The sequence below is a fragment of the Pan paniscus genome, chromosome 9 (assembly GCF_029289425.2).
Source record: "Pan paniscus chromosome 9, NHGRI_mPanPan1-v2.0_pri, whole genome shotgun sequence".
NCBI lineage: Eukaryota > Metazoa > Chordata > Mammalia > Primates > Hominidae > Pan > Pan paniscus.
Window position 1 is genome coordinate 103,638,195 of NC_073258.2, and position 72,089 is coordinate 103,710,283.

Here is a 72,089-nt window from a genome sequence, read left to right on the forward strand (position 1 = left end):
CATTCTAAATTTTCTCTTCATGCTCTTCTGTTTTCTTCCTTTCCTTTCTTTTCTGTTTCTTTGTCAAGTAAAGTGTTGCTCACATTATTGGTGTATAATAAATGCTTGAACGCAAGACTCTAAACATATTCAGAGGAAGACATTTTGTAAAACTTTTATAGTCCTCTTGCCACCTGCCACCATCCATCTCCTCAATGCTTCCCTGATCACCACATTTTGTTTGTTCTTTCTTTCTTTGCTGACTTGCTTATTTGTTTGCTAAAGGGAAGAACATCTTGGGAGTAAGAACTCAGTAGAATGATGGATACAAATGTGCATTTATTAGACCTTTAATAAGTGCCCATTTTGCTTCCTCTCATTTATAACTCTTTTGCATTTTCTTCTTTGCTTTATTTTTTGAGTGTTTCTTAATAAACATTGGAGAGATTTTACCCAATAAGTTTAAAGGGATTTCTCTGTGGCAATAAGATCCCTATGACTGAAGATGCCCACACAGGAGATAGCCACTTGGCAGGGGGCTATACATCACATTTAAGCCTTCATTTTTAGACTAGATTATATCTAAAGACTTTTTCAAATTTTATTTAAAAAATAGAGACAGAGGTTTCACTATGTTGCCCAGGCTGGTTTCGAGCTCTGGGCTCAAGTAATTCTCCTGCCTCAACCTCTCAAAGTGCTGGGATTACAGACATGGGTCACGGCACCTGGCCTAAAGACATTTTAAAACTAGTATTCTATGGTTCTCCATTCCTTTGAGGGGAGGAAAAAAACCATGTCTTGTCCTGATTGAAATACAGGGAAAATATTTGGCCACATTGATATGAGGACAAGGAGAACAGAGTGGTAGCAGTGATGTGAATTCCAGGAAGAAACAGTGGAGCCCAACAGATAAAATATTGAGAGGTTAAAAGTGTAGAAGCTGTGGCAGCTCTAATTCCTTCTATATTAAGGTTTATCCTTTGTAAATTTTCTCTGGAGTTATAACTTATAACACATATTTAAAGTTTAGAGGAAAGCCTGATAGATAATATGTTTGCTTTTCCAACTGTTAAGATGTGATTGGCAAAATGGGCCATGCTGTTCCTGAACTAAATACAAAAGTTTGCCATATTTTAAAACAGCTTCGACGACTTCCCTGGAAGATGTTTCCCAAGTCCCAGGAAGAGTCATTAATTATTGTTCAATGGTACCTTGTACCTGCCTCTGCTACTCTATTTTCCACACTGAACTGTAGTGAAATGGTTTATCTGTCTCTCTCATTCTAATGTAAGCTACTTGAGGGTATGGACCATGCCTCATTTGATTCTGTATTCCTAGTACTTAGCATGGTATCTGATATGTAGTAGGTAACCAAAAATTACTTAGAGAACTAAATAATATATTAGTTATGAGTGAAAGGCTCATAGCAAATGTCAAACAGGTAAATTAAAAGTCAAAAAATCCAAAAATCATGCAGACATTTCTAGATTTGCAGATTCTACATGTCATATATACTAAATACTCTAAAAACTAAATTTTTTAGAAGTTGTATTTCCACAAGAAAAGATCAAGGTATCATCTAAAATCTCTCTAATATATAATTGAAGTCCTCATTCATATGTCTGCAGAACACTCAAACTAATCTTGTAGAACCAGGAGTTTTCTAACCGTGCATGAGATAGTCAAATTGCATTTTGTAGAGTATGTTTTAAAAATCAATGCAGTAATGAGAAGGAATAGGTAAAATTAAAGAGCAACTGAGTGTAAGAAGGAACAGAGGGAGAAGGAGGGAGAAGAGAAAGGGGGAGGAAGATGAGGGGAGGGGAGGAGGAGAGCAAACACTCCAGGTGTAGAGGGAGGAACTGAATACCAGCGGAAAAAAAGTGGGCATTTCCAGCAAGAAATCAAAATGACTGTTCCACAGAACAATCATTTGTTGTATGGTTAAATAAATACAAGGGTCAGATAATGGCTAGTTTTATAAATCTGACCTCCCAGGGATCAGAGGCTTAGAATTAAATTTACATTCAATCTAATCCTTGGATTTAAAAACTGGCAGTGATCCCAGGTAACATTCTATCTCGTAACTTTTCACATTTGTCTTCCTATTTGTCACACTTCTCCATGACTAATCAGACATGATTGTGCAGGATCCTTTCTACCTCTAGCTGATAACTGATATAATCATTATTTCAGCTATACATTCATTTATCAAGTATCTGAGTCTCAAGGGCTTCAGAATACCCAAACTAAGAGTATAGATTTGGAGATAAAGTTTAGAAAATTTTAGTAAAAAAAATAAGTGAACAAACTAGCTGTTTAAAAGCAGGAAAGAAAGAAGAAAGGAAGGAAGGGAAGGAGGTAGAGGAAGGAAGGAAGGGAAGGAGGTAGAGGAAGGAAGAAAGGAAGGGAGGAAGAAAGGAAGGAAGGAAGGAAAGACGGAGGGAGGGAGGGAAGGAGGGAGGGAGGGAAGGAAGGAGGGAAGGAGAGAATATAACCTAGCCAAGGAAAGAATCCCCTATATAATTAATTCTATAAGAAATAAGCCTGGTATGGTGGCTCCTGCCTATAACCTCAGCACTTTGGGAGACTGAGATAGGAGGATTGCTTGAGCCCAGAAGTTGAAGACCCATCTAGGCAACATAGGGAGACCTCAGCTCCACGAAAAAATAAAAATAATTAGCCACTTGTGGCAGTGCACACCTGTAGTCCCAGCTATTTGGGAAGCTGAGGCAGGAGGATCACTTGAGCCCTGGAAGTGAGCTGTGATGGTGCCACTGCACTCTAGCCTGGGCAAGAGAGCAAGACCCTGTCTCAAAAAAAAAAAAAAAAAAGTAAAAAGTTGTACATGAATTAAGCAGAAGGTGCTTGCTTACTTTAGGTGCTTCCTTTAGAAAAAACTCATAGATAAAGTAGCAGATAAAGTGAGCCTGGAATGATCTGGAAATGGAGGAAAATTGCTTCTTGGCCTTTTGGCTAAGAACAAGGGTGGAAATGGAGGAAAATTCAGTAACAGAGTATACAAGTATGCAGAGTCAAGAAAGACTCTATATGGAAAACGTCAAAGAGTTACTTTTTATTGAAATAAAAGGTATGTGAAGGGTAATAATGAAAAATAAAAAATAAAGTTGTGAAAAGATAGGTTGGAGTCCAGTCATAGAAGACCATTAGTCTGTAGCTAAGGTGCTTAGAGTTTATTCCATTGTTGGTGGAAAGCCATGTGATATGGTCTGGCTGTGTCCCCAACCAAATCTCATCTTGAATTGTAACTCCAACAATTCCCACGTGTCGTGGGAAGAACCCAGTGGGAGGTGATTGAATTATGGGGGTGGGTCTTCCCTGCGCTGTTCTCATGATAGTGAATGAGTCTCATGAGATCTGATGGTTTTAAAAATGGTAGTTTCCCTGCACAAGCACTTTTTTTGCCTGCTGCCTTCCACGTAAGACATGACTTGCTCCTCGTTACCTTCTGCCATGATTGTGAGGCTTTCCCAGCCACGTGGAACTGTAAGTCCATATTAAACCTCTTTTTCTTCCCAGTCTCTGGTATGTCTTTATCAGCAGTGTGAAAACAAAATAATACACTAGTTTCTACAAAACATTTTAAATAAATTTTACATACTTAAATAAAATGATAAATGTTTATTATAGAAAATTTAGAATATATAAAAAAGTACAAAGAAGAAAATATATCTTTTATAGTCATGACCCAAAAAGAAAAACACTACTAACACTATTAACTATGTATTTCCTCTAATTTTTTTATACCTGTGTATTCTTTTTCACATCGTGCTGGTCATGGGAGTTTATAAAATTTCATCTATATTTTCCACAATTTTGAATATCACTAGCTGGACAGAAGTACTAATAAGGCAACATATTCCATCTGAATTATAGGGCCATGTTGCTCAGACTGGTTTCAAATTCCTAGGCCTGAGTGATTTGCCCACCTTGGCCCCGCAAAGTGCTAAGATTACAGACATGAGCCACTATGCCTAACAATAAAATATTTTGATACTGGTATGCAATGTGTAGCAATCACATTGGGGTAAATGGGGGTATTCATCACCTCAAACATTGATCACTTCTTTGTGTTACAAACATTCCAATTTATTGTTTAGTTATTTTAAAATATACAATAAATTGTTGTTGACTGTAGTCACCCTGTTGTGCTATCAAATACTATATAATATTCATTCTAACTATATTTTTGTACCCATTAACCATACACACTCCCACTACCCCCCACTACACTTCTCAGCTACTGGTAACCCTCATTCTACTCTCTATCTCCATGAATTTAATTGTTTTAATTTTTAGATCCCACAAATAAGTGAAAACATGTGAAGTTTGTCTTTTTGTGCCTTGCTTATTTCACTTAATGTAATGTCCTCCAGTTCTATCAATGTTGTTGCAAATGACAGGTCTCATTCTTTTTCATGGTTGAATGGGACTCCACTGTGTATATGTACTGTATTTTCTTTATCAATTCATCTGTTGATGGACACACGTTGCTTCCAAATCTTGGCTATTGTGAATAGTGCTGCAGTTAACATGGAAGTGTAAATATCTCTTTGACATGTTGATTTCATTTCCTTTAGATAAATATTCAGTAGTGGAATTGCTGGATCATATGGTAGGTCTATTTTTAGTTTTTTGAGAAACTTCCGTACTGTTCTCCATGGTGGTTGCACTAATTTACATCCTCACCAAGGATGTATGAGGGTTCCCGTTTCTCCACATCCTTGCCAGAATTTGTTATTGCCTGTTTTTTGGGAAAAAAGCCATTTTTACTGGGGTAAGATGATATCTCATTGTAGTTTTGATTTGCATTTCTCTGATAATCAGTGATGTTGAGCACTTTTTCATATCACATAGGTTTTCATAGTTGAAATCAGACTATATATTCTGATTTTTATGCCTATTTGCCATAGAAACTTTCAAACATTCTAGTTGGAAGGGGAATTAGAATAGAAAAGGGATGAGGCACAGGTAATTTCTGCACGTGATGGCTCAGTCTTTTTTCATTTTTAAAAGCATAATGACTCAGATCACTCCACATGAGTGGTAAAAATGTTGAAATCTATCACTTAAATTCTTTGAGAATGACAATAGCTTTTATGTGGCTCTAGGCAACTCTGTTTTTATGGAGGGAAAGAGCATTTTGTAATACTCTTGGCACAAATATTTCAGTTATGTAAAACAGAGTAACATAAAGTTTTCAGTGGTTCTCCAACAGGCAGTATATTTCATCTGGTTGTAGGGTAAAGTAATGATGCTTGATAAACAATTTTTCTCATATGAGGATTAGAGTGGAAGCAGGAGAACAGGTATGAAAAACATTATGGATAAAGCTTAACTCCAGGCTGTCAAATCCACCTGAAAAGACACTTTTCAATCAGAAAACTGACTTTTTCAAACAAGTTCAGTAAACGTAGCTCCATTAAGCTTTTCATAGCCTGACCTATGCATTCTGGAAATGTTCGCTTTTAGCCAGTTGGCAGTTGTGTGTCTTTACGTAAACTTTTTCCAAAGGTGGTTCAGGAGTGAAATTTACTGATTCCAGCATGTCTGAGCATGTCTTTTGTTAAAATATCCTATGGGAAATATCTTAGGTGAATACAACACTCAGTTCACAATCGTTTTTCTCTCTTCCAAAATCAAAACCTGTTCAGTAGAGATACAGCTTCAGTGTTTTCTATTCTAGTTGATAGAAAAATATATGTCCTGGACCCTGAGAACAAATATCTTTCTAGATCTTTCAGATGACAAGAGGTTCTTCAGGTTTCGTAAGACAAACATAGACAGGCTTCTGAATATTTTTTCTAATATAACTTCACTGTTTTTATAAAAACTGGAAAAATCATTCTGAAAAAAAGCTTTTCATTTTATGTGCTCTAGTGCAAGTTTGGGAAAGGCTGCTTCAGTGGCTGCTAAGGAATTGTCCTCTTAGACTGAAAATTTTCTATGTATTGCTCTTGATCAGATAAGTGACATCAGAACTGTGTTTCTGTGAGATTTATCTGGTGGCAGTGATGGAGATGGATTAGAATGTGAAGCAAATGAAGTTGACTATTTCAGAGGCTGTTATAATCTTCCAAGTGAGGCGCAAGGGCAACCCGAAGGACTGCAGATATAAGTAAAAAGAATTAAGAAAGGAAAGTGATATTACAGACAGAAAAAAGACAGGCAAGATGAGAAAGGCGTGGCTTGGCATTGAGGCTTGTCAATTGGGAAGAATTGGAATGAGCTAGTCTGTAGTTAAGGTTGGGGTCCTTTCTTTATGACTTGGCAGATCTTTGTCTGGTGTGGAAATAAACAAAGACCAACTAAATAGGAAGAAGCAAAGGCTGTTTATTCAGAGCTTGCCATAGCAAGGGTGTCAGCTACTGTTGCTTGTGTTTTAGCAGAGACTCAAAGACAGGTGAAGGAGGAAGGAAAGCTTTATAGTGGAAAAAACTGGGGATAAACTGGAGGCTTTGGAATGGGGATGCTATAGGGAGGCTAACTAGCTGTAGGCATCCTGTGTGATTGGTTAGGAAGGCATATCTTTCTCTAAGTTGGCAGCAGGGACAAAAATTAGGGATCCTGTCAGTTATTAATCAACTCTTGGTCATTTGGGGCCAATTGTGATAGAAGTTATTGTTTAGCTTCCTGGATTGTCACTAGAGGTAACAATCTGGCAGTGTGCAAATCTGACTTGCAGCAGGCTGGCCTGTTTATTGTAGACAATAAATTCGCCTATTTATTGTAGACAAGAGGATTGGTTTCCTGGGCAGTTTGCCGCAGGTTGTGGGTCAAAGTTATATATATATGATCTGGCAGTTGTCCATTTGTACATTCAGTTTCTCACTGTAAAATTGTCTCTTAATTCCATGGCTTAAGCATCTCTGTAATGGATGAGTCCTGGGTATTTCCTTGGCTCAATGACCTCTTCTTTTGCTACTCACATAATTTTTGCTTAAACTCCGGAATTCATAAGTGCTTCATTCCAGAGGTTTCTTCAAATAGTTTTAACCAGTAATGCTCGTTGCCCTGACAAATCTGTGGTAATGGTCCTAGGCGCTGCTTCACCTCAGCTCTGACACAGCTCATCGTCTTCTGAGTCATGACTTCATGAATGCTGACACATCCTTTGAATGGGTCACATTATGTAAGAATGACAGAATGAAAGTTTGTGTTGTAGTAACAGCTAAAATTAAGGTTGGATATACACCAAGGCAGAGCTCACTCATACAACTCCATAGAGCTGCTGTTGGTGAGCCAGCTTATTCCACATTAACCCATGTGGTGGAAAGAATGGAACCAGGGTTGGGGGGAGGAGCCAAGATGGCGGAATAGGAACAGCTCCGGTCTACAGCTCCCAGCGTGAGCGACGCAGAAGACGGTGATTTCTGCATTTCCATCTGAGGTACTGGGTTCATCTCACTAGGGAGTGCCAGACAGTGGGCGCAGGCCAGTGGGTGCGCGCACCGTGCGTGAGCCGAAGCAGGGCGAGGCATTGCCTCACCTGGGAAGCGCAAGGGGTCAGGGAGTTCCCTTTCCGAGTCAAAGAAAGGGGTGACGGACGCACCTGGAAAATCGGGTCACTCCCACCCGAATATTGCGCGTTTCAGACCGGCTTAAAAAACAGCGCACCACGAGACTATATCCCACACCTGGCTCGGAGGCTCCCACGCCCACGGAATCTCGCTGATTGCTAGCACAGCAGTCTGAGATCAAACTGCAAGGCGGCAGCGAGGCTGGGGGAGGGGCGCCCGCCATTGCCCAGACTTGATTAGGTAAACAAAGCAGCCAGGAAGCTCGAACTGGGTGGAGCCCACCACAGCTCAAGGAGGCCTGCCTGCCTCTGTAGGCTCCACCTCTGGGGGCAGGGCACAGACAAACAAAAAGACAGCAGTAACCTCTGCAGACTTAAATGTCCCCGTCTGACAGCTTTGAAGAGAGCAGTGGTTCTCCCAGCACGCAGCTGGAGATCTGAGAACGGGCAGACTGCCTCCTCAAGTGGGTCCCTGACCCCTGACCCCCGAGCAGCCTAACTGGGAGGCACCCCCCAGCAGGGGCACACTGACACCTCACACGGCAGGGTATTCCAACAGACCTGCAGCTGAGGGTCCTGTCTGTTAGAAGGAAAACTAACAAACAGAAAGGACATCCACACCGAAAACCCATCTGTACATCACCATCATCAAAGACCAAAAGTAGATAAAACCACAAAGATGGGGAAAAAACAGAACAGAAAAACGGGAAACTCTAAAATGCAGAGCGCCTCTCCTCCACCAAAGGAACGCAGTTCCTCACCAGCAATGGAACAAAGCTGGATGGAGAATGATTTTGACGAGCTGAGAGAAGAAGGCTTCAGACGATCAAATTACTCTGAGCTATGGGAGGACATTCAAACCAAAGGCAAAGAAGTTGAAAACTTTGAAAAAAATTTAGAAGAATGTATAACTAGAATAACCAATACAGAGAAGTGCTTAAAGGAGCTGATGGAGCTGAAAACCAAGGCTCGAGAACTACGTGAAGAATGCAGAAGCCTCAGGAGCCGATGCGATCAACTGGAAGAAAGGATATCAGCAATGGAAGATGAAATGAATGAAACGAAGCGAGAAGGGAAGTCTAGAGAAAAAAGAATAAAAAGAAATGAGCAAAGCCTCCAAGAAATATGGGACTATGTGAAAAGACCAAATCTACGTCTGATTGGTGTACCTGAAAGTGATGCGGAGAATGAAACCAAGTTGGAAAACACTCTGCAGGATATTATCCAGGAGAACTTCCTCAATCTAGCAAGGCAGGCCAACGTTCAGATTCAGGAAATACAGAGAACGCCACAAAGATACTCCTCGAGAAGAGCAACTCCAAGACACATAATTGTCAGATTCACCAAAGTTGAAATGAAGGAAAAAATGTTAAGGGCAGCCAGACAGAAAGGTCGGGTTACCCTCAAAGGGAAGCCCATCAGACTAACAGCGGATCTCTCAGCAGAAACCCTACAAGCCAGAAGAGAGTGGGGGCCAATATTCAACATTCTTAAAGAAAAGAATTTTCAACCCAGAATTTCATATCCAGCCAAACTAAGCTTCATAAGTGAAGGAGAAATAAAATACTTTACAGACAAGCAAATGCTGACCGATTTTGTCACCACCAGGCCTGCCCTAAAAGAGCTCCTGAAGGAAGCGCTAAACATGGAAAGGAACAACCGGTACCAGCCGCTGCAAAATCATGCCAAAATGTAAAGACCATCAAGACTAGGAAGAAACTGCATCAACTAATGAGCAAAATCACCAGCTAACATCATAATGACAGGATCAAATTCACACATAACAATATTAACTTTAAATGTAAATGGACTAAATTCTCCAATTAAAAGACACAGACTGGCAAATTGGATAAAGAGTCAAGACCCATCAGTGTGCTGTATTCAGGAAACCCATCTCACGTGCAGAGACACACATAGGCTCAAAATAAAAGGATGGAGGAAGATCTACCAAGCAAATGGAAAACAAAAAAAGGCAGGGGTTGCAATCCTAGTCTCTGATAAAACAGACTTTAAACCAACAAAGATCAAAAGAGACAAAGAAGGCCATTACATAATGGTAAAGGGATCAATTCAACAAGAGGAGCTAACTATCCTAAATATTTATGCACCCAATACAGGAGCACCCAGATTCATAAAGCAAGTCCTGAGTGACCTCCAAAGAGACTCAGACTCCCACACATTAATAATGGGAGACTTTAACACCCCACTGTCAACATTAGACAGATCAACGAGACAGAAAGTCAACAAGGATACCCGGGAATTGAACTCAGCTCTGCACCAAGCGGACCTAATAGACATCTACAGAACTCTCCACCCCAAATCAACAGAATATACATTTTTTTCAGCACCACACCACACCTATTCCAAAATTGACCACATAGTTGGAAGTAAAGCTCTCCTCAGCAAATGTAAAAGAACAGAAATTATAACAAACTATCTCTCAGACCACAGTGCAATCAAACTAGAACTCAGGACTGAGAATCTCACTCAAAGCCGCTCAACTACATGGAAACTGAACAACCTGCTCCTGAATGACTGCTGGGTACATAACGAAATGAAGGCAGAAATAAAGATGTTCTTTGAAACCAACGAGAACAAAGACACAACATACCAGAATCTCTGGGACACATTCAAAGCAGTGTGCAGAGGGAAATTTATAGCACTAAATGCCCACAAGAGAAAGCAGGAAAGATCCAAAATTGACACCCTAACATCACAATTCAAAGAACTAGAAAAGCAAGAGCAAACACATTCAAAAGCTAGCAGAAGGCAAGAAATAACTAAAATCAGAGCAGAACTGAAGGAAATAGAGACACAAAAAACCCTTCAAAAAATTAATGAATCCAGGAGCTGGTTTTTTGAAAGGATCAACAAAATTGATAGACCGCTAGCAAGACTAATAAAGAAAAAAAGAGAGAAGAATCAAATAGACGCAATAAAAAATGATAAAGGGGATATCACCACCGATCCCACAGAAATACAAACTACCATCAGAGAATACTACAAACACCTCTACGCAAATAAACTAGAAAATCTACAAGAAATGGATACATTCCTCGACACATACACTCTCCCAAGACTAAACCAGGAAGAAGTTGAATCTCTGAATAGACCAATAACAGGAGCTGAAATTGTGGCAATAATCAATAGTTTACCAACCAAAAAGAGTCCAGGACCAGATGGATTCACAGCCGAATTCTACCAGAGGTACAAGGAGGAACTGGTACCATTCCTTCTGAAACTATTCCAATCAATAGAAAAAGAGGGAATCCTCCCTAACTCATTTTATGAGGCCAGCATCATTCTGATACCAAAGCCTGGCAGAGACACAACCAAAAAAGAGAATTTTAGACCAATATCCTTGATGAACATTGATGCAAAAATCCTCAATAAAATACTGGCAAACCGAATCCAGCAGCACATCAAAAAGCTTATCCACCATGATCAAGTGGGCTTCATCCCTGGGATGCAAGGCTGGTTCAACATACGCAAATCAATAAATGTAATCCAGCATATAAACAGAGCCAAAGACAAAAACCACATGATTATCTCAATAGATGCAGAAAAAGCCTTTGACAAAATTCAACAACCCTTCATGCTAAAAACTCTCAATAAATTAGGTATTGATGGGACATATTTCAAAATAATAAGAGCTATCTATGACAAACCCACAGCCAATATCATACTGAATGGGCAAAAACTGGAAGCATTCCCTTTGAAAACTGGCACAAGACAGGGATGCCCTCTCTCACCGCTCCTATTCAACATAGTGTTGGAAGTTCTGGCCAGGGCAATCAGGCAGGAGAAGGAAATAAAGGGTATTCAATTAGGAAAAGAGGAAGTCAAATTGTCCCTGTTTGCAGACGACATGATTGTTTATCTAGAAAACCCCATCGTCTCAGCCCAAAATCTCCTTAAGCTGATAAGCAACTTCAGCAAAGTCTCAGGATACAAAATCAATGTACAAAAATCACAAGCATTCTTATACACCAACAACAGACAAACAGAGAGCCAAATCATGAGTGAACTCCCATTCACAATTGCTTCAAAGAGAATAAAATACCTAGGAATCCAACTTACAAGGGATGTGAAGCACCTCTTCAAGGAGAACTACAAACCACTGCTCAAGGAAATAAAAGAGGATACAAACAAATGGAAGAACATTCCATGCTCATGGGTAGGAAGAATCAATATCGTGAAAATGGCCATACTGCCCAAGGTAATTTACAGATTCAATGCCATCCCCATCAAGCTACCAATGACTTTCTTCACAGAATTGGAAAAAACTACTTTAAAGTTCATATGGAACCAAAAGAGAGCCCGCAACGCCAAGTCAATCCTAAGCCAAAAGAACAAAGCTGGAGGCATCACACTACCTGACTTCAAACTATACTACAAGGCTACAGTAACCAAAACAGCATGGTACTGGTACCAAAACAGAAATATAGATCAATGGAACAGAACAGAGCCCTCAGAAATAACGCCGCTTACCTACAACTATCTGATCTTTGACAAACCTGAGAAAAACAAGCAATGGGAAAGGATTCCCTATTTAATAAATGGTGCTGGGAAAACTGGCTAGCCATATGTAGAAAGCTGAAACTGGATCCCTTCCTTACACCTTATACAAAAATCAATTCAAGATGGATTAAAGATTTAAACGTTAGACCTAAAACCATAAAAACCCTAGAAGAAAACCTAGGCATTACCATTCAGGACATAGGCGTGGGCAAGGACTTCATGTCCAAAACACCAAAAGCAATGGCAACAAAAGCCAAAATTGAAAAATGGGATCTAATTAAACTAAAGAGCTTCTGCACAGCAAAAGAAACTACCATCAGAGTGAATAGGCAACCTACAACATGGGAGAAAATTTTCGCAACCTACGCATCTGACAAAGGGCTAATATCCAGAATCTACAGTGAACTCAAACAAATTTACAAGAAAAAAACAAACAACCCCATCAAAAAGTGGGCAAAGGACATGAACAGGCACTTCTCAAAAGAAGACATTTATGCAGCCAAAAAACACATGAAAAAATGCTTATCATCACTGGCCATCAGAGAAATGCAAATCAAAACCACTATGAGATATCATCTCACACCAGTTAGAATGGCAATCATTCAAAAGTCAGGAAACAACAGGTGCTGGAGAGGATGTGGAGAAATAGGAACACTTTTACACTGTTGGTGGGACTGTAAACTAGTTCAACCATTGTGGAAGTCAGTGTGGCGATTCCTCAGGGATCTAGAACTAGAAATACCATTTGACCCAGCCATCCCATTACTGGGTATATACCCAAATGACTATAAATCATGCTGCTATAAAGACACATGCACACGTATGTTTATTGCGGCATTATTCACAATAGCAAAGACTTGGAACCAACCCAAATGTCCAACAATGATAGACTGGATTAAGAAAATGTGGCACATATACACCATGGAATACTATGCAGCCATAAAAAATGATGAGTTCATATCCTTTGTAGGGACATGGATTAAATTGGAAACCATCATTCTCAGTAAACTATCGCAAGAACAAAAAACCAAACACCGCATATTCTCACTCATAGGTGGGAATTGAACAATGAGATCACATGGACACAGGAAGGGGAATATCATACTCTGGGGACTGTGGTGGGGAGGGGGGAGGGGGGAGGGATAGCATTGGGAGATATACCTAATGCTAGATGACGAGTTAGTGGGTGCAGCGCACCAGCATGGCACATGTATACATATGTAACTAACCTGCACAATGTGCACATGTACCCTAAAACTTAAAGTATAATAAAAAAAAAAAAGAAAAAAAAAAAAAAAAAGAATGGAACCAGGGTTCTAAACTTTCATTATATTTTATAGTTTTTGGTAATTAATGACTTTGAATCTTCTCAGAGTGTGTAATGTGGTCAAACAGACATATATACGTTTATATACACACATATATGTGTGTATATGTCTACATATGTGTACGCATACATGTACACATATATACATGATAGTTTTCTCCTTTCTTAAAGGACAAAATATATATATATATCTAAGCATTGTCATTACTTTTAAAATTCAAGTTTCTCAAAGTTTTGTTTTTTACTTAATACAAAAGTAAACTGGTTCACACTATTATATATATGTACACACTATATATATTATATATATATACACACACACACTATATATATACTCACCTGGTTCACATTATAAATATATATATACACACACACACACACAAGTTATATATATATAACTTGTCCTTTAAGAACATAAATATATATATAACTTTTTATTTCATTTTATTTTATTTTTTTGAAACAGAGTCTCGCACTGTTGTCCAGGCAGGAGTGCAGTGGCATGATCTCGGCTCACTGCAACCTCCACCTCCTGGGTTCAAGCGATTCTCATGCCTCAGCCTCCTGAGTAGCTGAGGTTACAGGCATGTGCCACTACGCCAGGCTAATTTTTTGTATTTTTAGTAGAGACAGGGTTTCACTATGTTGTCCAGGCTGGTCTTGAACTCCTGGCCTCAAGCAATCCACCCGCTTCAGCCTCCCAAAGTGCTGAGATCACAGGCATGAGCCACCATGCCCAACATATATATATATATATATATATATATATATAACACACACACACACATATATGTTATATGTATATACAACTGTCCTTTAAGAAAGAGGAAAACCACCGTATACTGATCATCAGTTATGTACCCAACACGTTACATATATTATGTCTAATCTTTACACCTACATTGCAAGGTAAAGATTAATATCTCCATTTCACAGATAAATAAATTGATCAGAAAAAGTCAAAAGGTTTATTCAAGTTAACGTGGACAGTAAGCAGCAGAGATGTACAAACATTGTCCAATCAAAACCAGAACAAACAGAAATAAGAGTTTGCAGTCTTTAGACTTATCTCAACTCCTGCTTCTTATCTGTTTATAACACTTTCTTGGCCTGGACTTGACCATTTCTATAAACTTTATCTTTCAAATTTTCATATTCTTGAAAACTGAAACCTGGAAGTGTCTCTTAACTCAGTGTCTAATGGATAATTAGCATCAATTTTTGGGGTACCTCTCATCATTTTTCTAACTTCCTTCCCCTCTCTTTAAGCTTGGTCTTCTCTGCCCATCATCTTCCACTGGTGCTGCCCGAATGTGACCCAGTTAGGACCCAAGTCTATGTGCAGTCATTATGTGTCGCTATGATTCAAAAATACAAAGCCTCCTCATTCACGAAGATTAGTAAATGTTCCAAATCCTGGGAAAAGAACAAAATCTTTCTGGCTGTGAATTTGTAAGCACTCATCAACGTCAACAAAATCCAACTCTAAGGTTCTGAGCATACACATCCAATCCAGTACCTTTGTAGTTTGATACACATTTCACAATCCTTTTTTGTTTTGAAAGTCATATTTTATTCAATTATAAGATGGGAACATGCTGTTCAAGATCATGAATTTAGAGAATAAGTGGAAAAACCTCTCCTCAAACCTCACTTACGTTCACATCTTTCTTAGTATTTTCATGGTAACTTGACTGCTCCAAAAATTACAGAGGATGTTGATAATTTACCAACTTTTACATTTTGTACCTAATAATTGGGCCAAATAGTATCAAAACATATTCCTTGTTAACTACAAGATTATCAGCCAAAAGAATCTAAGTGCTATAGTAGAAAAAGCATGGGTTTTGGGGTTAAACAGCCCCCAGTTAGAATCCTAATTTCTGTACTCAGTAGCTCTGACACCAAACAAATTGCTTATCTTCTCTGTGCCCCTTTTTCCTCACTCTTAAAAATGGCAATTTAAATGTCTATTTTATGGGCTTGATATAGGTAACAGAAATTATGTAAGAACTTCTCAGAAAATAATAAACATGATTATTCATAGCAATCAGATAGCTAGAATGAGGGCAAAAAAAAATGAGGTATGTCTAACTTTGGATGGGCTTAAGCAGTTGGGAATGAGGGCAATATGGGGAAAACGAAGAGTGACCACATGAGTTCTCTTCCTTCTCGACAAGTCAGAGTGGTTATTAGGGGATGAATGTACTTAGTGAGGAGGAGAGCAGCAAAACTGGGAAATTCTGGGTCCAGAAGAAGTTGAGATGTGAAGAAATAAGTTTCTTTCCTTATTTAGTTCAGCCTACTAAGTGTCAGAGGCTTTACCTACTTAATTCTCAGAACAAATCTAAAAGGCAGGTATTGTTTTCCCTGAGAGTCAAAGAGGTCAATAACTTGTCTAAGATCACACAGTGAGTCACAGAGCAGATTTTCTAACTTATCAAAATTGTGGACTTTGTATAACCAGTCACTGCCCGGAACTCTGCCTTTCAAGATATTTGCAACAGGTTGAGACAAGCCACACCTTCACTTCCTGCAATATAGCAGACGATATATTCTGAAGGACTATTTCACCATGAAACAACTACAATCTTTTTTTTTAATTAGGTAAGCACTCAAATTACTTTTATCTAATAAAATAAGCAGGAATTTTAAGCGTTTGCTGTTTCATCTTATACGTTATTTTTCCTGGGCCTTCATTTACAGGGTATAAAACTTTAAGGAAACATTCTCAACTAACATTCTTATTAGATGTAAATGATTCAAATTACAAATAATACTAACGTAAGCATTGTCATTACTTTTAAAATTCAAGTTTCTCAAAGTTTTATTTTTTACTTAATACAAAAATGACCTGGTTCACACTATTAGCTGCCCAACAAACTGTTTAAAAAAAAATTCTTTGTTAAAGAGCAGATTACAAGAAATGCTTTCCATCTCTTATTTAAAAAAAAGAAGATTCTGATACACATAATGAATCTAAATCAAAATTCATAAGTGGTGGCTGAAATCCTGTCAACTTTCAGTCCAATACTATAGAAATCCACAGTTATAATGCATAAACAATTCAAAATTAAAGTTTATAATGGAAATGTCAACAAGTCATAACTAGTACACATTATTACTGATGAGTTCCACTATACTTCAAGCACAGTAGATGTGCATATCTGATAGACTGCTTAGAAAATTAAAGCTATCAGAGCTATAAAAAAGGAATACACAAATATGAACATAGCAATGCCAAAGGATTTGAGCCGTTAAAAAAAAGTGAATAATGAGGTCAAGAGATCAAGAGCATACTGGCCAACATGGTGAAACCCCGTCTCTACTAAAAATACAAAAATTAGCCAGGTGTGGTGGCTGGCACCTGTAATCCCAGCTACTCAGGAGGCTGAGGCAGGAGAATCACTTGACCTGAGAGGTGAAGTTTGCAGTGAGCTGAGATCGTGCCACTGCACTCCAGCCTGGTGACAGAGTGAGACTCTGTCTCAAAAAAAAAAAAAAAAAAAAAAAAGTGGATAAGATGTGATGTAAACACATCTGATAGATCTCTCTGTAAGCCACTGTCCACTGATTTATAAAGCTATGGTTTTATAATTCTTTTAAAAAGGAATTTTTTTCTACACTGATGCATACAGTAATTTCATTGTACATTGTTGACTACAACACAATCTTCAAATCCTCTTGCAGAGCTTGTATGTATCATCAGAATTTCTCCAGAAAGTCAGCTTGCCATATTTTCAGCAGCCTGTGACAGAAAAGAACTTCTTAAACATGGCACCGTAGAATAATAGGCTGATTAATTTAAGTACATCAAAATTAATTTCAAATGATGTCAGCTGGGATGGTAGAGTAAGGACCTTTAAAATGTCCTTTTCCATAAAAACAAGAACATTGGCAGAAACAAAAAGTCAAAATCAACTTTTTCAGAATCCTGAAAATGAATCAACTGCATACAACAATCTTGGCAGCAAAAAAGTGGCTGAATGTTCAGAGAGCTGCTCAACGGTGGTCTTGTAAATGAACAACCCACAATTACAATGAAAACAAGCAACCTAGCAGCTGCTGGTGTCCAAATAAGGTAAGAGCTCTTTCAAAGCCCTATCCGAAGAATTGTCATTATTTGACCTGTCTGCCGGTTTCCTGGAAAACACCACTCACAAGGCTTGTTTTTATTTAACCTGACTCAGAACACACCCAGTGCAATCAACATTTTCCCAGGTCATTTGTCAAAAACAATCAGCAGTAGTTGTTTAACATCATAGCTGCCCGAGCAGTTAAACATTTGATAATTCCAAAATGTAGTCATTCCACATTTAGGAATATACCATAGAGAAACTCTTGCATTTATGTTTTGTAAGTTGGACGGAAATCTACCGCCTCATCTGTAATAGCAAAAGACAAGAAATAACCCAGATGGTCATTGGACAGTAGAGTGGATAAATTGTAGTATATTCATATAATGTTTTATAACTTTATTAAGCATTCAAACATATAAAATGCTACAACTATACTTAGTATTATCAAATATTACAAAAATAAAGTATATATGAATTTTTTAAAGGGAGGAACTATTATCTACTTAAGAACCAAAATATGAGATATAAAAAGTACATCTGGGGAGACGAAGACCAGTGAAGTCTGGACTTGCTTGTTACTAGAAAGGTAGTTAGGATTTGTATATAAGACCAAGAGTGCGGCAGTTAAGGAAAAAAGACATGAGGAGCAAATGTGCAGAGGGGGCCATTGGTATGACAGGAGAGATTCAGTATGAACCTATCAAATCATTGCACAACTCTAACAGTACATTTATCAGTCACTGTTTTATGTATGTGTCAGTGGTATAGATACATACATATATTATATGAAATCTCTAGCATTTAATAGCCACACTTCACAGATGAGTAAACCAAGATTCAGCAGATTAAGTGACCTTCACAAAGTGATGTAGTCAGATGAGTAGCAGCACTGGTATCCAAATTCATCTTGGATACTTGGGTCTTTTTAAATAATTGATACATTTATAATTATGAAATGCTCCTCTGTATACAGTGAGTCTCAAACTGTAGCATGAATCAAAGTCACTCGGAGGGCTTGCTTGATGAAACAGACTTCTGGACTTCAATTTTAAATTGATTCAGTAAGTCTAAAATGGGACCTGAAATTTGCATTTCTAATAAGTTCCTGATTTATTGATGCTCCTGGATAAGGAACCACATTAGGAAAACCAGTTTCGTATCTAATTTAGCTGTTATTAATGTACCCATTCCATCTTTCTTATGATTAGTGTTTGCATGGTATATTATTTTCATCCTTTTACTTTTAAAATAAATGTCGTTATATTTAAAGTGGTTTTCTTAGAGACAGGAAATAGTTTCAGTCTGACAATCTCTTTTCATTAGAGTGTTTGGACAATTTATAATTAATGTAATTACAGATATGATTGGACTTAGATCTACTCGCTTGCTATTTGTTCCTATTTTGTCCCATCTGTTCTTTCTTCCCTTTTCCTCTTTTCATATCTTCTTTTGGATTAATAGAATAATTTTCAGTATTCCATTATATCAACATTATTGGCTTATTAGTTATACCTATTTGTCTATTTTTAGTGGATGTTTTTAGAATTAAAATTTTTATCTCTATCTTTTCAGAGTTTACCTTCATATAGAATTATACCACTTCAATTATACCTATAAGAATCTCGCATCTATATTTTTCCTCACATCCTTTGTGCTATTGTTGTCATACATTTATTTTACTTGTATATATCCTGTCAACTCCATAACACATTTTTATTTCTTTGCTTCACATAGTTATTTTTAATAATTAAACGTAGAAAACTGCCTTTTATATTTACCTATATATTTACTCATTATGATGCTCTTCGTTTCTTTGTATTGATACGTTACCAGTCATTATCATTTTCCTTCTACTTGAAGAACTTCCCTTAACATTTCCTGTAGTGCTTTGTCTTCTGACAGTCAATTCTCTCAATTATTGCCTTGTCTGAAAAAGTCTGCACCATTTTTTATTTTTGGAAGTTATTTTCACTAGATATTGAATTCTAAATTGATAATGCCTTTTTTCTTTCAACATATTAAATGTGTCACTCCATTGTCTTCTCTCGATATGTAAATATATATATATATTTAGAGAGATTTATTTATGTAAATATAAATGTTTATATAAATTTTATAATGTTTAATAATATAAGATTATGTTTATATAAGGTTACATTTTATAAATATAAATAAATCTCTATAAGTACATATTATTTCTCTACATATATAGAAAAAAGTCAATAAATGTTTCTAAAATATATATATTTTAGAAATATATTTATATATATATATATATTTATATATATGTAAGACAGGGTCTTGCCCCATCACCCAGGCTGGAGTGCAGTGGTATGATCATGGCTCACCCTGACCTCCCAGGCTCAAGCAATCCTCTCAACTCAGCCTCCCAAGTAGCGGGGACCACAGGTGTGTGCCACTGGTATTGGCTAATTTTTTGTAGAGACAAGGTCTCCCTGTGTTGCTCAGGCTGGTGTCAAACTCCTGGGCTCAAGCCATCCTCCAACCTCAGCCTCCCAAAGTGTTGGGATTAGTCAAGTGATTTACAGATCAGTTTGATCTTTTCAAAGTTTGATTTTAAGTTTTGTTTAGGGTGGGTCTAGTGTACCCTTATCTGTAGGACTAACTGAGTCCTACTATTAAAGTGGCTTCACTGATTTCCCCAGGTGTTAAAAGACATCTTGCCATTCAGGCTGGATGAAATTCAAACCTCTGCTAGCCCTATGTAATCTCTGAGAATTGTTCAGTCTACAGTTCCTTGGTGGTGCATATGCAGTTCAGTATTCATCAGCAGACTCGAGGGGTCTTCTCTCCCAATTTCTGGAGTGCATTCTCTATGTAACTTCCTCCTCTTCCTTACTTTTCCCTGAAAATTATAGCCACCTCTAACTCCCTGAACTTTAATCTCTATCTCTCAACTCAGTGAGACCACTGCATTCTACTTGGTTCCTTTCCCCTGTGCTGTGTCCTGGAAATTACCTAAAGGGAGAAAGCAGGCAAGACTTGGGGGCTTGCACCATCCATTTTCTTCCTTCCTGGACTATTTCCTACACTACCTAGTGCTCAACGAATGAAACCATCTTTTTCATACATTTTGTTCAGTTTTATAGTTGATCACAGCAAGAAGCAAAATCCAGTACTAGTTACTGCAATATGACCAGAAACAAAAGTGATCCTGGGATATTATATTTATATACTAACAAAAAGAGACAAGAGCTTAGATTTTAATCCTCATGGACTGGGAGCTGTCTTGCATAAATCAGCAAATCCTTTTTCTATGGTATATTATGACCTCCTTAAAATGTTTTGGTGTTCTTATACCATAATGCTATAATCTAGAAAATCACCCCAGAGATGATACATATTGGAAAGACTATTACTTATGGTCCTCCTAAGATATCCCATTAACTTCCAAGTTGCGACCTTCTACCTACACACTAACCACTTCAACATTTTAATTTCTGGTTCAGACACCTTTATTGGGCCTTGACCCCATCCCGTTATCTACTAGACATCTCCCCTTGGCTCCCCAGTTTCAACAGGCCTAGTTATTTCCTTTCCATCAATCACACCACCATCTCTTCTGCAACCAGATTTTCCTTCCCTATTCAAAGTCACTTCTTAAACCAGATGCTTAAAAAAATCACCCTATACTATTCCTTTTCAGCCATACTCCATATGCAAAGCAGTCACCAAACCTTATGATTTCTCCCTTCTAGCTGTTGCTCACATGTCTTCCCCACGTCTATAATTTAGGTTTCTAGTATTTTTTGCATGGACTAGTACAGTACTATGGTAGCTGTTCTTCTCTGCACATTGCCTTAATTACTTCTGACCTATCTTCTATATTTCCATTCAAAAGATATTCTAAGATGCAATTTGGTCTTTATCCCTATTAAAATCCCTTCACTAAAGCCATATCATTTATGAGATAAACATAAAGTTTCATGACAATAAATTTTGTTAATGACCTGGTATCTCCTTCTCATCTTTTCCCTTTTTGTTTTATGCTCCAATTTTACAAAAATATTATTTTAGTGAGTCTTTGAGGAGGCTCCATTTCCACCTGGAATCCCTTTAGCTACGTCTCCACCTAACAAATCCCTCTCATATTTTAAAAACACATCTCAAATGTTGTTTCCCATAGGAAATGTTCTGTGGCCCCCAAATCTTTTTGCAGAGATATAATTACCCCTCTATTTTGTAAATGCTTCTATTGATCTACTTATTACATTGCATTATAATTTGTTTATATGTCTTGTTTGTCTTTACCATATTTTGTGCCTTTGAAGACATAGATTCCTAGTCATCTTTGAAACCCTCATGCCTATCACAGGGACTCAAATCTAGTATCAACATCAAAAATGTGAATCTGGGAAACTTTATGCAGCCCAAACATGGTACATCCTTTCCTTTCTTCTGTAAAGGCACAGGATTCCTCACTGTCCTATTACAGTATAAGGGTAGAAGCAGAATCAGAAAGACGAAACTACAGTTCTGGCAGGCTTGAGAAATTGTCTACTAATTTAAGGTTTTTTCTACTTGTAGTCCACAAGGTAGACAGTCCTGTTCTCTTCCTTGTTGACTAATTTGTGCTGAAGTATAATTTTTAAAGGCTAAAAATATGATTTTATGCAAATATGAAATGAACTTGTTAAAGATATTCTTTAACTCACTAGCTAATGAGGGAATCAGTTCAAAGAAGGGCCTGAAGAACAGACATATATACAGTAAGGAATGTGAAAGAAATTTCTTAATGATATAAATAGGTAATATCTTTATAGGACGGTAAAATGTAATGTTTGAGAGCATCTCTTCTATCTGGCACAAATGAATTTTATCCCTAAGAGGTAAGATTTATTTGCATTGATATAGAAAAAACCTTTCGTGTAACTGTCAGTTCTCTACTATTTCTACCCTTACAGATTTATAAATTAGTCTACCCAATAAAAAGTCAAAGATGCATACCCTCATAAAATCAGTTACTCCAGAATATTAGTTACATAATGTGCAGCCCTCAATTGTAAAGACACCTGTAATTTCCAAGTCTTGAACATTTTCTTTCCTGACATCAATGAAATAATACTCCTCCATTTCCCAGAGAAAAAGTGATATTCCCCAGGCGGGACATACATGCAACTCTTAAGACATTTTGAAGAGTTTTAATTGAAAAGTAAAAATGCAAAGCTTTATAGAGTGAAATGCCAGAAGTTTTAGCTTTAACTTTTTCCACTTTATAAATCTAAAAGGCACAATCTTGTGGTAGTTAATAGCATAGATTCTGGTGTCAGGCTGCCTGACTGTGCATCAAGCTCCAAGGCTACCTGACCTAGAGCAAGGTAAAAACTCTTGATGCTTTAGTTATCTCATCTGAAAAATGAGAATGACGGTACTTACCTCATGTTTGTAATCAGGATTAAATGAGCTATTTTCATTTTATATTTTGTGTATATACAGCCTTGGAACAGTGCCTGGCACATGGTTAACATTATAAGGATTTGTTTAACAAAATTTGAAAGTACGCCACGGATAGAAGAAAAGGAAGAAAGGTTCACATTTAAGTCTTTGAAGGCATCTTTATGAACATTCATGATAGCGACTCTGGACTTTTATTCCTATTCAGTTGTCATTTAAGAGAAATGCCTCCCTCCTGAGTTACCTAAGGCCAAAGACAATTCATGCAGATACCATTCAATTTTTTTTGATGATGATTCTGAAGGGAATTTTCTTCTTTTGAGGGAAATCCAGCATTTAGTAACCTGTGGGGAATAACATTTCTTATAGTGGTGAATCGATTCTACTCTTTGCAAAGACAACTCTAATAATACTGAAGGAGCACATACTTGAGTTAAGAATGGATCTGAGCACAGCGGCTCATGCCTGTAATCCCAGCACTTTGGGAGGCCTAGGTTGGGGGTATCACTTGAGGTCAGAAGTTCAAGACCAGCATGGCCAACATGGTAAGACCCCCGTCTCTACTAAAAATACAAAAATTAGCTGGGCGTGGTGGCTGGCACGTGTAATCCCAGCTAATCTGGAGGCTGAGTTGGGAGAATCTCTTGAACCCAGGAGGCGGTGGTTGCAGTGAGCCGAGATTGTGCCACTGCACTCCAGCCTGGGCGGCAGAGTGAGACTCTGTTTCAAAAAAAAAAGAAAAAATATCTGAGACATGAAGGACAAAGAGCTCTATCTCCCTCTAGGTACTTTCTGAGCCTCATATTTCCCCTGATTTCAGTTCATTTCACTAGCCAAAAATGATCATCCAGCTTGAAATGGACTTGGCCATTTCTGCAAACTTAAGTACATCAATCAGCAATGATTTACTAATAAATTGAAAACTAAAAGCATTCCACAAACCCGTAAGCTATAAGTGAGAGCTCTACAATGTATGCAACCCAGAAGATAGGGGAACTATGTGTCAGGGTAGTGGAGAAAATGGACACAGGACAGGCCACACTGCCAGAATGATGTGCTTACCATGCATTGTGTGGTTTTTCACAATAAACCTATGAGGTGGGTACCTCCTAAGTTTATTTCCTCCTAAATTTAAGGAAGCTTAGATTTAATTGCTTGTTAAGGTCACACAGCAATTACACTGTGAGACTTGACTGTGGATTTTACCAGAACGGGAAATTCCCATTTCATCCCTTCTCTCCAGTCTTGTGGCTGTACTCTGTAAGTACTCCTTGGGGTTGTGTGTAGCCTAGAGGATGTTTTCTTGCCTTGAGACCAAGGACACAAGTGGTGTTACCCAAGTGACCAAAAGAAATCTAAGCTTTTATTTCTACTTGCCATATTTCTATTCATCTCTTGATACAGTCAGAGAGACTTGTTTTTATTTAGGAGTAGGTTCAGAGTTATTTTCAAAATACACATTCTGTTTCTCGAGAAAAATATATTAAAAACCAAATGATTTTTTTTTCAATTTTATTTGAGCCAAAATATATATACTTAATTTTAGTTATGCCAGAAGTAAGTATAATTTCTCAGTCCAAGGATGTTAGGAACCAACTTACAGAGCATGCTTCAAATAGAATTCTCTTGGCCTTTGAAGGTAACTATTTTCAAACTTAATAGTAGAGTCAAGCAAGAATGGACAATTAGAGTTTTCAAAATTGAAAAATATTATGTATTTTATATAATCATTACCTATGGTTTACAGATTTTATTTTTATGATACATATCTCTAAGTAGTGGTACACTGAGGACATAGCAAATATGCAATAAATACTTATTAAGCTGAAGTGAACTAACAAAAACCATTAATTACACCATTTCTAACAACCAAACCAGCTATTGCTTTTCAGTGTTTTGGTGATACGTTGGAGTAGGAAGTCATATTCAAATTGGTTAGATCCTTGGAAGAAATAGTAGTATTCTGAAAATGAAAACAAATTAAATAGTTTAATTCCCTCCCTGTATTTCTTTACAACAACAACAACAACAACACAAATCTCTTCTCATAGATTATCTAGAATAGATGACCTATGGGCTGTGGTTCATGCCCTTAACTACACACTTTGAGAGGCTGAGATGGGAAGACTGCTTGAGGCCAGGAGTTTGAGATCAGCCTGGCCATCATCACAAGACCCCATCTCTATTTTTTCATCAAAAAATAACAAATAAAAAATAAGATGAGATGTGATTTGAGGATATAAATGTTGAGGGCCCTTGGTATCATGCCCCCAAAACGTCTACCAACAGCCAGTCATACTCCAAGTGGAGGACTCATGAGACAGGATATTGGACCCAGCTAGGGCACACAGGGGCTTTGATGGAGGAAACAACACTGGGGAGGGGAGGGAATACAAACAAAAAATCTTGGCCCCATGAACAGTTGCCTAGGCTGGTCTTGTTTGAAGACATACAATACAAACTCAAGCTTTTCTTAACCCACCCGCAGTCCCCAGTCCATGAGGGCCTATCAGGGCAGAAGGGACTATAGGAAAGGTCAAGAGTGCAAGGTGTAGGAAAGGGTGAGACTCCAGACTGCCTGAGTCTTGGCTGCCATGTGCTCGCTTGCACATACTGTGTGGCTGATGTGGTAAAAGGAAATTCCAGAGACTCAGGTACATGAGAAATAGGAACAATCACATTCCCTCTGCCTGCTAGACAACCCTGGGAATATACCACTTGTGCCACCAGCCCCTGCTCATTCTAGCTCTCCTATTCAGAGCCACGTACAGTGTGAGTTTTTCCTTGCGGCCCTATGGGGAACTGCAGAGACCTGTCCCTTTCCAATTTGGAGCCCTATTCTCTAATCTTAGAGGATTTATAGCTTTGAAATGTTATTTCCAGTATCTTCATGGTTTCCTCATCTACTTACTGTTTTTAGAGTAGAAGACTGCATCAATTTTAGGCCCGATTCCTTGGAAGTTCTTGGTAATCAGTTTGGGATAACCAGGGTCCATCATCTGTCTCCTTTCATCATACCTGAGCAAAGAAGTAACCAGCAGGAACTCAATCAGAAAGTGGCTTTCCTGACATGCACCACAAACCCACCTTCTCTACTGAAGAGCTCTTCCCCAAAGGACTTAAGTTGCTCTGATGAAGAAAACCAAGGACCTAAACAGTTCACTGATTTCCTCTAAGTCCCTATAGGACTCAAACCTATGCTTCCTGACTCTGGTTAAATCTTTTTCCCACTACCCCATAATACTTCCTCTAGTGCTTGGTCCTGCTTTATAGAGTCTGGCATAGAAGGTGATTTGGCTACAGCATAGGCCCCAGTGACCGATTCTTCAGTTGCCTGTCATTGCCTTCTTTTCAAAGCTATTCACTGAGACAAAAATACCCATTTCCCCCGAGAAGATAATAAACAGGTCAAGGGGCTAAGAGCCAGGGAACCAAAGGGTTTTATACACACGTTTGAGAGAAATTGAAAATAAACACTTTTGTTTCCAGGCTGTATGGTCATATCCTGGTTTCTCTCTTAAATTCTCTTTTACCAGCAAGTGAAAAGAGCTTTGTGTCTCTCTAGACTTCCAAGTGGCAACTGAATCTAACTGTTATCTTGTGTTTATCAATTTGGTTCTCTAAGTATTTATGGCTTGCTTAGCACTCTCTCAATGGCCTTTAAGGGAAAAATCCTGGGCCAAGTAGGAGCGGAAAACTAAACAGAAACACTGTTCAGAGTTGAAATGCCAATGTTCATAATAACAGGCTACAGCAAACTACGCCCATTTGTGAGCTCTTTGGAAAGTGTTATTTGCTAAAATCAAGTTTTGTTTCTCAAACAGAGCTAAGGGCTGGTGGACAAATTCAAGTCATAAGCACCCGGTATTCAATTGGAATTAGATGTTGTGTTTTAAATGCTTAAGAATAAATAACAGTTGTAAATGTAAGCTTAACATATATGTTATGTCTCATGTCAACCAAGCAAGCAATCTAGGAAATGACTGGCTTACTCAGAAGAAGGAATAGAGAATCCTCTCCTCCTTCAAAATGTAGACAATTGAGACAACAGAGACAGACACTCAAATGAGCTCCTATCCTCACTTGACCATATGACTTTCTTTTAAGGAAGATCTTGCAGGACCTCCTGACCTCCTGTCATTTAGAGGATCGTTGTCTCATTTTGTCTTTTGAATCCAGTGATTACAGAAAGGAATCTGGAAATCCATAACCCTCGAAACTGACTGTAGATTAAATACTTGGTCTTCTACATCTATGACACTATTTTCCAATGTGTTTCCACTATGATTAATAAGATGACATTTTATTTAGAGTGTTTTTTTAAAAAAAAAAAAACACACATTATCTACTGTTTCACATATCAGAAACCAAAAACACAAAGAACTAAGTTGACAATAACTATTTCAGTCCTATATTCTCTTAATCTCTCTCCCTGGAAGGTCAAGGAGCTTTGGGAACTTGCACAGAAAATGTGCCTTCTAGAAAACCTCATTCCATACCTGTTTCACAATCTGAGGGGTCGAATGACCAACCATTAAAACTCACCTCCAATACTGGTTATCTACAAAGAAGTAGGTCCTATAAAAACGTGGGTTAAAAACAGCTGCATCAATTTTTTTCACAAAGTTAGGAAAACCAAAAGAATGTATGCTCTTGGGATAATTTGGCTCTGGTCTTAAATTTCTAATTAACCAGTATTTGTCATCTGTGAAGACAAAGAAATAGGGTAAATTTGAATTATACAGAAAGAGTAATAAGAAAATATTGATTTACTATAAACAACATAATTCCTTTCCAACAGTTATAATATTTATTGCTTATTGATCTTAAACATAGTCTCTTTTCTATGGTTCCCATGGTTTTTTTCACAAGTATTACTATTTTGTAGTTTACAAACTTTTCCCAGAAGTTGTATATATTACTTAGGTATTTAGGCTATTTTAGTTTACACTTCAGAGCGAGCCACTATTAATAAAATCAAGAGTGCTTTCTTGGTCTATATCTATTAAAAAGTAGTAGTCTCTTCTCAATTTATTCTCTTCCTTGAAGTAAACTCAATGGCAAAACTAAAGATTAGAATTACCTTTAAAAAGAAAAACTTGATTTCTGGCTTCAATTTCATAAGCAGCTTCAATGCCAGATGGCAAGGTTGGCCATAAGGAAGAAATTAAATTAACACTGGTCTTTGGTCTCTCAGAAGCCTTCAGCCAGAAGAACCTGACATGAAAGACATTTGACACATGTTAAAAGACAATGTAGACTCAAGAACCATGGCACGTGAATGGGAGGGAACTGTGAAAAGACCCAATATTTCTTTCCATTGTCTTCACATTCTGTTCCATGGATGTCTGATGTTCATGGATCCACAAGAAAAGGATATCAATCAACTCTGTGATAATAACAATGACTTTAACAAGCAATCTGGTATACAGAAATACCCTGGAGCTTGGAATCCAGGGATCTAAGCTTCTGGTTTGACCCTACAATCCACTCACCAGTTTTGTAACCTCAAGGAAGTCACTATCCTCAAGTGTCTCAGTCTTATAATCTCAAAAATGGGAAATATTTGTCCTACTTGACAAATGTTAGTCTTCCCAACTGCCCCTCCTTACCACCAATATCTGCTTCAGTCTGTGTTCTAAGAAAGAAACCATAAGTTATCCTGGAATTCTCTCCTCCATAACCAGGAAATCAAGTCTCTTGCATAGGTACTGTTTTACAGTCTTGGTTTCAGACTTCACCATTTTTATCTATGATTAAAATAGTCTGGCTTCTGTTTCTTATCTTCTAAATCCCCATCCCAGATTCCTACTGCAAATCGTTTTTTACACACCAGTTTTCTAGTTAAAACACAAATGTAATTACACCTGTCTCCTGCTTCAAAACCTTTAAGATCTCCTCACTGCCTACAGAATCGAGTCCAAGTTCCTGCTTACAAGTTTCATCTACTTCATTTTCAATTATTTTCCACTGTTTTCTGACAAAAAAAATTTAAAGGCAGAAACTTTAATATTGGTTAGATATGAAAATGATCCTACCTGTCTTTGAAGAAAAAGATCTTATTTCCCACGGTAGTGACAGCATCAAAACTCAAATTGGGGTCACAGAGAGCTGGTTCTGAATTGGCAGGATTTGGCAAGCGTTGGTTCTCTTTTGGGTCTCCTGAAAATACATTTCGAGAAGCATTAGTAAACAAAATCTGCATTTTAGTTCAGAGGAGGAACAGTTATGTTTTAAATACTCAATTTTCTTAATGAACATTGCATCAAAATCATTTTAAGCTTTCTATAACATTCACAGGAAGTATAAAGTAAGGTTTTTTTTCCATACGGTTGCAATATCATGGAGGAAGAAAATCTGATTATCTTTACTTTCCTTTTCCAGTTATAATAGATTGTTTAATGTGTGGGCCTTCATCAGTAAGGCAATGGTATCTTGGATAGAAAGAACACCAGACTTGAGGCCTCTGGTTCTGCCTCTGGCTCTGACGTTAACATACTAGATCTCTTGTCCTCATCTGTATAATGAAGATAATACCTGTGTCACCTGCCACACAGGGTTCTTATGCGGCTTAAAAAAAAGACAGATATTAACGTTTTATCCAAATATAGATATTGTTAGACTACTCATAAAAGCGAGTATCTTTATATGGCAAAATGATAAAGAAATTCAACTCACCATACAGGGACTGAATGCCACGTATGTCATCAGCAGAGAGGCGAAATGTGTTGATGTCAACATATTTGTAGGTGGGGAACATTACGGCCTTTGGATCACTGGAATGGCCGAGACCTAAGGAATGGCCAATCTCGTGAACAGCAGTGAGGAACAAGTTTGTGCCTAAGAAGAAACCAACCAAAAGACAGAAAGCTGTGAAATGCATTATCATCTTGGACAATAACACAATATCTGACACAGTGAAAAAGAAAGATTTGAGAATCTTTTACTTATTTCTTTACTCTTTTGAGTTGGGTTTCTCAATCTCAGCACTTCTGACATTACAGGCCAGTAGTCTGGGCTGTTCTGTGCATTATAGTTGTTTAGAAATCTCAGGTTTTACCCCTAAATGCAAGTAGCAAATCCTTTTTGTTTTGACAACCAAAAAATGTCTCCAGACATTGTCAGATATCTCCTTGGGGACAAAATTGCCTAGGGTTAGGGACCTCTGTACTAGTAGACAAATGAAATATATTCTGTTGTAAAAATTCCTAGAATAACTCACAGCTGCGTTCAACAGTTTTCATTGCTTCTAAATAATTCTCAACTCTCACGACTCAAATCTATTTTTAGTCTTCATGAAGCTTTACTAGATATAGAAAAAAATGTCTTTAGCAACCGTCTTTTCGTAAACCCAAATATAAGGCTATCATTAAGTTTCAGGTACTGTGAGTCACTGAGAAATGTAACACATTATGTCTAATTCTCATACAAATGAAAGGAAGCCACTGTGCTCTCCATTACAGATGAGGAAACAGTATTTATAAGATTAAATCAAATTAAGTGCTTGAGCCAAGATTAATGTTTCTGCTTTTACTACACATGATTCTAAATAAAATTAGAGTCTATATGACTCAAGGAAAGAATATAAAAAACAAAAAAGAGAAAAAATAAATAATTCTTAAAAGAGTCTATACTTATAATTTAGACATATTTGGACTACCAAGTTACAGTGTTTTCTGTCTTTTTTTTTGAGCCCCATTCAGACTTCACCATTTTTATCTATGATTAAAATAGTCTGGCTTTATATCTGGCTTTTCTTTTGAGTGCCATAAGAAATCCTTGTTCATTTTTGTGTTATGTCCTAGAGAATGCACCTTTGTAGGTAAGAGAGAAGGGTATGTCCCTTCTCTCAAATTGCTCAATTTGCAGAATATTTGAAAATTCCTGACTAACATTCTTGTCCCCTAGTCCAATGCCTTCATTTTTGTCTTTTTCTATGACAAAATTATAGTTCAGAAGAACTGACTTGCCCAGAGTCACACGTCACTTAGCTGCAGAGCCTGGCCTTGGAATACTCTCCCATACCCAAGTGCAAAGAGTCTACACCTCTCTCGGGGAGTGTCTAGACACAAATCCTTCAAGAATTTTCTGTATCATGGGTCCAGTAACCTTCCCAGCAAGACTGGGAAGAGTAAGCAAAGTTTTTACAATTTATTCTAAACCTGAACTATTCTCAATTCTTATAATATGCCTATGAGCCACCACCACTGATCCTCATCTGGAAATAATGGGTTTATGTTTGTATTCTGTTTCTCACTAGATTGTGCGCTCAGGGGTTGGATTGTGTACTTTTCATCTCTGTACTCAAGTAACCTCATCACCCAATACCATAATAGAATAGGTCAGCAAACATTGACCTATTTGTTTATTTGATTTACTGGGTAAAAGAAAACAGGCTGAGGCTGGATGCGGTGACTCACACCTGTAATCCCAGCACTATGGGAGGCCAAGGCAGGCGGATCACCTGAGGTCAGGAGTTCGAGAGCAGCCTGGCCAACATGGTGAAACCCCATCTCTACCAAAAAAAAAAAAAAAAAATTAGCAGGGTGTGGTGGCTAGTACCTGTAATGTAATCCCAGCTAGTCAGGAGGCTGAAGTAGGAGAATTGCTTGAACCCTGGAGGCGAAGGTTGCAGTGAGCTGAGATTGCACCACTGCACTCCAGCCTGGGCAACAGAGCAAGACTCCATCTCAAAAAAAGCAAATAACAGCAACAACAACAACAACAACAACAAAAACGGCTGAAAATAAGCATTTTAAGTTATAATTGTCATAAATAACTTCACTTTTTGAAAGCATTGAATCAATCCAATTAAAAAATAAGGCAATATGGACAGATAGAAAATACTGGGTTGAGAGGTAGGAATGCATATTCTGGCCCAGCTTTTCCACAAACTAGCCACTAACCTTCTCTTTGTCTTAATTTCCTCTACCTACAGAAAGCTGTATTAAATTACTCTTCTAAGGTCCATTAGAATTCCAAAACTTTTTTTGAGGCTAACTAGCACACATATCCCATTTTAGATGAAGGAATTACAATCCCCCAAATAACCTTGGATAAAATTTAGGCACATATAACATGTCTGGCTGAGGATTTGCAGTTTAGCAACTACCTAATCCTACATGATCTGTCTTTTGACAATACAAAAGTCCTCTTCTCATCAAAAACTTTTTAAGCCTTAGGCTATGTGTTAGACTAAAACAAATAGTCTTTCTGGTGGACATAGTATTTATAAAAGTATTGCCATCCAACTTGTGCAATATCAGCTAGAGAGGAGGATGCTGAGTAGAGAATATTATTGATGACTTTCTCCTCCTTTACTTTCCACATGAGGGAGTCATAGAATCTAAAATTTCCAATAGAAAAATTAAGAAGGCTTCTGTCATGATGGTTAGGGTTTTCCCATGCTAGTGATTCCTCTAAATAACAGGGGAGTTTAATTAACCCCATGTCAACTATCTGAGGAGGATGGTAAGTTACAGTCCTTATGTAAATGCCCCCAAGGTATTAAATGTTCAGTTGGGCATTCTGAAATTTTTATCCCAAGACCACATGAAAGTACATGACTGTATAATCTTGTGTTTCTCTATAGGGATATTTAGATTCTCTGTAACTTTTTCTTTCTTGCTCACTATGAATCTAAGAAATTGTCAGCATATTATGAATCATACAGATGACCATCTTATCCTCTAATTGTTGGCACACACAGAATTAGTATGTGTTTGCTTTTGAGTTTATGGATTTCACTAGGTCAAAAACTTATCACCTAGGCTGCCTGCAATCCTAACACTTTGGGAGGCTGGGACAGGAGGATCTCGAGGCAACATAGCAAGATCCTGTCCCTATAAAAAATTAAAAAATTAGCCGGGCGGGTAGCGCACACCTGTGGTCCTAGCTACTAGGGAGGTTGAAGTGGGAGGTTTGCTTGAGCACAGAAGTTCCGGGCTGTAGTAAGTTAGCATCATGATACATCATGCCAGCCTAAGTGACAGAGCAAGACCTTGTCTCAAAAAAAAAAACTTACCACCTAATTAACAGCTTTTACCTTTTCATATTACGCTTCTTAAGGTTCCTCTGAGCTTATGCTAATGAACTAGCTCATAGTTCATAGCATCCTCATAGATTGTTAGAGCTGATCTTCAAGATGATCTAGTTTAATATCCTCAATTTACAGAGGGTAAAATTGAGACCCATACAAAGTGTTAAATTTGATTTAGAGGCAAAATTATAATCAGAACAAGATTTTCCATCATATAATCATTTGTCAGAATGTAGTCTCTCGAAACCAGAATTTTGAATTTGTTAGGGTTTTTGTTGTTTTCCTTTCCTGTTTGCTTAGTTTTTTGTTTGTTTGTTTGTTTGTTTTGCCCACCTCCTGAATGTGTAGTCCAGAATTCGTCCTCATCGAAATGTGCATCCCCTCCAATGCCAGATCCAGGTCCAAAAGCATGGGCTAGGATTCCACCTTTGCCATCAAAAGCATGGAAGTCTCCATGAGCTTTTGGAAAAGGAAAGAAAATTAGTCCTTCTATACATCCTATAGATCATGCCAAATGACAAAGATGAAATACAAGTTCCCTACCTCCACGGGCAAAAACCACCAAAATGTCAGCCATGCCTGTGTTAATCTTGCTGAATTTCAAGGGGGTAACATTACTCCATACTTGGAAAGCTTTCCGGATTGCGTAGTCAACATCCTCACGGTTCATGTCAGGTGTGTAATTATTGATTCTTTATCAGCAAAAAGAGAGAGAAAAATGTATGGAAGGCAGTGTTAATTTTGTCTTACCACAGTACTTCATTTTTGCTAGCACAATTGGAAAATGGATCATTTCATAAATCAAGAGTCCAGATTTTAAAACTTGCTTCATTAACTACAGAAACATTTTTTCTTGGACAGCCTCCTCCTTAACCAAAATCTAACTTAATTTCTTCCTATTTAAAACTCACAGATCATCACTGTGAAGGATTTGCTTTCATAGAAGGTTATGCTTTTTGCTCCTGCTCCCAGGTTCTGCATTTATCCATCTTGACTACTCTATAAACTTCCCTGTCTCTTCTTTATAGTAAATTATCTTATTTATAGTAAATTTAGCTTCATTCTCCTTTTATTTGCAGATTTTTTTTTTCTTTTTTTTTGAGATGGAGTCTCACTTTGTTACTTAGGCTGGAGTGCAGTGGCACGATCTCGGCTCACTGCAAGCTCCGCCTCCTGGGTTCACGCCATTCTCCTGCCTCAGCCTCCCAAGTAGCTGGGACTACAGGTGTGCACCACCACGCCCAGCTAATTTTTTTGTGTGTTTAGTAAAGACGAGGTTTCACCATGTTGGCCAGGATGGTCTCCATCTCCTGACCTCGTGATCCACCCACCTTGGCCTCCCAAAGTGCTGGGATTACAGGCGTGAGCCACCGTGCCTGGCCTATTTGCAGCTTTTAAAATCTGCTTTGGACTGGCAAGCCAAACAATTCTCCCCTGAGTGAACAATTCTTCCTTCTAGAGAAAATGAATTTTAGCAGAGATAGCATTAACAATGGAGGGAGGTTACTTTATCTACTTCCAGATTTAGGGCTGTCTAACTGGTTCAGGTTAGAAGTCAGACCTATGGGAAAGTAGAAAAATACAGGGCGACATACACCAACGTTACCTGTAGGTGATATAATGTTTCCTCCATACGGGCCCCCCTGGCATTTCCCTGAAATGTTGGACATCGGGGACTCCACATCGAGGTGCGTGCATCATCTCCAGGGTAGATGTGTCCAGTTGCCCGGTCACTTTCAGACCCAAGAAGTGCTGCATTTCTTGGATTTTTTCCTTCATTAAGTTTCCACTATATTTCATTTTTGTCACTGGAAGTTTGTTTATCTCAAGGCCATAAAATTTTTCTAAGTATCTCTGGAAAAAAAAAATACATTCAGCAATGTGTAAGTACACACAGAAAAGTTTCTGTTGGGAGCTCCACATATATGATTCAATTGCACACTGATGCTTTTGGACCAGGAATTTTGCACATCTTACTCACAGGTTAGATTATTGTTATTTGGACAATTAATTATAATCAGGGAAAAAAACCTTAATTTTTTGTGCTATCAAAGACATGTCAGCCAGGAGCAGTAGCTCAGGCCTGTAATCCCAGCATTTTGGGAGGGTGAGGCAGGAGGATTGCTTGAGCCCAGGAGTTCAAGACTAGCCTGGACAACATGGCGAAACCTCCTCTGTACAAAAAACACAAAAATTATCCCAGAGCGTTGGTGCATGCCTGTAGTCCCAGCTACTCAGGAGGCTGAGGTGAGAGGATCACTTGAGCTTGGGAGGTAGAAGCTGCAGTGAGCCGTGATTGTACTACTGCACTCCAGCCTGGATGACAGACACAGACCCTGTCTCAAAAAAAAGAAAAAGAAAAACAAAAAAAACACAAAGACATGTCATAAACTATTAGCTAGATTTATTCCCGGAATCCCAGTGGAAGTATCTTTTTTAAAACGTCATTTATTCATTTTTAAGACAGAGGAGTTTCTCTTGGTCACCCAGGCTGGCCACAGTGGTGCATACCTGTAATCCCAGCACTTTGAGGGGCCAGGGTGGAAGGATTGCTTGAGCCCCAGAGTTTGAGACCAGCTTGGGCAACAGGGTGAAACCCTGTCTCTACTAAAAATACAAAAATTAGCCAGGAGTGGTGGCACATGCCTGTAGTCCCAGCTACTTGGGAAGATGAGGCAGTAGGATCACCTGAACCCAGGAGACGGAGGTTGCAGTGAGCTAAGATGGTGCCACTGCACTGTAGCCTGGGTGTCAGAGTAAAACCCTGTCTCAAAAAAAAAAAAAAGAAAAAGAAAAGAAAACAAAAGGATACATGAATTATTAATGTTATTAATATAAGTTGGGACACAAATTTCTTGCTTAAAAACTCAAAGCTAAACAAAATGGATAACTATGATAAATTCAATGTTAAAATCATCTTAGAAAATAGGGAGACCAAACTCTTTTAATTAAGGAAAAGAATTTAAGAATTGAAAAAAAAATCCATAAAAAATGCTATAAAGATGGGGCCTGGCATGGTGGCTCCCGCCTGTAATCCTATCACTTTGGGAGGCTGAGGCGGGGGATTGCTTGAGCCCAGAAGTTACAGACGAGCCTGGGCAACACAGTGGAACCCCATCTCCATAAAAAAGAAAAAGAAAAGCTGTAGAGATATAACTGAGATGACTGAGGGTAAAGGGAATATGCTTAAATTATCATGGCAGCCTGAAGTGGTTATATTAATCCTGCCATTGTTCAGATCTCAGATTATTAACTGGCATTTAATGATTAGTGTAAAATACCATAACAGAAGTGAACTCCAATTATATTGAATGGAAATTTCTTGGCCAAAGGTTTTTAGAAGAAGAAACAAGTTCACTTGCCAATTTCATAACAGTCCTTCAAAACCAATACCTCTTTTTTATATTCCTCTTTGACAAAGTAAAACTTAATACTGAAAGCAGACAGCCTCCTAGACCAATTTTCAGCTGATACGTAAAAGCAAACAAACAAACAAACTGGTTAATGCAATTAAATCTTAAAGACAAACATCAAGCTTGATAAATACTGTAGTGTCCATACTTACTTCACCAAATAGCACATTATTTTTTTCCAGGCTTGTAGAGCTGTTCAGGGGAAGAGCTCCAGAAGCAGTGGCCTGCAGGAGCAGTATTAGAAGAAACTTCATTGTAAACTTCTAAATGGATCAATTCAGTTTACTGTGTTCCTTTCTAGCCTAAGTTCCTGAACTGTTCCTCTTTATATAGCCCTTAGTCCGGGTTCTGTGAATATGAATCCTATGAGTGACTCATAGTTGATATCATCCCTTGATCTATCTCAAAAACATGCAAACAAAAGCATGACTTTATTCAGATGACAATGGATCAATTAGCATCTAGTCCATCTCTCAAGCAATTCAGAGTATGTACCTTCAAAATGATAAATAAGCCCCTACTTCCACCTATCCTACGAAATAAGCCCTTGTAAAAGAAATATCAAGCAACTAAAAGAGGAGAACTTAAAATATATTTTCTTAAAGCCTGATATTCTCGATTTTCATTATAATACTTTCCTTATATTCATTATAAATAAAAAAAGTTTTTAAAGTAAATGTTGAAAGATTAGATAAAATGCTTTTCCTGGAGTAAATGAGTGCTTTCTAAACGGAAGCCAGCTCCCTAGAGAAATGTGATACAGAGATTTTACATGTAGCAAAAAAAAATTTGTAATATCGACTTCATTGTTTATTCCACGTGTTGTACCGGCTCAGATCCTGATTCTATAACTTAACATCTTCAGACATCTAAGCTGAAGCTCAGTCCCAACTGGGTACCTGGATAGATTCCAGAGACAAACTTTCCCTACATCCTAGATTGTCTAGCGTTGGTAGGATGTGGGTTAACTCTTTTCAACTTTAGCAGATGGGAAAAGTTTGCCTCTGGAATCTATCTGCCTATCACCTCAGCTTCTTTCCCTCTTGACCTAATTGTCCCATTGCACAGAATCTGTCTCTTACTCAATAGAGAATATTTAAGCACTAAAAACTTTTACAAGTCAGGGAATAAAATTCCAAAGGTAGAATTGCAAGCAGTGGTGCTGCGGTGTGAGGATAGACTCTACTCAACACCCCTTCAAATCACACCATAAGTTCGCTGCCTCCTGATTGTATGGGGACGGTCTGGATGGTGGGGTAGGGTGCACGTAAGAGTGTGTTAAGATTTAGCCATTGCTCTTACCCACCTCAGTGGCCTGGGAAACAGTCTGCTGGCTGCTTGAGTGAGGCTTAAAGAAAAGGAGAAAAATATAGAAAAAAATAATTTTCCAATTTAAAAATTATCTTGCCTCACTCTTGCAGAGAACTATGCAGATTCTTGCTGATCTGTTCTCCTCTCTCTAGCCATTGATTTGTTTTCTCTGTGTCTATCTAACCTACAAATACAGCTGGTTATTCTGCTGTGAGAATGTCACTTTTTAATGACACAAAGTTTAACAGACTTGCCTTCTGTGATCTAAATAGTATCTCTAAATCCAGATCACTTGGCTTTATAAATGTTTTCCAGAAAATTGTTATCAATCCTGTGGTGAGATGCCACATCAGACCAGGTGACACTGGTGTCATGGGTCACTTACTGATCTTGTGGTGTAGATTACAGGCTACTCCATTAAGATGTCCTTCCTCAATGGGGGCGATATCACCCCCAACTGGGTGAAAAATTGGTCATCAAAGGCAAAAAATATATATTTGTGTGTATAAAAGACAGATATGCATACAGCACATGAGCAGATACACAATTTATCTCTGCTATTAAATTTGTATGGGGGGAAATCTCTAAAGTGTCTACATAGCCTCTTTATCAGGAATAGTAATAAATGTTGAGAAACCCTGATCTATGTATTATAAAGGAAACAGAACTAAAATTTATGGAGAGGCTTTAACAGCTGCCAGCAGTTTCATGCACCATCTTATTTAATCCTCACAGTAGTCATTTATGGATGAGGAAACTGAACTTAACTTACCCAAAGCCACACAACTAGTAGGTGGCATAGCTGAGGTTTGAGGCCAAGTCTGTTTCCAAAGCCTTTCTGCTTCCATTAAACCAGGCTGCAAAGTCAAAGTCAGTTCAAAGATGCTTGAGTCATTCTCTCTGTCCCCAGATATTTACCTTGTTGTTGGAGAGTAAGAACAGGAAAATAATCAAATCACTAACAGTACATATGTATATGTCATCACATTGTCTCTACCTTATGATGTACACATAGGACTAGTTAATTTGTCTATGTGAACACAACTGGCTAAGATGGCTCCAAACATTATGCTCCTCAGAGGTGCTCTGGGCCAATTCCTGGGGAGCCCTAGCAGCTGAAGGCACCTTAGCAGCAGGGCACTGCTCAGGCCATGGCAGGGGAGGAGATGGCAGAAGTTTATCCTCCAGAGAACAGACGAGAACTGCTACCACCCTGGGGAACCCAGATCCACCTACAATATTGCTAGGACTGTCTGCTTATTCCTGGCACCTGCAAGAGCAAAGGGGATAGCATGGCTTTAACTAAAAAGCAGGAAAGTATGTATCACAGTATTATTTTTGTAGTGTTTGCAGTAATAAGATACTCATAGAACTTGGAAGGGTGGCTTACAACTGGAGTCCCAGCTACTCAGGAGGCTGAGGTGGGAGGATCTCTTGGGCCTGGAGTTCGAGGCCAGCCTGGGCAACACAGCAAGACCCTGTCTTTAAAAAAAAGAGATATTCATAAGAAGACCCAAATTTGAAAAAAAATCAAAATGACAAAATGAAATGTGTTGTAGCAACAAGTCAGGACAGGGTCAGGAGACCTCCCAGATGTCTCCTTAAGCAATTCACTTCCCTTTTCTGAATTTCCATTTCTTCATCCATAAAAGGAAAGGTGAACTAGCTGAAGTTTTCTTCCTCCATGGACAGACTCTTGGCGTGTGAAAGAGATTTCTTTGTATATCTTGGAAGAATTCTTCCCTTCTGGTCCTTGCTGATGACGTACTTAGATTTGCCTCTGGATTCCTGGGGATGATACCACAAATGACTTCAGGTGATTGTATCAGGGATATACCCTGGAATGTCCTGGTGTCTGGCTAAAGAAGGAAAAACATAATAGATGCTTTTGGAAGGTTGGTGCTACAAAATCTGCCTTATGATAAGGAAACTGCTCTCAGCACTTTCTTACGAGCAACTCCGAAGTCAGCTACTTTCTACACTTTCATAAACGTGCTCTTCTTCACACAGAGCATTGACAATGATCCCTTGATTCTTGCTTTCCTCAGTGTGGCCCCTGGAAGCCATGTCTTTGCTGGGACCCCCAGCTTCCAGTCTGGGCCTATGTCAGAATCATCTCATAGCTCCTTTCTACCACAGGAGAGAGATCTGGGCAGATAGTTGATCTCCCTTCTCATTCCCTTTACCAACCTCTTTTAGAGGCTTACCTAAGAGTGCAGTAAAGGAAGATAGCAATCATTGACCCCTCAGTGTGTCAGGCCGTAGACTAAATACTTTTCCCTATTATTTAATGGAATTATTGTAACAACTCTGTTCCAGTAGCTACCATTATTATTCCAGTTTTACGAATGAAGAAATTAAGTGAGAAAGAGCTTGAAGTGATTGCCCAAGGTCATAAAATGTCAGAGCTAAGATTCCAAGGCAAGTCATCTTGAGCATAGCTTTATTAAGCAAGTCACTTGAGCATAGCTTTATCAAATCGAAGTGGAATTCTTTTTTGCCCAAAGTGGTCATCTTGACTCTACGACCTTAGTTTGTAACGACCTCAGTGTTCCATGGCTGCCCAAGGGGTCTTGATCGCCTCATACTTGACCTATCTGGGACACTTGGTGAGTCAAGGCCTAGAGAGAATCAAAATCTGAGTGCAATATCCTATTTTTATTTCCAGTGAGGACATGCTTTCACTTCTTTGTATCTTTAGCAGCTTTTTTTCTGTATCTTACATCCTACAACTCTCTCAAGAGACTTCCCGCCAATCTTCCAAGAACAGGTTCCTTCCTGCTGTGGTTAAGGCCAGTTCTTGCTTTCAGTGAGTCTTGGGAACACATCCTCCCTGTAATGACTATTCCACAAGGGAAGTTCACTCCTGATGTCCTTTGGGCCCTATTGTCTTGCTAGATTCATTCATGCATGTTTACCGAGCACCTACTAACTTCAAGGTAGTTCTAGGCACCAGGAATACAGTGGTGGAGAACCAGAATCTCATCTGGCTGCAGACTTAGATGCACGATGTTCTCCTCTCGGGCTAAGGGGAAGAGAATAAATATTAGTGAGCAGAGATAGTATGTCCCAGTATTTATAATACATTGCCTCATTTAATCATCACTGAAGCATAAAGAGGCAAACGTTGTTTATTTATTTTTTTAGAGATGAGGTCTCACTCTATTGCTGAGGCTGGAGTACAGTGGCACGATCATAGCTCACTACAACTCCTAGGCTCAAGTGATCCCCCCAACTCGGCCTCCAAGTAGCTGGAACTATAGGTGTGCATCAGCACAGGCAAAAGTTATTATCCTCATTTTTTTAAAAGATGGAGTTTCCCTCTGTTGCCCAGGCTGGAGTGCAGTGACGTGATCTCGGCTCACTGCAACCTCTGCCTCCCAGGTTCAAGCGATACTCCTGCCTCAGCCTCCTGAGTAGCTGGGATTACAGGTGCACACCACCACGCCCAGATAACTTTTGTATTTTTAGTAGAGACGGGGTTTTACCATGTTGGCCAGGCTGGTCTTGAACTTCTGAGCTCAGGTAATCCACTCGCCTTGGCCTCCCAATGCTGGGATTAGAGGTGTGAGCCACCGCACCCAGCCATTATCCTCATTTTCAAAGGAAACACCAGAGGGTCCTAGAGGTCAGATCACAGAACTTAAAAAAGGTAGGGTTTGCAGGTGGATGCCAGGGACTATGCAGAGGGCCTCTTTTTCTTCTACCTCAGAAGAGAATTATTCTCCTGGAGTCCCAGCCTCAGAGAAATGCTGGGGAGAAGCCACATTGCTTGCCTCGGCATTTATGACCCTGAGCACGTTATTCACATTCTTACTTCTTTCCAAGAGCCTAAATCCACTAAAGTGAATACAGTTTAAGAAGAGAGTAATTTCTCCTGAAGTGAGTTAATACTGAGAGTGGTGGGAGAGTCCGTGGGTTCTGGGTGCCAGAAAGAACTGAGCCCCACTCTATGGCAGCGCTGTAAGGATGCGGTGGGACCACAGAAGGAATCATCACAGGATGCTGCAGGGAAGTGAGATGCAGGGCCTGGTGCCTCTAACTTCCCTGAAGCAAGCATGCCACAAAAGCAGCAGTGAGCAGAACTGAGAAGATATGCAGGCTGGGTGGACCAATAGGGAGGAGATGGAACTCCAGATGATTACGGCTGAATTTCCTTCCAGCCGAAAGGGATGGAGGCTCAGAATAGAAGTTAAATTTTCGGGAAATGGCTGGGCATGGTGGCTCACTCTTGTAATCCGAACACTTTGGGAGGGAGAGGTGGGATGATTGCTTGAGGCCAGAAGTTCAAGACCAGCCTGGGCAACAAAGCGAGACCCTATCTTTATTTTTAAAAATGAAAATAAAATTTGGCCAGGTTTGGTGGCTCATGCCTATAATCACAGCACTTTGGGAGGCCAAGGAGGGAGGATTGCTTGAGCCCAGGGGTTTGACACCAGCCTGAGCAACATAATGAGACTTTGTCTGTATTTAAAAATGTAGATATCAGCCAGACATTGTGGCATGAAGCCCGGCCGCGGCAGCACCTCTGCTCTGCGGGATCCGCTATGTCCATAGGATATTTGCCTCCCAGAATGAAAGGGAGCTCAAAGTGACCCAAATTCTCAAAGAAAAGTTTCCTTGTGCTACAGTGATCAAAGTCACTGACATTTCAGGAGGTTGAAATTAAATAGAAATTTAATTGAATTAATTAATTTAAATTGAATTTAAAATGAAATTAAAATTGAATCAGAAGAATTTAAGCAGAAGAGAACTGTTCAGCAGTACCACATGGTTAATCAGGCACTAAAAGAAGAAATCAAAGGGATGCATGGATTACAGATATTTACCTCTGTCCCCAAACGCTGACCATGCCCTTGCTGCATGGATGCTGCTACTTTAAACCTTGGATGAACTTCACTGATACCGTTCTTCCCTAGACATTCACCAAAAAATGTGTATATTTTGTTCATATACATTTCCATGTTATAATTATGGAAGATGTGTAATCCACTTGCATGTTAATTAAAGGAAACAAACAACTGAAGTTTTGAAGGGTCAAAAAAAAATGTAAAAAAAATGAAAATAAAACTATAAAAAAAAATGTTAGGGAAGAAAATGCAATATATGTGGCACAGCTGGACTGAGATTCACACATACTACATACACAGGAGAGATACTTAACATGGTACTTTCTACATAGTAGGTGTGCTGTATTATCATTAATATTATTCTTACTATTGTTACTATTAGTATATTTTAAGCATAGTATGTTTTGCCTCATTTTTCAAGAAAGTATATAAACTTCATGGATTGTAGACCCTTTTTTAGCCTTCAAAGACCACAAAAAACAATCGTACTGCTAGACAGTTAATATAGAGCAATAGACTTTAAATAAACTGAAACAAAAGCCTGGAGATGTTATCACTGGCTAGTACAGGCACATGCTCACTTTTCTCCAGCAGGTAGTCCACTTTCCAAATAAATCAGGGTTCTCAGAAGCCTCTTTTGCTCTCAGCTGACTTTTTTTTTTTTTTTGAAACAGAGTCTTGCTCTGTTGCCCAGGCTGGAATGCAGTGGTGCGATCTCAGCTCACTGCAACTTCCACCTCTGGGATTCAAGTGATTCTCCTGCCTCAGCCTCCCAAGTACCTGGGACTACAGGCACCCGCAGCTGCCACCACACCCAGCTAATTTTTTGTATTTTTAGTAGAGACAGGATTTCACCATGTTGGCCAAGGTGGTCTTGAACTCCTAACCTCAAGTGATCCGCCTGCCTTGGCCTCCCAAAGTGGTGGGATTATAGGCGGGAGCCACCATGCCCTGTCTCAGGTACCTTTCAGTCAATCCTTACACAAGGTATTGTTCGATGGCTCCTTAAAGAGCTACCCATATTGTGGGCATCTTCATTGTCATAGACAACTCTGAAAGGCATAACTTCAAAATATTGAAGTAAGACCCTCTACTGGAAAAATGTGGAGAGCCATGCATGGACTCTCTGCTGGAGGTCTTGGGGGCATCATGGCTAGTTTGCAAGGGAGATAGTTCTTGAGGCCAGGCGCAGTGGCTCACACCTGTAATCCCAGCACTTTGGGAGGCCAAGGTTGGTGGATTGCCTGTGCTCTGGAGTTCAAGACCAGCCTGGGCAACATGGCGAAACTCCATCTCTACAGAAAATACCAAAAAATTAGCTGGGCATGGTGGCACTCACTTGTAGTCCCAAGTATGCGGGAGGATCACTTGAGCCTGGGAGGTGGAGGTTGCAGTGAGCCACTGCACTCCAGCCTGGGTGACAGAGCTGGAACCCATCTCAAAAAAAAAAAAAAAAAAAAAAAAAAAAGAAGTAACCACTAACTTAAAAAAAAAAAAGAAAAAAGAAAGAAAAGAATGGAATGGAGATTTTAAAAAAGATTTTTGAGCAAGGACTCTCGCACTGGAAGCCCTGTTATTATCCCAGGTTGCCTGCTTTTGCTAGTGTCTTGACCAAAAATAAACCATGCATGTTCTGCTGGCGAATCAGATGAGTCCATACAGAGGAACAGAAGGAGGGTGATTCAGGGAAGGGAAAGAGAAAAGTAAAAGAAACACACACACACACACACAGAGAGAGAGAGAGAGAGGAACAGAATGAGGTCACTTGAGCATAGCTTTATCAAATCGAAGTGGAATTCTTTTTTGCCCAAAGTGGTCATCTAACATATCTTAGACAAATACAGATGAAAAAGAGAGGTCCTTCCTTAGCACCAGGGAATTTCATGAGCTCAAGTTCCACATCCTAGTTTCATTATGAACAACAAATCTCTTGGGATTTTCCAACCCAAGTCAGCTCTGAGAACATCCACACTGTGGAGAGAGCAAGGAACTTCCTTGTTTCTAATACCAAGTCCATCAGATGATTAGTAAGCCCTGCAAAGAAGAGTGAATCATTCTTAGAATTCATTTTGTAAATGCAAAATATCTCATGGTGAGTGACAAATATGTCTAAACAACTGTGTTTTTGGCATAGTTCAAGAAGTTCAAGAAAGTGTTTCATGTCTTTAGCCATGCTCATGTCTGTTTCTGGAAGGACTTTGATTCTGTTTCTCATTAATCAAAGTGTAGTCTGTCTTCCCAGGCCCAGATGTGGTATGGTAACTCCCATGAAGCCTTATCTCATGGCCCACTCCTTCACTTGAAGCCCCATTCAAGTTGCTAGTGGGCTCTGTGCTTCTTGCCTCAGCATTTGTGACCCTAAACAGATATTCACATTCTGACCTTTTTCCCAGAGCCTAAATCCACTGAACTGAATTTAGTGGGTCTGTTTCCTCCCAACTACTAGGCTACTCCATTGGTGCGACTCACATTGGCACCTACCCACATGCCACATCCTTGCCAAATCTGCTCAACTAGGGTGCATGATATAGAAATCACGACTTATGTACTTTCCATGTCTCATATCTGAAAATAATGAACGTCAACAGAGAATGAAAAATGAATGCCACCTGAAATAAAAATAATTTTTATCACCATCAAATTTTAAGTTTTCTCTAATTATATAAATAATACATATCAGTCATATAATACTTGAATTACAAAAAAAGAAGAAAAAGAGTAAAGAATCAACCTCAGGGGACAGGCATGGTGGCTCATGTCTGTAATTCCAGCACTTTGGGAGGCCGAGGTGGGAGGATCACTTGAGGCCAGGAGTCCAAGACCAACCTGGCCAACATAGTGAGACCCTCATCTCTATTTATTTTTTAAAAATTTATAAAAAATAAACGAATCATCTTCAGAAAATATGAGAAATAGAATAAAATATCAATAGCTATTCTCTTTCTGAGATAACCACCATTTGAATCATCATTCTTCCATGCCTCTCCTTATGCATATACGTACATATATTTAATTTTATATAACTGTGTTCATATGATGTCTGCAGCTCCTATTATAGGCCTTCCTTTTTCAATATAGTGGGTCTTTTTGCTGTTATTTATTTGTTCACTTGTTTGTTCATTTGTTTTATACACATCCCGCTTCTCCTTTACTCCCTTAACTGAATAACTCACCCTCACCTGCTCTTGGTTTCTCTTCATTAACAATCTGATATCTGGTCTTCTAGATTTTTTCTCCTTGTTCATATTGTATGTACACACACATACACACACACACATACATATACACATATGTAAGGGGAAAGGAAGCTTGTCATGATTTATTCTATAAAAATGGAATTACATTACAAAGACTTCTCTGATTCTTGCTCTTCTCACTTTTGATCACAGCATGGAAAATCCTGCAAATCAACTGGTATAGAATAAATGTCTTCATCCTCATAAAATATCTTTATTATTAATCTCATAGTTTTAATATACCATAAAATTTAAGGCTTTTTGCATTGATGAGCATATACTGTTTCCAGTTTTTTACCTCCACAATAGAAAGGAAATCTTAAGTCCACTCTACTGTAGCAATTTTCTTTCTTTTTTTTTTTTTTTTTTTTTTTTTGAGACGGAGTCTTGCTCTGTCTCCCAGGTTGGAGTGCAGTGGCGCGATCTCGGCTCACTGCAAGCTCCGCCTCCCGGGTTCACGCCATTCTCCTGCCTCAGCCTCCCAAGTAGCTGGGACTACAGGCGCCCGCCAACACGCCCGGCTAATTTTTTGTATTTTTAGTAGAAACGGGGTTTCACCGTGTTAGCCAAGATGGTCTCGATCTCCTGACCTCGTGATCCGCCCGTCTCGGCCTCCCAAAGTGCTAGGATTACAGGCGTGAGCCACCGCGCCCGGCCATACTGTAGCAATTTTCTTATCTCACTTTTGAAGATTTGCCAAGGTAATTTTCTGTTTCTTCTCTGTCCCACTGTCAAGTGACTTGACTGGAGCCATGGTTCAAAATCTTTTGGAGATCATGAGTCCCTTTGAAAATTTCATGAAAGTGATCAAACCTCTCCCCAAAAATGTACTGACATTTTTAAGAACTGCATGTAATTTTAGTGGCCTTGAACCTAGGTGACAACTTCCTGAATTTGAGAAAAATTTTGCACAACAAAGAAGATTCTTTTATGGTTGTAATCATCCCCCAAATTTCCAAAACTCTTCCTCCTGATGATGACCCATAACAGATTATGGACTCAGCATGGTAAAGGCAGGCAGCTGAGAAGGTGAAACCAGGCCACACTTGTCCACACCCTTCTCTGTAGAAAGGACAAGACACTTCACAGGCCACTGAACACATTCCTTCTTTACCTCCTCACTTGGGTGAGTTTGAGGGCCAATATGGAAGTGATTGTCAACCTACATGTCACATAATTATCAAGTGCTTATCATTCATATATCACTTGACTTATAAACTTGCCATTTGCCGTTGTTAATGTTGCAGTGGTTCTCTTTTTTTTTTTTTTTTGAGACAAAGTCTTGCTGTGTTGTCCAGGCTGGAGTGCAGTGGCACACGATCTCAGCACACTGCAACTTCTCCCTCCCGGGTTTAAGTTATTCTCCTGCGTCAGCCTCCCAAGAACCAGTATTACAGGTGCGCACCATCATGCCTGGCTAAGTTTTGTATTTTTAGTAGAGAAGGGGTTTCACCATGTTGGCCAGGCTGGTCTCAGACTCCTGACCTCAGGTAATCCACCTGCCTCGGCCTCCCAAAGTGCTGAGATTACAGGCATGAGCCACTGTGCCCGGCCGGCCAGTTCTCATTCTTATAGAGATAATGGGTGTAATCATTCCTTGGATGATGCATGCTGTCTTAACTCCCTACACCCCTTATGCTTGCCTGTGAGCCTATGTTTCAAGGGCAGAAATCAGTCCCAAACTCTAGCCAAGAGCAGTCTTCACCTGTCTGTTCCCACCTTCATAGGGTAGGAAGAGCAGTTGTGTCATATGCTCAGACTGAGGGGCGAGAGACTAGAAACCTTTTTAAGTGCCACACCTGTTTCTGTAGTAATAATAATGAAATGGGCTGGAGATGCTGAGGTTAGGGACTCAAACTCCATATATCACTGCTCCTACATCTGTGTCTCATTTGTCACTGTCCCCTGAAAGTCAGAGGGAAGCCCAAGACCATAAGACATCAGGACCAGACAAGATCAGATGTTCTGCTGAACCAAGGCTGGAACCTTGTCACCCAACCACACATATGCTATCACATTTGGAGCAAGTAGCTTTTTGTTTAATATGTAGTTTTAAACAATAAATGTCCTCTTATTTAAGTGACAGGTGGATGGAATTGTTACTTTACATTTAAGAAACCTCACAAAGAACAACTGGGCGCTGGTGGCTCACACCTGAAATCCCAGCACTTTGAGAGACTGAGGCAGGGGGATTGCTTGAGCCTGGGAGACCAATCTGGGCAACATAGAAAGATCTTATCTCTACGAAATATACCAAAATTCTTTGGGAGGCTGAGGTGGGCAGATCACTTGAGGTTGAGAGTTCGAGAACAGCCTGGCCAACATGGTGAAACCCCATCTCTACTAAAAATACAAAAATTGGCTGGGCATGGTGGTGGGTGCCTGTATTCCCAGCTACTCAGGAGGCTGAGGCAGGAGAGTCATTTGAACCCGAGAGGCGGAGGTTGCAATGAGCCAGGATTGTGCCACAGCACTCCAGCCTGAGCAACAGAGCAAGACTCTGTCTTAAAAAAAAAAAAAAAAAAAAAAATTAGCCAGGCATGGTGGTGTGCACCTGAGGTCCCAGCTACTAAGGAGACTAAGGTGGGAGGATAACTTGAGCCCAGGAGGTTGAGGCTTCAGTGAGCCATGATTGAAACACTGCACTGCAGCCTGGGGGACAGAATGAGACCCTGTGTCAAAAAGAAGAAAAGAAAACAAAAGAAAAGGAAAAGAAAAATAGAAATCTGCAAAGAACAAAATACAACCCACATGTGTCTAAGGTGGCATGGTATGCATGGAAACCAGAACCTCCTACCCTAAGGAGATGGGATGTTAATGGGGGAACACTGAATCAATGATGTGTGATGTGGAGGGAATTCTTACGGTAACCATGTTAGCAACACACAGTGCCACCTCAGGCACCCAAGGGCAGAGGTGAATGAACAGGTGGGTTCCTGAGCCGCAGAGGGAGTAACCCAGGGGAAGTTTTAGAGCATAGAGATTCTCTTGCTAGGTGAGCATTGATAGACCAGGTTACCTTCGGTGGCACCAAACTAGGGAGAATAGAAAACTCAGAATAGAAACTTTGTTAAGAAAAGCAAGTTAATACCACATGCTGCTGACAGCAGAATATGTCCATTTCCCCAAATCCTGTGTCAGAAGATGGCACACATGAAAATAGCCATTGATTGGATTTTAATGAGTCAACCAAACATTCCTGTAAGACTGGTACCAAAAAGTAAACCCAAATTCCCTGCTATAATCATCCCTGGGAAAACCCACTGTTTTGATATTTCATATTGCCGTCTGTTTGACTTACCCCTCTATGTTTCTGTGGGGAAAATCTGCACAGTGAGCAAATCCTGTAATTTCAGCTGCCCATCGTTGTATTATCATTGGCACCTCAGCAGCAGTGTTTGGCTGCGTTTCAATTATGACAGGGATACTTTCGCATTTTCCCTATTACTCAGGAGTCCCAGGGCCTGGCTGGCACTGGCTTCTCCTGAAGGCACAGATGTTCTGTCTTCTGCTCTTCAGCCTTTGGTGCATCGGGTCCAGCAGTATATCCCTTTGACTTTATTAGGAACTCAGACCTGGAAAGCTAGTGAAAGGCCAGGCGCAGTGGCTCATACCTGTAGTTCTAGCACTTTGGGAGGCCGAGGTGGGCAGATTGTTGGAGCCCAAGAGTTCGAGACCAGCCTGGGCAATGGGCAAAACCCCATCTCTACAAAAAATACAAAAATTAGCCAGGTGTGGTGGTTCGTGCCTGTAGTCCCAGCTACTCGGAAGCGGAGCCCAGGAGGTCAAGGCTGAGGCTGCCGTGAGCTGTGATCCTGCCACTGCACCCCAGCCTGGACAACAGAGTGAGACCTAGTCTCAAAAAAAAAAAAAAAAAAATCTGGTGAAGTGTAAAATAAGGAAATTGGAGAAGATAAATACCTCACATGAATGAGGGCATTTTGTATGGCAAGAAGTAGGCCAGACACTTTATACACATTATTTCTTCAAGCTCATAATGACCCTGAAGTGTTGGTATTAGGGAACACAAAGTTCAAAGCACCCTAATAACTGCCTGTGGCCAACCAGCTAGTTAAGGAACTGGAATGCTTTTAGGTAAAATTTTTATTGATGTATTATATATATATATATATATATATATATGTATATATATATACAAACATAGAAAAATGTACAAATAGGCCAGGCATGGTGGCTTACGCCTATAATCCCAGCACTTTGGGAGGCCAAGATGGGCGGATCATGAGGTCAGGAGTTCGAGACCAGCCTGACCAACATGATGAAACTGCATCTCTACTAAAAATACAAAAATTAACCAGGTGTGGTGGCTCACGCCTGTAATCCCAGCTACTCAGGAGGCTGAGGCAGGAGAATCGCTTGAACCGGGAGGCAGAGGTTACAGTGAGCCAAGATTGTGCCACTGCACTCCAGCCTGGGCAACAGAGCGAAACTCCATCTCAAAAAAAAAGAAAAGAAAAGAAAAGAAAAATGTACAAATAATAAATGCTGATCTCAATGAATTTTCACAAAATGAATATGGCCATAAAATAATAATCAGGCCATTTTGTTTATTTAGTGTTTAGTTTTTCTTTTTCTTTTTGAAACAAGGTATTAGTCGTTCTCACACTGCTAATAAAGACATACCTGAGACCAGGTAATTTCTAAAGGAAAGAGGTCTAATTGATTCACAGTTCCACATGGCTGGGGAGGCCTCACAATTACGGCAGAAGGCAAAGGAGGAGCAAAGTCACGTCTTGCACAGAGGCAGGCAAGGAGAGCTTGTGCAGGGCACCTCTCATTTATAAAACCATCAGATCTCGTGAGACATTCACTACCTCGAGTATGGTATCAGGAAACTGCACCTTTGATTCAATTACCTCCCACTCGGTCCCTCCCACAACATGGGGATTATGGGAGCTACAATTCAAAGTGAGATTTGGGTGGGAACACAGCCAAACTATATCACAAGGTCTCACTCAGTTGCCCAGGCTGGAGTGCAGTGGCATGGTCATGGCTCACTGCAGCCTCTACCTCCCAGGCTCAAGTGATCCTCCCACCTCAGCCTCTCAAGTAGCTGGGACTACTGGTGTGTGCCATCACACCTGGCTGATTTTTTAAATTTCTGTAGACATAGGATCTCACTGTGTTGCCCAGGATGGTCTCAAATTCCTGGGCTCGAGCAATCCTCTCACCTTGTTCTCCCAAAGTGCTGGGATTATGGGGGTGAGCCACTGTGCCTGGCCTTATTTAGTGTTTTTCTTCATGAGTTTCTTAAATTTTTTGTGGCTTTTCCAACTATGGACTGTTAATAAAATGTTTTATTAGGGGATTTCTTTTCAGAAATACACTAATTTCAGTTTTTGTCCAGAAGGAATTCCACCCATATCCACATCTGGCACCGACCTAACAACAGCCATTGCATAATTAGGGATTTCTACTCCCCTCTCTCCAGCAACCTGTCTTCTCTCTTTGCTGCACAGAAAGATCCCATCTCATTACGGTGTGGCAGCTCTGAATATGCTTTACCCATGTCAGTCTACACATATGTTCAGGGAATTAAAGGAAGACACGGGCTCTTTCAAAACGCTTTAAAGAACTGTTTAAATTTATCTCCCAGTCTAAATCTGCCTATTTCTCTAACTGGTACCATAATTTTCACCACCATAACTGAAACTCCAGGAGGGTTATGGGTTGTGCTGTTTTGTTCATCGATGTATCCCAGTACCTAGACCAGTGCCTAGATGCAGTATGTGCCCAGTAGACATTTGATAGAGAGAGTGAAGAATACTTCCACTCATCCAATCTCCAACTCTCTCATGTACTTAACAAACATTTTGTTAACTTTTAGGGTCACCTGATACTCTTCCTTTACTCTATTCCCCTCCCACCACCACTTTTAATCAATTTTGAAGTCTTGTTATTTCATGTACTACTTATCACACTCATCTTCGTTCTTTTTCTAATCCCATCTAGTCCATAAGTTTAACATCTCATACCTTGAGTCTTAAATGTCCTAATTAGTCTTTTAATTCCATTCTCTGTGAGACACACAGTTGTCAGAATTTTTTTCCTATGTTCCATTTTTTACATAGTGTTCCTTTTCTCAAAAATTCTCAAAATAAACTGAAAGGGGTTATCTCAGAGCAGAGCAATTACAAGGGATTTTTACTTCCTCCTTTGTATTTTTCTGTATTTTCTGAATTTATAGATTAATTTTTATTTCAAAATTCCAATACATTTTTTTAAAAAATAATATCATTGTTTCAAAGTTAATTCCACAAATATTTCCCGCCTGTGTGTCAGGCATTGTTTTAGGTGCTAGGGATGCAATTCTTGTTTTCAGGGTGCTCACAGTGTAAGAGGGGAGACAGAGAATGAAACAGATAATGACAGTCAACTGATAAAGATGTATCCTCTGTTTGCTGCACAAGGGGCTTTACATGAATGACCATGCAGAGTTATGGATCCCAGAAGGGACACACGTGGGGAACACACCCTTTTCTTTTTTTCTTTTCTTTTTGGAGACAGGGCTCACTGTGTTGCCTAGGCTGGAGTGCAGTGGTGTGACCATAGCTCATGCAGCCTCAACCTTCTGGGCTCATGTAATCCTCCCACCTCAGCCTCTTGAGTAGCTGGGACCACAGGCGAGCCCTACCACACCCGGCTACACCCTTCTTCTGAATCCTAGAATAAGTCAAAGAGAATCTTAAATCAGGTGAGAGTGTGAGGGAAGGCAGAGGGTGAGGAAGTTGAAGCCCACAGAAGTGAGAGAGTGTGCAACGCCCAGGAGGATTAGGGTGACACAACTGAAGCGCAGAGGTGTTTGTGTGTGTGTGAGAGAGAGAGAGAGATATGGGTCAAGGATGTTTCTGGAGTGGGAACTGCAGAGGAATGCAGGAGCCCAGATTCTGCTAAGGAGTTCCAATTCAGTCTTGACAGCACTGGGAACCACTGAAGAATTTAAGTAGAGGCAAGGCATGGTCATATTTGCGTTTAGAAACGTCATTCTGGTCACCTTGCGGAGACTGTGTAAGATACAGTCAGAACCCAATTTATCAAGGTCAAATTTCTTCACTTGTCAAAGTCCTTACTATCTGCCCCCTTCCTCCTTTTCTTGCCTCTTCTCCCACAGTTCCCTGCAACCAACACTGCCAGCCTTCTATTCCTATCCCTCTGACTTTGCTGCTGTAGTTACTTCTTCCTGACAAAGAACTTTTTCTTCCTCTGTGCCCCTTGATCTCTCCAGATCTTAACCTCCCTCCACCTCTCAGATACTCCCAGCCACAGTCCCATCTCCCAGCCACAGTCCCATCTCCCTGCTTTTCATGCTCCTAGGAATTGTGACTTTGCTTTATATCTGCCTGTGGTCCCAGCTATCACCACACACCTACAAAAAGCAAAACTCAAGATGTGCTGTTTCAAATGATAGTGACTTAAAATTATGATCCAGGCAGGGTTTTAATACCTTAATACCTACCCTGAGATGGATGTATCCCCAAGTGGTGGATGTGGGTTGGATTGTGTAATTTCCTGTGGGCAAAGCTTCTTTTTCACCTAGATAAACTCTGAAGCTCTCTTCCTGGAGTTCCATTGTATTAGCTTATACAAGTGTACTCCCTGTTTTTAAAAAATGTTATAGTTTTACATTTTATTTTTTATAGAAGTGGAGTCTCACTATATTGCCCAGGCTGATCTCAAACTCCTGGGCTCAAGCGATCCTCCAGTCTTAGGCTCCCAAAGGGATTTGGGATTACAGGTGCAAGTTACTATGCCTGGCCTGTACTCCCTTTTAAAGGTTGATTTTTTGATGTAAAAGAAAGCTTTACCATTTATTTTTACTTCAATATGAAACCTTCTCATGTGCTTTTTCTTTTTGGTGTTTGAAAGCAACCTAGCTAAAGAACAATGATAATGTGGGGCTGAGAGGAAACATCAGAAATCTGAGGTTGGAGAGGAAATGTACATGATAGGAATGGAAGCCACCAAGTCAGAAGACAAGCTTCCCAAACTTCTTCATGGTATAGGGCAGTAGTAGAGCTCAGGTTCTAGAGCACTGTTTCTCAAAGTGTGGTCCCAGACCAGCAGCATCAGCCTTTCCTAGGAATTTGTTAGGAATGCAAAATGTTGGTTTCTTTCCCAGACTTCTTGAATCAGAAACTCTAGAGGTGGAGTCCAGCAATGGCAGTTTGAGGACCACTGCTCTAGCGTTTAAAGGAAGGATCTACAGAGGATTTGCGCTACAGCCTGCCTTTAGTTTTTTTTCCCTTTTTCCCTCTTTCCCTGCTCCTAGGCAACAAAGATAAAAATATAGTAAAAACTAAGTGCTTCTCTGAATGGCTGGATTTGAAGAAGTTCTATTTTAAAACTGCATTTTAAAAAAAGGGCCAGGTGGTTCACACCTGTAATCCTAACACTTTGGGAGGCCGAGGCTGGTGGATCACTTGAGCCCAGGAGTTTGAGACCACCCTTAACAACATAGTGAAACCCCATCTCTACAAAAAGCTGAGTGTGGTGGCATGTCCCTGTAGTCCCAGCTACTCAGGAGGCTGAGGTGGGAGAATCACTTGAGCCCAGGAGGTGGAGGTTGTAGTGAGCTGAGATTATGCCACTGCACTCCAGCCTGGGTAATAGAGTGAGACACCACCTCAAAAAAAAAAAAAAAAAAAAAAACCAACCAAAAAAACTCATTGAGTACCTGCAGTGCACCAGCCACTGTCTGAGGCACAGTAAACAGAAAGAGAGCAACTATCCCTGCACTAGAGGAGGCCTGCTCAAGGCAGTATGTGTGTGTGTGTGTTTGTATCCGTGTTGGGATGGGGATGAAGTGGAAAGTGGGAAAGGCTTTTTGGAAACGATGAATCCCAAATTGCGTTTTGAAAAGTCGATTGGAGCACGAGGTCAAAGGTAAGAAGATGCACTTTAGCCAAAGGACCAGTTGTAGAAATGCTCAGTAATTCCCTTGTGAATATTTTGATCCAGAAAGATATACTAGAGCATTGCAGAAACGCAGCTGCACAGGAGTTTGGTTTTTACTGCCTGACTTCACTTTGATTTCATGGCTTGGATGAAAAAGAGACATCTACTTCCTAGTTTCTCTCTACCTTAAAGTTCAATATTGAATCCAACTCTATTTTCTGGCTGTCTTTCAAGGATTTTCCTGAGTCTTCTGTTCCCACTGTTTCTGCCTAGATCTTCCACATACTAGAAGCACCAATCTCCTCCCACCATCTACAGCTCCCTGTGACCAAGATCATCATGGGCAAAACTGATTCTTCTAATTAACATTTATCACACTTGCTTTTCACCAATGAACTTGGTCTTTAGAGCATTTACAAACAAGTATGAGGTGCCTTCCCTCAGAAAACTCACAACCCAATTAAAGACACAAGACCTAGATATAAAAAATAACAATTTAGACTGCAAATGACTTAGTAAATAATTATATGAACTGTAAACCCCATAGAAGGACATGGCTTGACAAGTTATGGGCCACAGACCAAATCCAGCCTGCAAGCTAAAAATGGTCCTTCCTTCCACTTTTATTTTATTTTGTTGTTGTTGTTGTTGTTGTTGTTGTTTTTTTTTTAAGACAAGGTCTCACCATATTGCCTAAGCTGGTCTCAAACTATTGGGCTCAAGTGATCTTCATGCCTCAGTTTCTTGAGTACTGGGATGACAGCACATGTCACTGACCCAGGTTCCATTTTTAAATGGTTGAAAAATGAAATAAAAGTAATACACAGAGACACATGAAAACTATATGAAATTCAAATATCAGTATCTACAAATAAAATTTTATTGAAACACAGTCATATGCATTCAATTATATATCATCTATGGCTGCTTTCTTTCTCCAAGGGCAGAGTTGATTTTTTTTTCTTTTTTTGAGACAGAGTCTCACTGTGTGATATGGTTTAGCTGTGTCCCCACCCAAATCTCATCTTGAATTGTAACTCTCACAATTCCCATGTGTCATGGGAGGAACCCGGTGGGAGGTGATTGAATTATGGGGGTGAGTCTTTCCTGCACTGGTCTCCTGATAGTGAATGTGTCTCACAAGATCTGATGGTTTTAAAAAGGGGAGTTTCCCTCCACAAGTTCTTCTTCTTTTGTCTGCTGCCATATGAGACGTGACTTTCACCTTCCACCATATTTATGAGGTCTCCCCAGCCAACTGGAACTATAAGTCCACGTCTTTATCAGCAGTGGGAAAATTGACTAATATACTCTGTTGCCTCAGCTGGAGTGCAGTGGCATGATCTTGGTCACTGCAGCCTCCACCTCCAAGTTCAAGAGATTCTCCTGCCTCAGCCTCCTGAGTAGCTGAGACTACAGGTGCACGCCACCATACCTGGCTAATCTGTGTATTTTTTTTTAGTAGAGTGGGGGTTTCACTATGTTGGCGAGGCTGGTCTTGAACTCCTGATCTCAAGTGATCCTCTCGCCTCGGCCTCCCAAAGCACTGGGATTACAGGTGTGAGCCATCACACCCAGCCCCCAGTGGCAGAGTTGAGTAGTTGCAACAAAGACCATATAGCCTATTTTCCAAACTGTGATGCTCTGCTTCCCTTTTAAACATAAGTTCCAATTACAAATCTTTCTTTGTAAATACATAAAACTGAATGCTTTTAACAGCACCCATCCCCTCTTGAATGCTTGCCTGCTTAGAAATTTCTTCTACCAGATGCCCTAAATCATCTCCTTCAAGTTCAAAGTTCCACAAATCTCCAGAGCTGGGACAAAATGTTCCCATTCTCTTGGCTAAAACATAGCAAGAGTCACCTTTATTCCAGTTCCCACATGTTCCTCACCTCCGTCTGAGACCACCTCAACCTGGACTTCATTATCCATATCACTATCAGCATTTTGGTCAAAGCCATTGAACAAGTCTCTGGAAAATTCCAAACTTTCCCACATCTTTCTGTCCTCTTCTGAGCCCTCCAAACTATTCCAATCTCTGCCTGTTACCCAATTCCAAAGTTGCTTCCAGATTTTCAGGTATCTTTACAGCAGCACCTCACTCTACCAGTACCAATTTACTATATTAGTCTGTTCTCATTCTGCTAATAAAGACATACCTGAGCCAGGTGTGATGGCTCATGCCCATAATCCCAGCACTTTGGGAGGCTGAGGCATGTGGATCACTTGAGGTCAGGAGTTTGAGACCAGCCTGGCCAACATGGTGAAACCCTGTCTCTACTAAAAATACAGAAAAATTAGCTGGGCATGGTGGTAAGCGCTGTAATCACAGCTACTTGGGTGGTGAGGCAGGAGAATCACTTGAGCCCAGGAGGTAGAGGGTGCAGTGAGCCAAGATTGTGCCACTGCACTCCAGCCTGGGTGACAGAGCAAGACTCAATCTCAATAATAATAATAATAATAATAATAACAACAACACATACCAGAGACTGGGTAATTTATAAACAAAAGAGGTTTAATTGACTCACAGTTCCACATGGCTGGGGAGGCCTCACAATCATGGTGGAAGGCAAATGAGGAGCAAAGTCACATCTTACATGGTGGCAGGCAAGAGAGTTTGTGCAAAGGAACTCCCATTTATAAAATCATCAGATCTTGTGAGATTTATTCACTGCTACAAGAACAGTATGTGGGAAACTGCCCCAAAGATTCAATTTTCTCCAGATGGCCCCACCCTTGACATGTGGGGATTATTACAATTCCGTGTGAGATTTGGGTGGGGACACAGCTAAGCCATATCAGTATTCCATAATGTATATATATCACATTTTCTTTATCCAGTCTACCATTGATGGGCATTTAGGTTGATTACATGTCTTTGCTAGAGATCTACTTTCTAAGGTCCCATATGTGAGTGAGAACACGCAATATTTCAGTTAATGTAATGACCTCCAGTTCCATCCATTTTTCTGCAAATGACAGGATTTCATTCTTTTTTTTTAAACATAACCAAACATGGTCAAAGGATTTAATTTTTTTGGCTGAATAATATTCCATTCTGTATACATACCATATTTTCTTTATCTATTCATCTATTGATGGACACTTAAGTAGATTCCACATTGTCAATATTGTGAATAGTGCCACAGTAAACATGGGTGATATGGTTTGGCTCTGTGTCCCTACCCAAATCTCATCATGTAGCTCCCATAATTCCCATGTGTTGTGTGAGGGATCTGGTGGGAGACGACTGAATTATGGGGGTGGGTCTTTCCCATGCTGTTCTCATGATAGTGAATGGGTCTCATGAGATCTGATGGTTTTAAAAAATGGGAGTTGCAGTACACAAGCTCTCTCTTTGCCTGCTGCCATCCACATAAGATGTGATTTGCTCCTCCTTGCCTTCAGCCATGATTGTGAGGCCTACCCAGCCATCTGGAACTGTAAGCCCAATGAACCTCTTTCTTTTGTAAATTGCCCAGTCTTGGGTATGTCTTTATCAGCAGTGTAAAAATGGACTAATAGAATGAGAGTGTAGATGTCTTTTTGATATGTTGATTTTCTTTCTTTTGAATATATACCCAGTGGTGGAATTGCTGCATCATATGCTACCTCTGTTTTTAGTTTTTTGAGGAATCTCTATACTGTTCTTCCTAGTGTCTGTACTCTATATTGTTCTTCCTAGCAGTGTACAAGAGTTTCCCTCTTCCCACATCCTCTCCAGCATTCGTTATTGCCTGTGTTTTTGTTAAGAGTTATTTTAACTGGGATGAGGTGATATCTCATTGTAGTTTGATTTGCATTTCTCTGATGATTGAGCATTTTTTTAATGTAACTGTTGGTCATTTGTATATCTTCTTTTGAGAAATGTCTATTTGGATCTTTTGCCCATTTTTAAATTGAATTATTTGTGGTTTTTTGCAATTGAGTTGTTTGAGCTCCTTACATATTTTGGCATTATTCTCTTGTCAAATGGGTAGTTAGCAAATATTTTTGCCAATCCTTTACAGATACAGTTTTCTGACTCCTGCTATAGGACAGGGGTTTCCAAATTATTTTACAAGAAAAGCAATATATATAAAAAAAAATGGGCTGGGCATGGTGGCTCACGCCTGTAATCCCAGCACTTTGGGAGGATGAGGTTGGTGGATCTTGAGGTCAGGAGATCGAGACCATCCTGGCTAACACGGTGAAACCCCATCTCTACTAAAAATACACAAAAAAAATTAGCTGGGTGTGGTTGCGGGTGCCTGTAGTCCCAGGTACTTGGGAGGCTGAGGCAGGAGAATGGCATGAACCTGGAAGGTGGAGCTTGCAGTGAGCCGAGACCGCACCACTGCACTCCAGCCTGGGCAACAGAGTGAGACTCCACCTAAAAAAAAAAAAAAAAGGAGTTTAAGACCAGCCTGGCCAACATGGTGAAACCTTGTCTCTACTAAAAATACAAAAATTAGCCAGGCGTGGTGGCAGGCACCTGTAATCCCAGCTACTCAGGAGGCTGAGGCAGGAGAATTGCTTGAACCTGGGTGGTGGAGGTTGCAGTGAGCCCAGATCGTGCCATTGCACTCCAGCCTGGGCGACAAGAGCAAAACTCCATCTCAAAAAGCAAAACAAAACCAAAAAACAAACAAACAAAAAGAAACCTAGGTCCCATTTGGTCAACCATCACTACCTCTTTTCCCTCACTTTTCATGTTTCTTCCTTCCCTAACTTCCCTGACACCTTCAAGAAACCCTAGGATGCCTAGTTGAAAAAATTACTATAGGAGTTCAGTGCAGGAAGAGATCATCTGGAGGAGTTAAGCAAGTTTTCTTTGGGAAAATGAGCATTGACAAGAATTACCACTAAAGAACTTATCCATGTAACCAAACACCACCTGTTCCCCAAAAACCTTCCAAAATTAAAAAAATATATATGCATTGGGAAAAAAATGAGCATTGTTATAGTTTGGCTATGTCCCCACCCAAATCTAATCTTGAATTGTAGCTCCCATAATTCCCATGTGTTGTGGGAAGGACCTGGTGGGAGATAATTGAATCATGGGGGCAGTTTCCCCCATACTGTTCTCATGGCAGTAAGTCTCATGAGATCTGATGGTTTGATAAGGGTTTTCCCCTTTTGCTTGGCTCTCATTCTCTCTTGTCTGCTGCCATGTAAGATGTACCTTTCACCTTCCACCATGATTGTGAGGCCTCCCCAGCCATGTGGAACTGTGGGTCCATTAAACCTCTTTTTCTTTATAAACTACCCAGTTTCAGGTGTGTCTTTATCAACAGTGTTAAAATGGACTAATACAAGCATTGAGCTGGGCTTTGAAGATTGGGTAAAATTTTCAAAAGAGAGTGCCAAAATATCTTTTCTTTTTTTAATTTTTAATTTTTTTTTAATTGAGACAAGATCTGGCTCTGTCGTTCAGGCTAGACTGCAGTGGCACAATCTTGGCTCATTGCAACCTCTGTCTCCCGTACTCAAACCATCCTCCTACCTCAGCCTCCCAACTAGCTGGGACTACAGGTGCATGTTAACACACCTGGCTAATTTTTGTATTTTTGGTAGAGACAGGGTTTCACCATGTTGGCCAGGCTGGTCTCGAACTCTGGGCTCAAGGGATCCTCCTGCCTCAGCTTCTCAAAGTGCTGGGATTACAGGCATGAGCCACTGTGCCTAGCCAAAGGACATTTTCAAAAATGTCAAAACATGGCTTATATGAGGATTTGTTCAATTTATTAATGAGAGAACTAGCATGATGATAAAGCTGGTCCGAAGAATATTTGAGAAACTCAGTATATATAAGAATTTGAAAAAGAATGTTAGAATAAGTTTAGGTTAGGTTTAAACATTGGTTAATATCCTACAGGACAATAAAACCATAATCATTAGGGTTATCTTTTCTATTGAACACAAATCATTTTGCTAACAGGCAAAAACTTATAAATTAATATGTAACTTCACAAAGTTTAGACCTTTAATAAATAGTGAATAGCAAGTCAAATAATAATACTTTCCCCTAAATGATCAATCCTTGGGTGAACCAGTTACACAATCAAAAGGACATGCTGGCCGAGTGCGGGGGTTCACACCTCAATCCCAGCATTTTGGGAGGCCGAGGCAGGCAGATTACTTGAGGCCAGGGGCTCGAGATAAGCCTGGCCAACATGGTGAAACCCTGTCTCCACTAAAAATACAAAAATTAGCCGGGCATGGTGGTGGGCTCCTGTAATACCAGCTACTTGGGAAGGTGAGGAGGGAGGGAGCATAGCTTCACTGCAGGAGGCGGAGGTTGCAGTGAGCGGAGATGGTGCCACTGCACCCCAGCCTGGGCTGTGACAAAGCGAGACCCTGTCTCAAATAAATAATAAAAATAAAAACATAAACGTTAAAAACAGAACATGCTATCTTCTCTTTGCCTTAGTTACAAGCTTTGTCGACTTTTACTTAATAAGTGGTAAATAAAAACATTCCTTTAAGATTTTGTTCCCAGCAAATATTGGGAGGCAAGAATGTATGGAGGTTGTGGAGGCAGGGCATTTAAAAGCAGAATCTCAAAGTGGGTTTCATCCGGTAAGCTAGCAGTAGGAGAGAGACTGAGGCATTGCATTTATATTTTTAAGCAGCTGCCTTTCTTTTTTGTCATGTTTCTAACCTGTGCTACTTATTTGAAGTTTTCAACCATTAGTCCTCCAATTCTCAGAGGAAATATTAAATTCCAGTTTACTCCTCCAAAGACATTTATTATTATTATTATTTTATTATTATTATTATTTGAGATGGAGTTTCACTCTGTTACCCAGGCTGGAGTGCAGTGGCACAATCTTGGCTCATTGCAGCCTCCACCTCCTAGGTTCAAGCGATCCTCCCGCCTTAGCCTCCGAGTAGCTGGGACCACAGGTGGGCACCACCACGCCTGACTAATTTTTGTATTTTTAGTAGAGATGGGGTTTCACCATGTTGGCCAAGCTGGTCTCGAACTCCTGACTTCAACTAATCAGCCTGCCTTGGCCTCCCAAAGTGCTGGGATTACTGGTGTGAGCCACCATGCCTGGCCTCTTCCAAAGGCGTTTAATGAGTATGTCCAAAAAGCCCTATAGAACCAAGAAAATAAAAAAACAAATTGTTGTTGCCAATTATTGATAAAATAATGGCATCTTATTGTTTTAATTTGTATTTTTATGACTGCTAGGGAGATTTAACATTTTTACTTACACGCTTTTCTTTGAATTTTCTGTTCATATATTTAGCACATTTTTCTCTTAGGTTATTTTCTTTCTTTCTTATCAATCTTTAAAAGCTTTTATATTTACAAGGAAAATTGACTCTTTGTTATATTCACCCCATACCTGTTCATCTTTTCTCTTCTGGCTTTTAGATTTCCTATAATGCTTAAAGCATGTGTCTCCCATACTCTTAAATATATAAGTATGTTCTCCTGAATATTTTTTAAATATTTTCTTTCTTACATTTGGATATTTAATCTATCCAGAATTTAATTTTATACAAGGCACGAATAAGAGGCTAACTTACTTTCGGCATAACCAATTATCCCAGTATTATTTTTCAAACTAACTAACAAGTTCCCAACAGAATTTAAAATACCACTTTTGTCTTATATCAACTTTTTGTATATATTTCACTCTTCCTCTTCACTCTCTTTCTTTTTATAGATTAATTGCTGAACTCTTGTTAAAATCCTTGTTTTGATTAAAGCCAAAGTTCCTGCATACAGGAACATATACATATTCCTGTAACTACGCATATGATTCAACTGCTCAGCTGTCTAGACATGTTCACTGAAAATGTGCTGTGGTGTTCCCTGAAGCCCTGGGAACTGCACATCACCACGCAGCTCCTCTCAGAATAATGCCAGTGTGGTTTTCCGTCTCACCTCTACGTGGGCTCTTTCTACAGACTAATCCTTTCTAAATGTGATTTAATTAACCAGGAAGATGTTTGAAGGAAAGCAGATAAAACAGAAAAGTCTGGTTGTGCCTAACAGTGGGTGCTATTTCAATAAGGACACCGAGCAGGCACACATGCATTAACATGTCAATTCATTCAATACTGAGCACCTACTATATAACAGGTACTACCCTAGACATTGGGTATACAATCATAGTCAGAAGTCCTGGCCCTCATGAGGCAAGAAGGAGGAGACAGAAAATAAACACATTATTTTCTTTTTTGAGACAGAGTGTCACTTTTTCACCCAGGCTGGAGTACAGTGGTGTGATCACAGCTCACTGCAGCCTTGACCTCCCAGGCTCAAGTGATTCTCGAGACCTCAGTCCCAGGCCTGAGTAGCTGGGACTACAATCTTGCACTACCATGCCCAGATAATTTTTGTATTTTTTGTAGAGATGGGATTTCACCATGTTGGCCAGGCTGGTCTTGAACTCCTGGGCTCAAGCAATCCACCTACCTCAGCAGACTGGTGATCTCTAAGTGGTGGGATTATAGGCGTGAGCCACAGTACCTGACATATATATATATAAACATTCCTTAAAAACTTTATTTTTAACTGGGATATAACCAATACAAACTTAAGAACAGTTTAATTAACTTTTACGTATTTGTAACCGATACCCATATCAAGATAGAGAAAGGATATTTTCAGCCTTTCAGAAGGTTTCCTTGTTTCCCTTCTAAAAGTAATAAGCCTCCAAAGATAACTATTATTCTGATTTGTATCAGTATATATTAGTTTTCTGAGTGAAAGAGCCAGACACAAAACACTACATTCCATACAATTAATGAAATTATATATAAGAAAACCAGTAATGGTATTATATGGGAAGTACTGTTTTGTGTTGGCTTCTTTCACTCAAAATTTTACCTGCGATTCGCCATGTAGTTGCACATAACTGAAATTTATTTTTCGTTGTATTATATTCTGTATTATAAATATGCCATAATTTTTTTATTGTTCTCCTGGACATTTTATTGCTTCCAGTTTGGGGATATTGGGAATAAAGTTGCTATGAACATTCTTATACATATATATAACTGATCACATTACTAATTTCTCTGAACTCAGGAGTGAATTGGCTGAGTCAATTATATATTTTTTATATAGAAATTTACATTTTTTATTAGAAATTAAGAGTGAATTGGCTGAGTCAATTTTAAATATACATATACATTCTTGTGTATAGAAAGAATTCATATAGAAAATATATAAAGAACTTCCATAGATCAATAAGAAAATGATAGACAACACAACTTCTTAAAAATGTAGGCAAAACGCTTGAACACAATAATGTCTTCACAATACAGGCTATACAAATGGCCACAAAGCACATGAAAAGGTGCTAATTGAAATGTGCACATTAAAACCACAGTTGAATACCACTACCCCAGATCACCAGAATGGCTAGAATTAAAAATGACTTGTCAGTTTCAAGGGTTGGCAATGATTTGGAGCAGTTTGGAATCTCATACATTGCTGGTAGGATTGTAAATTGGCACAACCATTTTGGAAAATTGTCCTATCTATTAAAGCCAAAATAAGCATGTCTTACAGCCACGTAGTAAAAAAAAATTTTTAATTAAAAAACAAATAGTATATTAGAGGTCTAAGTACTGTGAAAAATAAAGGAAAGAAGGAAAATAAAGAGTGTGGAGAAAGGGTAGTGATATATCTTCAGTTAATTGGCATTTGCTACTTGCCAGGTCTAGTATAAGTAGTGGAGGATATAAAAGAGGAATAAGATAAGATGTCTCCCCTTAAAGAGTCCCCCCAAAAAGATGGGCATGTAACCAACTAAATGTGTATCATAAGATGAGTGCTCTTGTCTCTACTAGGGGCATGCTATGAGAAGACACTAGGAAGGACTGGAAAATTATGACTGGGTCAGTCCATCTCAACTCTGAAACTGAGCGGTGGAGCACATGAGGAAGATAGGAAGACGGCAGAGCTTCAAGAAGGGAAATTGGGGCCAGGCACAGTGGCACACACCTGAAGTCCCAGCACTTTGGGAGACCGAGTCAGGCAGATTAGTTGAGGTCACAAGTTCGAAACCAGCCTGGGCAACATGGTTAACCCTGTTTCTACTAAAAATACAAAAAGTAGCTGGATGTGGTGGTAGGCGCCTGTAATCCCAACTACTCAGGAGGCTGAGGCAGGGGAATCACTTGAACCCAGGAGGCAGAGGTTGCAGTGAGCCAAGATCACGCCACTGCCACTCCAGCCTGGGTGACAGAGCAAGACTCCTGGGGTTGGGAGTGGTGGCTCTCACCTGTACTTTAGGAGGTGAGGCAGAGACAGGAGGATCACTTAAGCCCAGGAGTTAGAGACTAGCCTGGGCAACATGGCGAGACCATGTCTCTAAAAAAAAATTAAAAAAAAAAAGCCCTGCGTGGTGGCACGCCTGTAGTCCCAGCTACTCAGAAAGCTAAGTGGGAAGATGGTTTGAGCCTAGGAGGTTGAGGCTGCAGTGAGCCATGATTGCACCACTGCACTCCAGCGTGGGTGACAGAGCAAGACTCTGTATCAAAAATAAAATAAAATAAAATTTTAAAAAGGGAAATTGAAGGCATGAAGCCAGAGATAAAGTAGCTGAGTCTATGGGACCATGAGGGCTCGTATATCTTAGTGGTTAAGAGCTCAGACAGGATGCAGACTACTTGAGCTAACATCCTGGCTGTGCCACTTACTGTGTGACCTTCAGTACATACCTCAACCTCTCTGTGCCTGTTTCCTCCTTTATAAATGTAGTACCCCCTTCACAGGGTTGTTCTGAGGAGTACACGAATTAACACCTGTAAAACAAATGGCAACTGGCACATAGGAAAGGCATTATTACTACATTGAAGATGAATGTGCTTCCTGGGTTACATAGCATGCTTCTTATACAAATTCAACTTTATAGCAATTGATCCATACTCACATGCAATACTTATTTTAAAAGGCCGGAATTCTGTATTAATAATGAGAACACAAAAGCAGCAAGTATGCAGCAAGACCAGGGTGCTGTCAACAGGAAGCCATTTTATTTTCAGTCTTCAGTTGTCTCAGTTACCACTTGAATCTGGATCAGTCAGTACATGGGATATCAGTTTAATTTGTGCTTTTCCATTCTTTGTTGCCATCTAATAATGTCTAGAAAGGGACTCAAGCAAAGGTCAGTGATAAAAGGTAGCCCACACTTTTTGGGGGCAGTCTAGTTTTCACCAGAAAACCCACTAGGCAAATTCTAAAAGAGCCTTGACTGTGGAAGCTGAGGCTTTGATGGCTTAATTTGGATGCCAAGAGTTTTGTTTCATTCATGTCCGTGTGAAGAGACCACCAAACAGGCTTTGTGTGAGCAATAAAGCTTTTAATCACCTGGGTGCAGGCGGACTGAGTCCGAAAAGAGAGTCAGCGAAAGGAGATAGGGGTGGGGCCGTTTTAGGGGCTTTTGAGCCAGGGTGAGCCAGGAGAAGGAATTTCACAAGAGAATGTCATCAGTTAAGGCAGGAACAGGCCATTTTCACTTCTTTTGTGGTGGAATGTCATCAGTAAGGCAGGAACCAGCCATCTGGATGTGTACGTGCAAGTCACAGGGGATATGATGGCTTAGCTTGGGCTCAGAGGCCTGACATTTCTGTATTCTTATATTAATAAGAAAAATAAAACAAAATAGTAAAGTGTTGGGGCGGCGAAAATTTTTAGATGTAGTATGGAGAGATAATGGGTGATGTTTCTCAGGGCTGCTTCGAGCGGGATTACGGGTAGCGTGGGAACCTAGAGTGGGAGAGATTAAGCTGAAGGAAGATTTTGTGGTAAGGGGTGATATTGTGGGGTTGTTAGAAGAAACATTTGTTGTGTAGAATTATTAGTGATGGCCTGGATACGGTTTTGAATGAATTGAAAAAACTAAACAGAATAAGAGAAGGAGAAAAACAGGTATTAAAGGACTAAGAATTGGGAGGACCTAGGACATCTAATTAGAGAGTGCCTAAGGAGGTTCAGCATAGCCTTGCCAGCAAAGATTATTTATTTACTTTAAGAGTGGCGGTTTGGGTATAGCACCAGGAGATATCAGCTGTGATTGGAGAAACAGTGTAAACTGGCAGTGTAAACAAGAGCAGGGCATTTATGAGTAGTTGAGAACGGTGAATAGGAGTATGACTAGACAGAAAATAGTAGGGATGACAAGTTTTTTGGGGGCACAGTCTAAGTTGGTCTGGTGTCTGGGATGAGACTGGGGCCTAATAAAAAGGAGCATCTCTTCAGGAGCTCAAATGGGCTGTACCTTGTAGCATTCTGAGGACAGGCCTGAATTCTGAGAAGGGAAAGTGGTAAAAGTATTGTCCATTCCTTTTTAAATTGGTGGCTGAGCTTGGTGAGGTGTGTTTTTAAAAGACCTTTAGTCCATTCTACTTTTCCTGAAGACTGAGGACTGTAAGGGATATAAAGGTTTCACTGAATACCAAGAGCCTGAAAAACTGCTTGGCTGATTTGACTAATAAAGGCTGGTCTGTTATCAGACTGTATAGAGGTGGGAAGGCTAAATTGAGGAATTACGTCTGATAGAAGGGAAGAAATGACTGTGGTGGCCTTCTCAGACCCTGTAGGAAAGGCCTCTACTTATCCAGTGAAAGTGTCTACTTAGACTAACAGGTATTTTTGTTTTCTGACTCAGGGCATGTTGAGTAAAGCCAATTTGCCAGTCCTGGGCGGGGGCAAATCTTCGAGCTTGATGTGTAGGGAAGGGAGGGTGCCTGAATAATCCCTGAGGAGTAGTAGAATAGCAGATGGAACACTGAGAAATTGTTTCCTTGAGGATAGATTTCCACGATGGAAAGGAAATGAGAGGTTCTAAGAGGCGGGCTAGTGGCTTCTACTATAGCATAGCCTGCCTTTGCTGGTGTGTGGCCATTAGGCCTGGTGGAACTGCCATCAATAAACTAAGTGTGATCAGGGTAAGGAACAGGAAAGAAGGAAATATGGGGAAATGCGGTGAATGTCAGGTGGATCAGAGATAGAGTCATGGGGGTCAGGTGTGGTATCAGGAATAACGTGGGAGGCTGGATTGAAGTATGGGCCGGGAACAATGGTAATTGTGGGAGACTCAACAAAGAGTGAGTACAGCTGAAGGAGCCAGGGAGCAGAAAGTATATGCGTCAGGTGTGAGGAAGAAAATAGATTTTGGAAGTTATGAGAACTGTAGAGAGTGAGTTGAGCACAGTTTGTGATTTTAAGGGCCTCTAAAAGTACTAGGGCAGTGGTGGCTGCCACACACAGACTTGAGGGCTAGGCAAAACAGTAAGGTCAAGTTGTTTGGATAAAAAGGCTACAGGGCGCGGTCCCAGTTCTTGTGTAAGAATTCCAACTGCACAGCTCTGCACTTCGGCTGTGGGTAATGAAAAGGGTTGGGGTGAGTCAGAGCTAGGGTGGGGGCAGTCTCTAAAGCTGTCTTCAAGGAATGGAAAGAGGAGTGGGGAAAGGATTTAGGATCTATGGGTCCAGCTAGGTTTCTTTTTGCGAGTTTATATAATGGTTTTGTTAGGATGGCAAAACCAGGTATCTAAAGTCGAAAGTATCTAACCATGCCTAGGAAGGAAAGGAGTTATTGTTTTGTAGAAGGTGTTGGGGTTTGAGAGATCAGCTGGACATGATCGGCAGGGAGAGCATGTGTGTTTTTATGAGAATTATGCTGAGATAGGTAACAGATGAGGAAGAAATTTGGGCTTGACTGAAGTAATGGGGGCTGTCTGTGAAGACTTGTGGCAGTACAGCCCAGGTAATTTGCTGAGCCTGATGGGTGTCAGGGTCAGTCCAAGTGAAAGCAAAGAGAGGCTGGGATGAAGAGTGCAAAGGAATAGTAAAGAAAGCATATTTGAGATCTAGAACAGAATAATGGGTTGTCGAGGGAGGTATTGAGGATAGGAGAGTATATGGGTTTGGCACCACGGGGTGGAGAGGCAAAACAATTTTGTTGATAAGGCGCAGATCCTGAACTAACCTGTAAGCCTTGTCTGGTTCTAGGACAGGTAAAATGGGGGAATTGTAAGGAGAGTTTATAGGCTTTAAAAAGCCATGCTTTAGCAGGCGAGTGATAACAGGCTGCTACCTTAAATCCTTTTAAAGTGTGCTATGGGATGGGATATTGGCATTGAGCGAGGTAAGGGTGATTAGGTTTTAATGAGATGGTAAGGGGTGCATGATCGGTCGCCAAGGAGGGAGTAGAGGTATCTTATACTTGTGGGTTAAGGTGGGGGAATACAAGAAGAGGACGCAAAGGAGGCTTTGGATTGGGAAGAAGGGCGGCAATGAGATGTAGCTGTAGTCCAGGAATAGTCAGGGAAGCAGATCACTTAGTTAAAGTGTCTCGGCCTAATAAGGGAACTGGGCAGGTGGGGATAACTAAAAAGGAGTGCTTAAAAGAGTATCGTCTAAGTTGGCACCAGATTTGGGGAGTTTTAAGAGGTTTAGAAGCCTGGCCATCAATACCCACAACAGTTATGGAGGCAAGGGAAACAGGCCCTTGAAAAGAAGGTAATGTGGAGTGCATAGCCTCCGTATTGATTAAGAAGGGGACGGACTTACACTCCACTGTGAGAGTTACCTAAAGCTCGGCGTCCGTGATGGTCTACGGGGCTTCTGAGGTGATCGGGCAGCGTCAGTCTTCAGCCGCTAAGCCGAGAAGATCTGGGAAGGAGTCAGAGAGCCCTGGGCCAGAGTTCCAGAGGCTCTGGGAGTGGCTGCCAGGTGAGTTGAACAGTGCGATTTTCACTGGGGTCCCACACAGATGGGACGCGGCTTAGGAGGAATCCTGGGCTGCGGGCATTCCTTGGCCTAGTGGCCAGATTTCTGGCACTTGTAGCAAGCTCCTGGGGGAGGCGGGCCTGGAGGAACGCCTGGCCACTGCGGTTTAGGTGTTTGGAAGTTCTTGTGTGCTCGAAATGTGGCTGGGGTTTGTCTCATGGTGGAGGCAAGGAATTGCAACTCAGAAATGTGTTGCTACTTGGCTGCCTCTACTCTGTTATTGTACACCTAGTAGGCGAGGTTAATTAAGTCCTGTTGTTGTGTTTGAGAGCCAGAATTTAATTTTTGGAGTTTTACTTAATGTCGGGAGCAGATTGGGTAATAAAATGTATATTGAGAATAAGATGGCCTTTTGACCTTTTAGGGTCTAGGGCTGTAAAGCATCTCAGGGTTGCTGCCAAATGAGCCATGAACTGGGCTGGGTTTTTATATTTGATGAAAAAGAGCCTAAACGCTATCTGATTTGGGATAAAGAAAAAGGAGCATTAACTTTAACTATGCCTTTAGCTCCAGCCGCCTTTTTAAGAGTAAATTGCTGGGCAGGTGGGGGAGGGCTAGTCACGGAACGAAACTGTAAGCCGGACCAGGTGTGAGGAAGGGAGGTGATAAAAGGATTATAGGGTGGAGGAGCGGAGGCTGAGGAAGAATTGGGACCTAGCTCAGCCTGGCAAGGAGGGGAGAGGTCAGATGGGTCTGTAGAAAAGGAAGATTAGAAAGACTCAGCGACGCTTGGGGTTGGGACTGAGGGGACAGGCGGGAGGGAAAGAAGGAAGATTTGGGATGAGTTGCGTCGGGAACAGAGACTAGGGAGGGACCAATGTGTAAAAGAATGCCTGGACGTCAGGCACTTCAGACCATTTGCCCATTTTATGATAAGAATTATTTAGATCTTGTAGGATGGAAAAATTGAAAGTGCCATTTTCTGGCTATTTGGAACTACTGTCGAGTTTGTATTGGGGTCAAGAGGCATTTCAGAAGAAAATAAGATGCTTAGATTTTAGGTCAGGCGAGAGTTGAAGAGGTTTTAAGTTCTTAGGAACACAGGCTAAGGGAGAAGAAGGAGGAATGGAAGGTGGAAGTTTGCCTATAGTGAAGGAGGCAAGTTTAAAGAGAAGCGTAGAGACATGGAGGGAAGGGGCTCGGGGGTTCTTACCCTCCAGAAAAGCAGGAAAGGGGTCAGGGCACGGAAATAAGGGGTTGGGGTGCAGAGATAAGAGGTCGGGATGTGGAAATAAGGGATTGGGGCACAGAGATAAGAGATCGGGGTGTGGAAATGAGGGATTGGGGCACAGAGATAAGAGGTTGGGTCATGGAAATAAGGGATTGGGGTGCAGAGATAAGAGGTCAGGGCATAGAAATAAGGGATTGGGGCACAGAGATAAGAGGTCAGGGCGCGGAAATAAGGGATTGGGAATTCTTGCCCCCTAGAAAAGCGGGACTTGCCGCTAAGGGTGAAGGAGAAGGTGTTGAGGGGTTCTTGCCTCTCCAGAAAAGCAGAGAAAGGGTAGAGACATGGAGAGAAGGGGTTGGGGTACTTGCCCCTCTCCCAGAAAAGTGGAACTTGCCACTAAAGGTGAAGGACCAAGGCAGGCGTCCCTGCATGGTCTGACACCTCTGAAACGTGGATGAATAATCAGAGAGGTGTCCCTGAAATGATTAAACACCAAGGGAAGGCTGCGTTCCCAGTCCGTGACTGGTGCTGGAGTTTTGGGTCCATGGATAAAACGTGTCTCCTTTGTCTCTACCAGAAAATGAAAGGAATTGAAATTAAGAGAAGGGAGAGATTGAAGTGTGGCGCCAAGATTGAAAGGAGAAAGAGGGTGAGGGATAGTGAGGGAGGTTGCAGAAGAGAGTAAAAAGAGGCCGCTTACTGGATTTGACATTGGTGAGATGTTTCTTGGGCTGGTTGGTCTGAGGACCTGAGGTCGTAGGTGGATCTTTCTCACAGAGCAAAGAGCAGGAGGACAGGGGATTGATCTCCCAAGGGAGGTCCCCCAATCTGAGTCACGGCACCAAATTTCATGCACGTTTGTGTGAAGAGACCACCAAACAGGTTTTGTGTGAGCAATAAAGCTTTTAATCACCTGGGTGCAGGTGGGCTGAGTCTGAAAAGAGAGTCAGCGAAAGGAGATAGAGGTGGGGCCATTTTATAGGATTTGGGTAGGTAAAGGAAAATTACAGTCAAAGGGGTTGTTCTCTGGCGGGTAGGAGTGGGGGTCACAAGGTGCTCAGTAGGGGAGTTTTTGAGCCAGGATGAGCCAGGAGAAGGAATTTCACAAGAGAATGTCATCAGTTAAGGCAGGAACAGACCATTTTCACTTCTTTTGTGGTGGAATGTCATCAGTTAAGGCAGGAACCGGCCATCTGGATGTGTACGTGCAGGTCACAGGGGATATGATGGCTTAGCTTGGGCTTAGAGGCCTGACATTTTGTTTTTGAGCACAGGTTAAAATATTTTAAGGGAATTATAATGATCCCACTGCAATGTGTAACCCATAGTTATGACAATAATATCCGGAAGCTTACAGAGGTTCAGTTTGTTACACAAAAGAGAATCTTATGTTATGCATTTATGCATAGACCTGGAGTATTGGGATTGGTATAAAATAGTGGTTCTCATAATGTGGTCCCCAGACCAGCAACACCAGTGTCCCCTGGAAATTTGTTAGAAATTTTAATTCTCCAGTGGCCCTAGGCCTAAGACTTCAGAAACT

At 40.2% G+C, this 72,089-nt stretch overlaps 1 protein-coding gene and 1 non-coding gene across 2 annotated transcripts; both read right to left on the bottom strand.

Annotated features, from left to right (window-relative positions):
- Nucleotides 1–24,359: 24,359 nt before the first annotated feature.
- Nucleotides 24,360–36,775, bottom strand: MMP12 (matrix metallopeptidase 12). Its single transcript, XM_003828374.5, has 10 exons — nucleotides 36,466–36,775; nucleotides 34,507–34,754; nucleotides 33,444–33,592; nucleotides 33,234–33,359; nucleotides 29,540–29,701; nucleotides 28,900–29,023; nucleotides 27,945–28,078; nucleotides 27,407–27,566; nucleotides 25,773–25,879; nucleotides 24,360–24,824 (listed from the first exon to the last, which is right to left on the bottom strand). Exons 1-10 carry the CDS (start codon nucleotides 36,565–36,567, stop codon nucleotides 24,724–24,726), a joined length of 1,413 nt encoding a protein of 470 aa, XP_003828422.1. The 5' UTR covers nucleotides 36,568–36,775; the 3' UTR covers nucleotides 24,360–24,723.
- A 29,001-nt stretch (nucleotides 36,776–65,776) lies between these two features.
- Nucleotides 65,777–65,838, bottom strand: LOC112441260 (U7 small nuclear RNA). Its single transcript, XR_003029197.1, has one exon. It is a non-coding gene; the product is annotated as a U7 small nuclear RNA (small nuclear RNA).
- Between the last annotated feature and the right edge of the window lie 6,251 nt (nucleotides 65,839–72,089).

Excerpts from the sequence above, each read along its gene's own strand:
- MMP12 (XM_003828374.5), bottom strand. The coding sequence starts at position 36,567 with ATGAAGTTTCTTCTAATACTGCTCCTGCAGGCCACTGCTTCTGGAGCT. Across the intron at positions 29,702-33,233 it reads CTGGACTACACATTCAGGAG|GCACAAACTTGTTCCTCACT; the intron begins GTGGGCAAAACA and ends GTTTCTTCTTAG. Across the intron at positions 28,079-28,899 it reads ATCTTTTTCTTCAAAGACAG|GTTCTTCTGGCTGAAGGCTT; the intron begins GTAGGATCATTT and ends CTTTCATGTCAG.